Genomic DNA, 61,558 nt, shown 5'->3' with positions numbered 1-61,558 from the left:
ATTCTTGAAGAGGGATAGAAAATGAGAATGAGAAAGAATTACCATTTCAAAATAATACTGAAATGCCATTTATTCTAATTTATGAATGAAATAGTTGCGTTAAAGCGAAAATTGACAATTATGATTAATATAAATTGTTGATTGCTAAAAAAAAAAACATTTTTGATTAATATACTTGTGGTTTTACAAATAGTTTGGGTTTGCGAATCAAAATCACTTTGTTGACAAATTAACAGTATTCTTTAAATTAACTGCAATGCACTTTTTTTGTAAACAATGTTTACATGTTCATATGCAGCTAAATCTGCTAGGAGTGAGTATAAAGTTTTTGTGCATAAGTTTTTCATATCAAAAATCCATCTCGCTTAACTTTATAAAACCCCTTTCAAAGTGATTTATCAAAACCATTCACAAATAAATACTCCATATGTAATAAATATTATAGTAAACCCCATATTTATAAACCTGAACACACGTACATATATTACATTGTACATTATCTGTAACCTAACTACCCTTGTTCAAATCTGTATTACTATTTAGCTTAATACGTTAATTATTTTCACCTGTACAATTAAACTCAAAATCTACATTAGTTGGAATAATACTCTGGTTGATTACCGTATTAGAGTAATCCATCATCACTACCAACCAGGCCTTTGGGAAAATACTGAGACTTCCTTTAAATATAAAAATTATAATCTTTAAAAACAATTTGACAAAATTTACAAAATTTATTTAATTGTTAATCGAGAAATAAAACTTAAAAAATCTGCACAGTCGTCCTTCCAGCTAGGCGGTCTTAGACGTAAAACTTTGCAATAGGGAGACAAATATCAGAGTCAAGCTTTATACTTTTAAAAAAGTCATATAAAATAAAAAAAATAAAATATAAAATATAAAATATAGCAATTATGCAGTTTATACAGACTCATTTTACTTAAACATGGTTTTCTACTACCAACTCTACTGCTAAAGTTATTGATATATAATAACATTAAATACACATAGGATTGATTAAATGTCGTCTTCATATTCCAAAATTTTATGATGGGTCTCACTGTATTAGTTAGTACAGTACTTATTCGTAACAGACTACTGCAGGTCCGGTACAGTACAGTACAGTATAGTACAGTAGAGGACGGTACAGTAGAGGACAGTACAGTAGATAACAGTACAGTAGAGGACAGTACAGTAGAGGACAGTACAGCAGAGGACAGTACAGTAGAGGATAGCACACATTACACTTATATATAATTTCCAGTACGGGAGGTAATATTAGAAGTTAGTGCAGATTTAGATAGTACTGTGCATAGATTAATTAATAATATAGATAGAACAATAGATGTCGTCTTGTCAAGATTTAGGTGTTTTTCGTTCACAGTAACCCTGAGACAGAAGCTCAAAGGAGTTACGCGCATGCTGCGTTGTATAACAAGACAGAGAGAGAGAGCATGCCCATCCTTTGAACTCAGGGTTATTGTGCACGAAAAAAATCCTAAATGTTGAAAAGACGACATCTAGTGTTCTATCTGTACTCTTATTCCTCTAAGGTGATGTGTAATAAGTTGGTTCGTCTTTGGTTCGTGTTTCAGGGTTTTAGAACTTTTTCAAGGTTCCACAAAAATCTGAGAAAGTTAAAAAAAAATTTCAACATTTGCATTTCTTTTGCCAACATGCCAAATTTGACCCTGAGAGAAAATTTATGCAAAACACGAAACCAAAAACGAATGTGTTATTTTTTTGTTCGTTTTTGCTAAGTTTAAAAAAACTTTAACAGAAGTTAAATTTTTAAATGTTTGAAGTTTATAAAAGGTTAGAAGTTTATTAAAAGTGTTTTTAACACGATTAACATCCCTAGTAATAGAGTAGTTTAGAGCGTTCCAGTATTGTTAACTCAGAGTGGGTGCAGAAAGCGGACAGAATTGAGAAAATATTAAAAGTATGTTTTCTAGGTTTTATGATGTTCAAATATCCATCAATTTAAAACGTTTTTGTAAAATACATTTTGAATATTTAAATATTTATTTCTGATCCAGGGAATCAAAATATCCATGATTTAGATATAAACGAAAGATAACTTTTAAGTTTTTTTTTCACAAGAAAAATTACAGAGTAATGTCGAATCTGATTCCTTTGCAATTATTTGAATGAAAAATATTGGATACTACCTAGAGAGCCCGGCGTTGGCTATGGGTTACCTGAACAAATTGGTCCAGCCCTTATATATAAATATATACAAATATACAAATATACAAATATACAAATATACAAATATACAAATATACAAATATACAAATATACAAATATACAAATATGCAAATATGCAAATGTACAAATATGCAAATATACAAATATACAAATATACAAATATACAAATATACAAATATACAAATATACAAATATACAAATATACAAATATACAAATATACAAATATTTACATTCCATACCTTGTTTTCCTACCATTTCAAATCGTTTTGTGTAATAATATTAGAATCTAAAAAGGTTAGGGTGATATTTGAACTCCCCCTCTCCCCCACCTTTACATTTTTCATATTTCTATTATTTTGAAACTTGATAAGTCTAAAGATAAAGTAATTATGAGGTGTTTTAAAAAATATTTGTCTGAGCAACAAAACAAAAATTAAGCATCATTAACGAGAGTTCCACGGTGGACTAAGACAGAGGGGTCGGTCAAATAGGCCTAGGATTAGGCCGGGTACTGTAAAAAGTCTGAACGCGCCATGGGAGTTGTCATAGTTAGCCCTCCGACGGGACTATGCCAAGAAAATTGACCCCTGCCGTATGTTAGTATGGTTAGGGCGACGTACTGTACCATATGATCGGGTCAGTACACGCTGTTATCTGGCAGGCCAGTACAAACTGGTCAGGTCCTGTTGGAATTCAAATATACTACGGCCCAGAGTGGTTCATGCATCGATTTTGATGGTTATTATATCGTTAGAACTGACGAGGGTCAACCCAGACCGAAATATATTTTCAATAAATGTGGAACTAACATATGATCGGGTCAGTACACGCTGTTATCTGGCAGGCCAGTACAAACTGGGCAGATCCTGTTGGAATTCAAATTTACTACGGCCCAGAGTGGTTCATGCATAATAATTTAATATTTTAAAAGCCTTTTGGGAAATCGAAAAAAGTCACACAAGTTTTGTCAAAAATGAAAAAATACATCTTCATAAGGGACTGTAAGCGTAATTTAAAATGAGCCTCCATGGTAAAGATGACAATGCCTGATTTACAACGGTACCCTAAAAAGCTTTGTCTGATCAAGTATGAATTAGATATCAATGTTTTTGTTTCTTTGAATCATTTATTTTCATTTGCGGTTTCCCTACACAAGTGACTTGCACTTTTCTTGCTTATAAGAAGCAATAAAGAAATTATCAGAATTAAACTATTATTTACTCAGAAAACGACGGTATCCTTCACATTTTTTGATAAGAATTAAGGTTTCAACCTCAAGGGTACCGTCGGACATTGCCTTTTTTGCATGGAGACTCACTTAAAATTGCGCTTACAGTTCCTTTACGACGTAAATTTGGTCGCTGTATTTTAAACCCCTACAATACGTGGATACAGAACCCGGCCCAATCTTTTGTGATTAAAAATTTACAATCCTTGCAGCCGAATACAGAGCTAATAAAACGAGTTATAAAAAAGCAAGGAATGAGTTACAAAATGTACAAAAAATATATTTCTGACAAAGAAAAAGCTGTTTATTATACATACCAGGGCCTCAAGCACTTTATATCTTCTTTCCCTAAACTTGGATAAAAAACATGGAGAAAATACATCTTAGGGGTGGTGCACTTTTATAATTTAGATAAATTAAATAAATTGATATTGCTCAATCGGAAACTGTTTTTTATAACATATGAAAAAATTCTCTAATATTAATGAAAAAAAAATTAAAATCATTAGACCCACAGCACCCCACTCGAAAAGTTTCAGGATCTGAGCCAGTATAACATGAAGTATATGCAATATGCATCCTGTCGTACTGTCCAGTCGGACTACCCAATGTAGATTCGACCCAGCACGTTTTATGCAACAAATGAAGCCTAGCAATAAGACAGTGACAGTGAAACACTGAATTCAGAAATGATGTTAATCTGCTCTCTTTGTAACTCCCCAATATTTCTATATCCTCCCAGTTTTGAATATAAAAATGGTGTAAAGTTAAACTTGTGAAAATCTGCATAAAATCCGAAGAACGTTTAACATTATACATTTACTTCTGGTACATTAGCTTCCTTAGAATACCCTTGAGCTAGCACACCATCAGGGTTGTCTGGGAAAATATACATCCGTTGAAAGGGAGTGTTCACGTTATTTTAAAATTGATTTATTATTGTACACATTAAAGGGAGTAAAGTACATTTTTATATTTTCGCAACCAGTTGTTGCAGAATGTTTATTAGGTTTTATTATAAGTTTAAGTGACCCTCCATGCAAAGATGGCAATACTCGACTTATAACTGTACCCTTCAAATCTTAGTCTGATTTAAAATGTGAAATTTGCCGTCGTTTTTCAGTGTTTATTTATTATAATTACTCCATTGTTTCTTAAAAACAAGAAATGCGCAAGTAAATTTGGCAGAGAAGCCGCAAATGAAAAAAAATCCGTTTAAAGAAACAAAAACATTGATATCTAATTCATACTTGACAATAAGCAATTTATAGAAATGAAACATTTATATTTACTTCAGACAAAGTTTTCAAGAGTACCATATTAGATCAGTCATTGCCATCTTTGCATGGAGGGTCACTTGAATTTACGCTTACAGTCTCTTTTTAGATTATACTTCATAATGATAAATCAGTAAATGTTATGACATTGTGCTAATCACAACTGTACCCTTGAAACCTTGATCTGATTAGTAATGTGAGAGAAATTGGTTTTTTTGAATTTAAACGGAATTCCGATTAGAAACCCTAATATGTATGGTGCTACAAAATGTATATAAATGGTGCTACAAAATATATATGTATGGGGCAACAAAAAAGAGTCCTACAAAATATATATGTATGGTGCTACAAAAAGTGTATGTATGGTGCTACGAAATGTAAATGTATGGTGCTACAATATATATATGTTTGGTGCTACAAAATATAAATGTATGGTGCTACAAAATGTATATGTATGGTGCTACAAAATATATATATATGTTTGGTGCTATAAAATATATATGTATGGTGCTACAATATATAGATATGTAAGGTGCTACAATATATATATATATGTGTTTGGGCTACAATATATATATATGCATGGTGCTACAAAATATGTATATGTATGGTGCTACAAATAAGTGAATTGGTAAGGAAAAAAAACAAAGGCCAAGGCGATGTGACACTTTAAAGTGAAGGCCGTCTAAAAATTTCCGAGTTGTTTACATTTCCTTGCATGTTGCAGAAAAAATTGTAATGTATGCTCGAGATGCATCAAACGGTTTTCTGCTTAATCTAATAATCTAATAAGATACATTAAATATAACTAATTAATGCATTGTAATTATAATCTGGGGGTTTCTTATATCTGTAAATATTTTTACAAATATTATATTTACTTCGTCTTTTTTGAAGCTATAGAAAACTGTTTTAAGTCTTCATTTCCTGAAAAGAAAATAATTTCTGCAAATAAGAGTAAATCATACAGTCCTTGAATGACGGAAGCCAGGATTATCTCTATAAAAACAGATTTTTTAATAAAAATTGAGTAAACCCTGTCCTGAAACTAAAATGAGATTTAAAGAGTACAATACAGTTTATACCCGACTAGCAAACAATAAATACCCAACAATATATAGTGTTTAAGGAAGGGGGTGGAAATCTATAAATATCCCTGATACTTTTTTGAACGATGGCAGCTGAAATATCTGAAGGTTTCAATACGTTTTTCTCTTGTATAGGTCCTCAACTATCCCGAACTCAACAAAAAAATTCTCCGATTATCTCTAACAAAAAACTGATGAAAACTGTGTGTTTACAAATACGACCCCTAATATCATAAATGATGCTCTTAGCAAATTAAAAAATAAAAACAGCTCTGGTCCAGATAACATTTCTACAAACCCATTAAAGTCGATAATGCCAAGTATCATGGGTCCTATCTGCCATTTATTTAATATTATGTTGTTTAAAAATGGTTATATTCCAACCATGCTTAAAACTGGTAAAATTGGTCCAGTCTTCAAGACTGGAGAATCTGATAAATTTACAAATTACAGACCAATTAGTTTACTTTCATCTTTTTCAAAACTTTAAGAAAAGTAGCGGGAAATCTAATCATGAAATATCTAAATAAGTTTAAACTTCTCTATGAGCACCAGTATGGGTTTAGGGCTAAGCATAACATCTACCCAGCCTTTAATCCATTTTCTAGATAAAATTTACCAAGCCTTAAACAAACCGGAACCTGAGTATACTTTAGGAGTGTTTATTTAACACTTTTAAAAAAATAAATCGGAAATTTTGAAAGATCTATTAACTATCAAATTTACATTCTGAATACAGGCTCATTAGAATATCTTCCCTCATATGCACTTCTTAAGATATTAAGGTGCCACTTGATTTAAGAAGAGGTGTCTGGTTAGGCATATTTAAAAAAAGTTTATTTGAAATGCTATCTAACGCCTACATCACAATAAACAAAATATATTCATCTAAATATCTTTTGTATCGTAAATAATATTTATTAAAAGTTTCTCTGGCAAAGTTGTGAAGCTGTAATCCTGTGCTATGTATTTTTATGATCTCTTGAAACTTCTTTATTTATGGCAGTTCTTTATCTGTCGTAAAATATTGGCTGCTGCAGAGAGTCTCAAAAAAAGTATTTATTACAGAAAAATGGAATTATTTTCCTCAAAATCAGTGAAGATATCCAGAAAAGGGATTATTTTACTCAAGAATATTGATAAAAACAAAAAAAGGATTTTTTCATTAAAAAATATTTACGCTACATATAAAAGGGGACTATTTTTCGCAAAAACAGCGGTAAATCCAGGAAAAAAGATAATTTTCCTCAAAAACGTTTGTAATAACAACAAAAAGGATAATTTTCCTAAAATTGTGACGATAACAGGAAAAAGAAATTAATTTCCTCAAAAATATATATGATACAATGAAGAGAGATTTTTACCTCAAAAATATTGACGGTAACAGAAAAACGGGATTATTTTTCTCAAAAAAAGTTACAATAAAATAAAGGGGATTAATTTCCTCAAAACTGTTGAATTTTAGAGGAAAAATGGATTGTTTTCCTCAAACATAGTTACAATAACAGGAAAAAGGTGATATTTCTTTCAAAAAACGGGATCATTTTTCTCAAAAAAATTCCTTAAGAAAAAGGTAATTAATTTCCTCAAAAATGTTGAATATAGGAAGATAAAGGGATTATTTTCCTCAAAAAAGTTATACTAACAGGACATTGTTTTGTTTTCCTCTGAAATAATTAATTTCTTTAGTTATGAAGTATACTATCTCTGATATATCTAATCCTGATATATCCTATCCATTAAATGTTGTTTTATGAAATGTCGTTTTATGAAATGTCGTTTTATGAAATGTCATTTTATGAAATGTCGTTTTATGAAATGTCGTTTTATGAAATGTCGTTTTTTGAAATGTCGTTTTATGAAATGTCGTTTTATGAAATGTCGTTTTATGAAATGTCGTTTTTGAAATGTTGTTTTATGAAATGTCGTTTTATGAAATGTCATTTTATGAAATGCCGTTTTTGAAATGTCGTTTTATAAAATATCGTTTTTATGAAATGTCGTTTTATGAAATATCGTTTTATGAAATGTCGTTTTATCAAATGTCGTTTTCTGAAATGCCGTTTTTGAAATGTCGTTTTATGAAATGCCGTTTTATGAAAGGTCGTTTTATGAAATGTCGTTTCATGAAATGCCCCAACCTCCTTATTTCCATAAAAAATTACATAAACAATTTATAGAATTTAAGCTATTTTAAAATCTCAAAAGTCAGAAAAGTCAGAACTTTTTATCCCAACCTTTACTGTGATTATTTTTAATCTTAAGTTTCATAAATTCCCAAGTTAAGCGGTACAAAATATGATAAAATAAATGTTGGGTATCCTATATATTTATAAAGAGAATTGTAGCATTACGAATTTTATTCAAATCATAGAATAAAATAAAAAATATAATGATAAAATATAAGTCTCGAAATTTATTCAAAATAATTTTTCTCCAGCTTGCAGTTGCATGATGATCATTTACTACAGTTAAAAAAAAATAACTTTGCATTTAAACAATAATTTTCTGCATTTTGCAGATGTACAAGATGGCTGCTATACAGTAAACAAATACAAAGCGATGTTGCCATGGACCCTTAAACTGAAGAAAATATTCACGTGTAAGGTACGTACTGCAAAAAAAATGTAATTGTCCTCATTAAGGGATTGTAAGCGTGATTTCAAGTAACCCATCCATGCAAAGATGACAATGCCCGATTTACAACCGTACACTTGCGCAATTTTTGTTTATAGCAATGAAGAAACTTCCAGAAATAAACACCTTTGAATTAGAAAAATCTTCCAAATTAATCACGGTATCTTCCAAATTATTGATCAGATAAAAGTTTCAAGGGTAACGTTCTAAATCGGTTGTTGTCAACTTTGCATGGATGGGTTACTTGAAATTATGCTTACAGACTCTTTCAAATATCAATGTTTTTTCAATTCAGCAGGAAGAAGAAAATATAAAAATAAAAAGATTCTTTATTAAAATAATTTAATAAATGTTTTGGCACTTAAATACACCTTTTTAGTGACTCTCTAATGTAGAAACGTAATTTCATGCAAAGATATCCATAACAGATTCATAACCGTATCCTGAGAGATGAAAAAATGTGCAGTTGCGGATTTTTCATACTTTTTTGTTGCCTCATTTTGATCAAAGAACATTTTAAAGTTACAACAATAAAGACATTTAAACCTCTCTTGATATCAATTTATAAAGCACTAGAAATTCAAGGCGCTTCGCGCCCTTCTTTCTAGCCTTAGAGGGCGCTTCGCGCCCATCTCCNCGGGTTTACAGTATAAATATATGAACGGAAAAAATAATTATAAATTGAAATAATTATAATTCATTGCATAGTTACAATTTATACAATGTTTGTAAATTAAAAGATTATCAGAATATATTCATTTTGTCCATTCTCACCATGAACAACAAGACAAATGCATTTTAAGAGGAGCATTGTGACAAAAACCAAATCCACTTAAAATACCCCACCGTGGGGAGAATGGAAAAGTAAAATACAAAGCTTTTCAGTTGGCAAACCAAATTATGAAAAGCTTTTAACTTTTTTAACACAAATGTTGTCATTTAACAACTGTCAAAGAGAAAAGACGATCCTTCCTTTTGTCGTCTATTAATTTCCATGTTTTTTTTTGTGGGACACCCTGTAGCTTAAAAGTTTTCTCCCGAAGAAAAGAAACATAAACTGTTTCTAGAAAATGTCAAAACTTTTTCAATTAAAAGGAAAATTTTTCGATATGAATTTATAAATGACATTTTCTGCGCTCTTTTCCTTTAAATATTTCAGGACATAAAATACCAGAACTTCGTGTGTTTTTTAATGCTATTATAATTTCCCTGAAGGGGCCACATAACAAGAATATTTTTGCGCCAAAAAAGCACAAAAATTTAAGCTGCGTTGCACCAAACCTTTGAGCATGAAACAGCTGAATTTTCGTTAAAAGAATGATTTCTTGCAAAAGTTAAGTGAAAAATAACTAATAATTAAAAAATACCTATCATATTTGATTAAGCAAACACAAGAATTGCGCAAATGTCCTTTGAACGATCACAAGCCAGAACGTTTGTGCTGCATGAACCTTGAGATCATAAGCATTTATCTTTATTTTACACAGAACTAAAGATAGATTTAATTCCCTTTCGATATCCTGCAAGGATATCTGTAATGGAGGAATCATGCTTTGATCCTCAATTTTAAAAGTGCCCATATTGGATAAAGAGATCAAGCGTTAAAACTTAACGATACTCTGCACAATAGTTCGATATCAGAAATCAGAACGTTTGTATTGTTAATCTCAGGATGAAGCATCAAATGTTAAAGATTTGGCGTTCAAAAGTTCCGAGCTAGGAAGATTCAATAGTTTTTCTTCCTTAGTTTAGAATGAAAAAAAAATTTTTTTAGAAAAGGGAAAAAATACAATATGTTTATATTATTAAAAAGATAATTAACTTTGAAAAACAAAACAATACACCCATTGACAATTGTTTGTAAGCTCAAGGGTTAATGTGAAAAGAATTAATTTATCTAGATTTACTGATTGAAGTGTTCTTAACTTCAGGGATGATCAAAACACTTAAAACTTAATAAAAGTTTTAAATTGGATTTATGTATATTGTATCTACACAATATGCACATTCATTTGTTTGTTTTAAAGTAGTTATAATTAGAAGCTTTAAATTATTCTCTTAAAATACATAGTTTATACCACGAACCAGTTAAATACAACCTGTTTAAAATTTCTCATCATTCCTATATCCAAAAGGATTTTATAGTACCCTATTTAAAAAAAATTGTTTTTGACCCCATTTTTGTCTGAATCCATGAAAAACAGTTATTTTGAAAGCAATTTTTTTAAATTTTGTTTATTTGGGACCGTACCGTACCGTATCGTTTGGGTACTAAATTGTCGATGACTTCTTATGAAAAATCCCATATGTATCGTTCTAATAGCTGTTAAATATATAAAAAAAATACATTTTTATAATACATAAAATTCCTTGGGTTTACGTGATACATCAAATAAAGAATAAATTGTGAAATATGAAAAAATTTAGATCAAGCATTGATCTCGATATCTACAATACAAGAGTTCTCACCTCTGGCCTTCAAGTTTTCAAATAAATGGCTCTACATGTGTTTCTTGTGTCATGAATCTCAGAATCAAGCATTAATCTACAGACTTCAGGGTTAACTTTTTTCCTCTTGAATAATCTATAGTGATTATACCCGGCAGGGTAAATTCAAATGAAGGATCTAGCAATTGTCCTAAAATTTTATAGTGTCCCCATTGGATATCGAGATCAAGCGCTCAAGATTAATAATACTTCAAAATAAAGTTCGGACCTTCAACGCAGGATTAACAAACTTCTTAATTTTAATAATTTTTTATTGGAAACATTCTTAGAAAAATATTTAATCAAGAAATCAAGAAACATTTAATAATGTTCAATAGTTGACTGATATGTTATAAATATCAAAAATAGATTCAGAATAAAAATCAAAGGAAATCAATAGAAAACATATTCATTCAGCGTCAGGACAAGGTTTCTCTTAATGAAAACAGGAAATGGAGAAAATTTGAAAATCATGATAAAAAAGTAAAAAAGGGAATATAAAAATAAGCTACCGTGTTATACTTTCTCCACGGTGATCAACTCTCCGTGTTATAATTTCTCCATGTTGATCAACTCTCCATGTTATTATTTCTACATGGCCGGTGATCAACTCTCCTTGTTATAATTTCTCCATGTTGACCAACTCTCCGTGTTATACTTTCTCCATAGCTATCAACTCTCCGTGTTATAATTTCTCCATGGTGATCAACTCTCCGTGTTATAATTTCTCCATGCTGACCAACTCTCCGTGTTATAATTTCTCCATGTTGACCAACTCTCCGTGTTTTACTTTCTCCATGATGATCATTTGTTTATTTTACTCCGACAAAAGATTTGTTAGAACACAATAACTGTTCTGGGTGTAAACTAGAAACAAAAGAAAAGGTTTTATTTCTTCTCGTATAACCTTCTAGACATCTGTGTAAATAAACCGAGAAATAAAAGAATAAAAATGTAGAAATAAAACATGAATTTGTAAACTCGGCACCTTATAAAATCCGAACACTTTAATCATATCGAAATTATTTACAATAAGCTCTAAATTACGAAGAGAATGTTAGGAATATTTAAAAATGCTTTTGTCAGGTTTGAGATCGCCAACAAAATGTTTTGATTTCTTCTAACAGTGTAGGGTTTGAAATTGCGGATGTTTAATCGAACCATTCGTCTTTATAATACGAGGCTAATATTTAAACATTTTGAAATCGATTTTCTTATTTATTTCATTCCTGACTAAATAAAAGTATTTTAAAAATATTCTAAAATCTGATTTTCTTATTTATTTCATTCCTGACTAAATAAAAGTATTTTAAAAATATTCTAAAATCTGTTTCAAGTTCTATAAAAATATTCTAAAATCTGTTTCAAGTTCTATACCATACAGTGATGAGACTTCGGAGACGACTGCAGTAGAAAATGTGTTGAACATTCTTTTTAACATTCAGGAATCTCTAACATTGGAAATTTGTCTTATTTGTTTTCCAAATCGTCTAGTATAGACTATTAACTGACCAAATTTACCTTAATAATTGTTATATCTAACGTGCCTTTGAGGTCGTTATTTAAGTCTCATCTTTTGTTGGTAACCCTGTAGGCTGTAGGTTGTGTAAATTCATAATTTTTAGAATATTACCTTTTTCCAAAAAACATTCATGCTAAATATAATATCCAAACTTGAAAAAAAAATAATCGTTTGTAATCTTTTTTTCTTCTATTTATAGATATAAGTGATGTTGGATGCGGGGGGAGGAGGGAGGATTCATTCTAACAGTGTACCATGGTCTTAGCCCTTAGGTTAGTATCATCATTTTCAATATTATCATTACTGAACAATCGTTTTATACTTTTAATGAGATAATTTAAACTTTGTTTTAAGGGTGGTTTAACGATTTCAACATAAATTTTAAAATTTCAGATTATTTAAAAACTATTTTGAAGTTTCTTTTTTTCTTAGAAAGTTGCAACATTTGTAAAAGAAAGTTCGTGTAATTTTATTGCTGGCTTAACTAAATGGTTACTTTTTTAAATTGTCAATTGATTAAATTCATGCATTAAATACTTTTCCATGAGCATTGTTAAAACAACGGCAAGCGTAATTTAAAGTAACCCTCTATGCAGAGATGACAATGCCCGATTCACAACAGTACTCTTGAAACCTTTATCTGATCAATAATGTATATAAGATATTGTTATTATTCTAACTTGAAAAATGTTTAATTTTTGTATGTTTTCCTGCAGTATAAATGCGTAAGTTACTTTTGTATAAAAACCACAAAATAATCAGTATTTTAAACATAATTGTTATCTAATCATTAATAATAAACTAAATAATTTATATTATATATTTATTTTTGCAAATAGAATAAAGCTTATAAAAAAAATTATTAAGGTGGTGTTCCAAATATCTCTTTCTACTCTTAATCATGTTAGTAGGTAAGTCGAAAATTTTAACTGTCTTTTTTTACAAGTGTTTTACAATATATTTTTTTTATAATNCACTGAAAACTTAAATAACGGAAAGAAGGGGTTCGTTAACAGTTTCATATATGTGAGTTCCCTGAAACTTAAATAACGGAAAGAATGGGTTGCTCAATGATTAGGAGGAGAGAATGAAAGGGAAGGGAGGGGGGCGCAGATTTGTTATGAGTTTAAACAATTTAAACCCCAACGCTCCCCTTTCTCTCCCATCTCCCTCTCTCTACACAGGTTTATTTTTTATTTACGTTTGGCATATGAACAACAACAATATTTGAAATAAATATTTCAGATATTTAGAATATTCAGGAACACACGTGTATATTTAGAATATTTAGGAACACATATTTATGTAGATATTTAGAATATTCAGGAACACCTGGAGATATTTAGAATATTCAGGAACACCTGTATGTATTTAGATTATTTAGGAACATCTGTAGATATTTAGAATATTATGCATGAACACCTTTATATGTTTAGAATATTCAGGACCACCTGTATATATATTTTAAATATTCAGGAGCACCTGTACATATATATAATAATTTTATATATTTAGAATATTTAGGAACACCTGTAGATATTTAGAATATTCAGGAACACCTGGAGATATTGAGAATATTTAGGAACATCTGTAGATATTTAGAATATTCAGGAACACCTGAAGATATTAAGAATATTCAGGATTACCTAGAGATATCTAGAAAATTCAGGAAAACCTATAGATATTTAGAATATTCAGGGACATCAGTAGATATCTAGAAAATTTAGGAAAACCTATAGATATTTAGAATATTCAGGGACATCAGTAGATATTTAGAATATTCAGGAACACCTGTAGATATCTAGAATATTCAGGATGAGTTTGTTTGATGTTTGTGTTTAGAAATTCTAATTTACTAATTTAAATATTTAAATAAAATTGTTCTTTTTTACTTTTTAATCTTTTTTAGCTTTTCAGTTCGGTTGAATTTGTGTCTGTGCAGCAATGAGCAAGATGTTTCGATATTAATAACAAAACATGTTGTACTCTTTCAAACTTAAGTTTCATGTATTCTATTATTCAAATTTAAACTTGTATTGTTTATACAACACATATTGAATTACCTTTTCACATAGTGATAGCCAAGATTTTTTTTTGTGAGCATGTCTCTCGATTTCAATAACAGCTTTTTAGTTTTCGCACAAATTCAAGTTAGCCCTATTATTTCTGATTATACTTCACAAATTAATAAAATGTATACAATTGTATTTATTCTTCATAGTATATCTTCCATACTTGGAATTCTAAACTAATTTAAACCTAGCTCAACAATTTTTGCAAAGAATTTTAGCTTTTTTGGCAGAGAATTTTTCGCATTTTCAGTTTTTCATAGTACACACTTTTGAATAATAATATAAACTTATAATAAACCAGTTTGAAATTATGATGGTCGGGTATATGCATGAATATTTTATTTTAATCTGCTATAAAAGAATTATCGTGATTCATGCTCAGCCCTGGTCTTGGTTTTTAAAATTTAAATATTTAAAGCATAAACGCATAAACATAAAACAAGTTTTTATATTTCGAAAGACGTTTAATAATATTGAATGTTTCTAGATCATTTCTTAAAAGGTTTCAGACCGAAATTTCAGATTTATTTTTCAACTCTTATTTTGTAATTCTTATATCTTTGCAACCTATTTTTAAATATTTAAAACTATGCATTTTGTTTCTTAAAATAATCTAATTTTGATTTATAACAGATTTACACCACCAGGTTGCAAAAATATAGGGATTGAAATTTGTGAAAAAAATTCAGTTCCTTTAGACATATAAAAAGCCTTTGATGGTTTGAGAGAACCTCCGCTTTTTAGAAAATTTTTATAATGCAAGATTATAGATTATATATTACGGATTACAGATTAGAGATTACAGATTACAGATTACAGATTACAGATTACAGATTACAGATTACAGATTACAGATTACAGATTGCAGATTACAGATTACCGATTACAGATTACAGATTACCGATTACAGATTACAAATTACAAATTACAGATTACAGAGCATTTAAGATATCAATCTTTACGAGCAATATACTTTAGTTTGACGTGTATATTCTGCTCATTGAGAAAGTTTGTAAAAAGAAAAAGCCCCCATTCTTCCAAATTCTGTATTCTCCCAACCCATCTAAGAACTGTAGATTCTGTATTGAAAACTGGAAAATCAACAAAAACCTGTTTTATCTTCTTCTACTGCTGGTCTATAAAACTAAGTTATGCTACAGGGTGATGCAAAATAATGGCGTCAAAGAAATATTTTCAAAAACTTTGTTACAAAGTGTTAGATATTTTTATACTTATTAATAAAACTGACTTTTATTCTTTTTTTATGAAAAAATGGCCCCAAAAACTAAAATTTGCCACAAAAATATAGATTTAAGATTTTTCCTGTAAATTACAAGTTTCTCAAATGCTTTACCTTCTCTTTTTCCCTTCATTTTTTTACATTTTCCTTCTTTGATTTTACTGACTTCTTTTCTTCTAAAAAAATGGCGAAAATTATGAGCAGCATAAAAATATCATTTTCTATTCTCCTTCTTGTGCATTATTTTATTTCCTTCTCCCAATTTTTTCTATTATACAGACCTGTTCCGCCCTCCCTTCCACAATTAATATTATACTAGATTATCTCCAAGCTTTAACGCGAAAATACGCATGCATTACTCGAAAAATCAACATTTTTACAATTTTTTCAAAATGATTCATTCTTTTTAAATTTTCTGATTAGTCCCGAAATTCTCAATTTAGAGCTATATACGATCCAAATATGATGTGGGACTTCAGAATATATATACTATAGAATAACAGGTGGCACCTGTATTGGTATGACATTGTAAACATGTATTGGTATGTTATTGTGTACATTTAGTACACTGTTCTTGGGCGGATTTCTTTTGATCAGTTACATGATTTCTCAGTATAAACAAGCATGAGGTATTGTTCAGTGTTAAATTGTAACCCGGATCAAACATATAAGATAAGATTTCATTCTTCAAAATCCCTCCCAAGATTACTGAACATCTGGACATTTATGTATTGTACTGCATAACCTCCACAGTCCAACACTTCCCAAACCAAATGCTGCCATGCCTGTTATTCTATAGTATATATATTCTGTAGTTCCTCCCTTCATTCCTTTATTTTAGTTTCCTTTGTCTTTCTCTATCTTCATAATTCTTTCTTCTTCTCTTTATGTCTTCATTTGCTTCTTGTTGCTTACAGGGACTGTAAGAGTAATTTCAAGTCACCCAAAACGTCTGATTCACAACGGTGTCCAACCTTCATTTGATCAATAATGTAAAATATACTTTTGGAGTTTTTGATAGATTAAACTTTCTTCGGTCTTTTATGATTGAACTTATCATGAAAGTGGAATACCGGAGATCTGTCTATAGGCCTGGCAGAAGTCCGGTTGTATCCTTGTATATATATGATAAATGTAGACCTTTTATAAATAGTTTCTCATTTATTTTTAATCTGACATATGATATGTTTATATACTGTAAGGATGTAAGTAAAGTGTATATCAGGGGGTTCAAGAAGGATTAGAAAAGAGAAAATAGACAAGTTGGAAAGATTATAAATAAAAATTTTTTGATTGATTGCGAATTGATTGATTTTTACTGATTAATTGATTATGCAAAATATTGATGATTATCGATTGACAATTGATTAATCGATTTTTTGATTTATTGTTCAAATGAATGATTGATTGAATTTTTTTCAGTTCTAGATGGGTTCAGTGTGATTTAAGGAGAGGATACAGAACATGTTATACAAAACACAACCATTGTAAGTTGGTTTTTTTTTGGTTTTTTGAACCGTTTTTGAATTGTTTTTGGGCCGTTTTTCAATGGTTTTTGGACCGTTTTTCAATTGTTTTTGGACCGTTTTTCAATTGTTTTTGGACCGTTTTTCAATTGTTGTTGGACAGTTTTTCAATTGTTTTTGGACCGTTTTTCAATTGTTTTTGAACCGTTTTTCAATTGTTTTTGGACCGTTTTTCAATTGTTTTTGGACCTTTTTTCAATTGTTTATGGACCGTTTTTGAATTGTTTTTGGACCATTTTTAATTTGTTTTGGACTGTTTTTGAATTGTTTTTGGACCATTTTTCATTTGTTTTTAGACCGTTTTTCAATTGTTTTTAGACCGTTTTTCAATTGTTTTTGGACCGTTTTTGATTACATTTTGCATATATTTTCAGGGTCGAAATTTTGCACAGCAATATAAATGCAAATGTTTGGAATAAACAATATTCTTGTCGAATTTTGACTACTAAATAAAAATATATGGAAAAAGAACCAAAAAAAACAACTCAAGGCACTTCAATAATTGTACATACCTATATTGGGGACTGGGGTCAATACTTATTTTATTTCGTTTGAAGATATCAACGGGTTAAAAAATTATGACCATTTAATTCAGAAAGAAAACCGATCAAAAAGTTTGACGTTTTTTAAACTTTATATCATTGTATAGTAATAAACTTAAGCAGGTAAAAGTCTTTGAATTTTCAAAAAGAAATATCTTGTTGAGGTATGGACCAAACTGTTAAATGGGCATGATATAGGGTTTCTCCAAAAAGAATGATACTTCAAAGATAACTGTACAGACTTAGATCAGTCATGATCCATGAGATTGTAGGAGTGGTAGGTCGTCATTAAAGTCTCATCCCTAAAGGGTAGCTAGTTCTGAATTTCAGTTCCCTGTAAGTTGATAAAATATTAGAAATTATAACGAACAATCTAAAGGCTTGTTTTGAATTATGTTCCTAGATTATCACCAAAGTATTTTTCTTCAAGTTTTCAAGATATAAAGTACTGGNCCGACCCTCCCAACTCAATATCTGATTAATTGTCAGATTGTGATCTAAATGATAAAACTATCTGTCTATCTAGTTCTTTATTCTCTAGCTGTCTGGACCTTATTATGTTCGTTCCATCAATCCCTGAATAATGTTCCTGAACACACCTCTTCATTGCCATACTTACACTCCATTTATCATAAACTTCGGGGAGTAGGTCATATAATATTTAGGGAGTAAACTTCGGGGAGTAGGTCATATAATATTTTAGGGAGTAAACTTTGGGGAGTAGGTCATATAATATTTAGGGAGTAAACTTCGGGGAGTAGGTCTCATATAATATTTAGGGAGTTAACTTCGGGGAGTAGGTCATATAATATTTAGGGAGTAGACTTCGGGAGTAGGTCATATAATATTTAGGGAGTAAACTTCGGGGAGTAGGTCATATGATATTTCGGGAGTAAACTTCTGGGAGTAGGTCATATAATATTTAGGGAGTTGACTTCGGGAGTAGGTCATATAATATTTAGGGAGTAAACTTCGGGGAGTAGGTCATATGATATTTCGGGAATAAACTTCGGGGAGTAGGTCATATAATATTTAGGGAGTAATCTTCAGGGAGAAGGTTATACAATATTTAGGAATTAAATTTCGGGGAGTAGGTTATATAATATTAAGGGAGTAAACACCGTGGAGTAGGTTATATTATATTATGGGAGCAAACTTCGGGGAGTAGGTCATATAATATTAAGGGAGTAAACACCGTGGAGTAGGTTATATTATATTATGGGAGCAAACTTCGGGGAGTAGGTTATATAATATTATGGTAGCAAACTTCGGGGAGTAGTATATATAATATTTTAGGGAGTAAACTTCGAGGAATAGGACATATAATATTCAGAAGTAAACTTCGGGGAGTAGGTCATATACTACTTGGGGAGTAAACTTCGGGAAGTAGGTCATATAATATTTAGGAAGTAAACTTCGGGGAGTATGTCATACACTACTTAGGGAGTAAACTTCGGGGAGTAGGAAATATAATATTTAGGAAGTAAACTTCGGGGAGAAGGTCTTATAATATTAATTAGACGTAAGCTTTGGGGAGTAGTTTATATGATATTTTAGGGAGTACACTTCGGGGAGATCATATAATATTCAGGGAGTAAACTTTGAGGATTAGGTCATATAATAATTTCAGGGAGTCTTCAGGGAGGGGATCATAAAAGATTTAAGGGAGTTCACACTACACATATAAAATTTAAGAAACTTACAAGTTCTTAGTTAGTTCTAACATCAAATACACTGAAATATTACTTTAATGTCGTCTTCCTTTTCCACAGTTTTCTGGTTCTCCCTGTATGTACTCGATATATAAGAATTTTAGATGAAACCAAGTTCAACACTTTACCCCTCCGGCCCGATAATCTGTAAATTTTGAAGGGTTAAAATATGTCCGTTTTACAGTCTTTTTATCGCTCAGAAGAATAGTCATTCCCTCTTGGACATTTGAATTTCCGAGCCGGGTCAACCTTTCCGGTCCCAGTTTGTACTGTGTCGCCCAGACATTGGGTAAATAAAGCAGACACTCAATAAGACTAGCCAGTGCAACAATGTTGACGCGGTCAGACTTTAAAATGAATTTACTTTTACTAAAAGGTCAGGGGTGCGTGACCGACTCCTTGTACCTTAGTTCCACACGGCGTGTACTAGCCCGACTTTATCCTTTGTTGCCCTGGCTTTAACTTTCATGGGGCGTCCAGACTTTATCAGTACCCGGCCTATCATAAGCTTATTTGATCTAGCTTAGTTTAGACTCATAATACAAGCTAGATCAACTTTACACTAGACTGGTCGGTACGAGTGAGTTCATTTACAGTACAGCTAAACTAGACTGAAAAAAACCTTGTGCTGGTTTGGATCATACAACGAATGGAACCATATTACCGACTCTCGAACCGGTTTCTTCCTCATGTTTTCTGTATCATCCTGTATGATAATAATACACCTGATATCAATTAATCCCAGATTCCATAGCTCCTCCTCGCAGATTAATGTTTATGTTCTATTCTCGGCAAACTAATCGATATTTAATCTCTATCTTTCTAGCCTTGATGTTCTCTTTTAATTGAATTGTTGGGATAAACAGGAGAAAACAAGAAATACCTGGAAAGCTCTTAATTTTTATTCTACAAATAAAGGAATTGAGTTTTTGTCACAAACTCAAATTTTCTAATCCCCGTAATATTGCAATTTTGCAAATTAGACTATTTTATCCAAAAAAATCGATAGTTTGAAACAAGGTTAAATTGAAAGGAAATTTAATTGCAGTTGCGTATAACTCTGCGTACATATTGAAATCAGTTCTCTTTGGGCGGAATTTGTAAACAAGAATAGATGCATTAGTGTTCGTTTAGTATCCGAGGAAGTTAAAAGCATTAAATTTTGATAATTTTAATAATTCACATAATAGTTTCCTATGACCAGAATGTTTCGTTGATTTTTTATGTGAAAGATGGATTTCATGTCAGGCTTCGACATCCGTCTTGTGTTTACTTTACCGCCCAAAGATAGTACACTGCAGAACAAAAGATTTTTATACCTCTAAAATAATTTTCCGTGTATTATAACCTTGGTTTGAAATATCTAAGGTTTACAAAATTGGGATTTGAAAATCAGAGTTTGTGGTAAAAACTCGTTTCCTTTGAAATTCTTTTCTTTGGTATTGTTTAATATAAGCTTAAAATGAGGGTTCATTACAAACTATCTCTCAGTGGATATCGAGACCGAGCAGATAAGTGTTGACTTATTATGATCATTAAAGGGCGAATCAGCTGCTTTTAGTGGATAACATTTCTGTATACAAAATGATTTGTTTAGTGGGTGAGGTGACAGCTCGTGGTTGTGCTAGCCGTGAGAAGCTCTACTACGTTCATTGTGAAAACCATGAAATGGAGGTAACTTTATATCTTTGATATTTCAAACCATGAATTCTTAAAGATTAAATAGCCAATTGTTAAAATATAAAGGGTTTATAACATAAGGCTTTAAAGATGTTGATATCAACACAAGCTTAAAGTCCCAAAATTAAGGTCCCAAAATTGAGGTTCCCAAAATTGAGGTTCCCAAAAAGTGTGCTTTCTTTATATCTTCCAGTAAAAGAAAATGTAATAACTTATATACCACGAAATAGAAAAATTTACCAAACCAACTTATCTGTCCCAACAAAAGAGAATACCTATGGATGGGAGGGGGTTAGATAGTCCGAGAGAGGGGGGGAGGAGGAGTAGGGGTGGGGGAGGATAACGTGAAAGCAATAAAGCCAATATCTGAAAACAATATAAGCTTATAGTTATATTACGGGAGCATATGGGTAGAAGGATATACTCAATTTACAATTCCATTCATATTGAAAATAAAATATACATATATTTTTTAATGCAAAATTTATTTATGGAAACGTTCAAAAACAATGTTCACTTTTTTTTTGATAAATATCGTTTTAATCTTTATTTTTGAAAAGAACTTTAAAAATTATATTATTTTAAAGGGATTGGTCGAAAAACTCTGCTACTGTAGCTTCAATCTTTGTAACTCAACACAACAGGTAAAAATTAGCGTTAAAGGGACTGTAGACGTAATTTCAAGTGACTCTCCATTTATAGTGGCATGTTCGATTCACAACGGTACCCAGAACACGTTTCACGGGCAGCCGTAGTACATTAGAATTTTCGAGCCAGGTCAACCTTTTCGGTCCCAGTTTGTGCTGTATCGGCCGGACATTGGGTAAATAAAGCAGACACTCAATAGGACTAGCCGGTGCAACAAGGTTGACGCGGCCAGACTTTAGGTTAAATTTACTTTTACTAAAGGGTTTGAGGTGCTTGGTTTTCTGAACAAGAATTCATGAGATATTCTTTAGCCTCTCATTGAAACTTAATTATATTTAATTGTGGTTTCATAATACGGTTTAAATTGCACATTTCTTTTTATGAAACTATGGAAAGTTAAACACTTTTTTAACTTGATTAACTATAGTATCTTCCACATTACTTAATGCAGTTAAACCCTAAATGAGCCATACATCGAAAGAATTTATCATATGTCGTCTTGACAATTTTTCAATGAATTTTATACTATTTTACGGTAATATTATTATTTGCGAAAATAAATAAATAGCCATGAATTTTCGGGAACAGTTTTAAAGAGCTCCATATAATCATTTAATTAAAAAACTAAACATCTGCAACATTCCATTATCAGAAAGTGAAGCGACATTTGATGAATTCAATCGATGTGTGGCTTATTTAGGGTTTAACTGCAAAAGGTTAAAAGATACCGTTATGAATCGTGTTAACTGTTAAGGTAACCTGAAATTAAAATTAACTTTAAATGTGCATTTAGACCAAGAAAACCTATCATTAATAGCTTTTTTGTAGTATAATATATTGCCCTTGTGTGTATTTTAATTATCTGTACTACAGAATTATAAATTTCTGAAAAAGGTTGTGAATAGAAAACCATGAATTCCCGCGAGAAAAAGAAAATAAAAATAAATACTTTGCCGCGGAATTTTTCTTTTTAAGGTTTCCCAATACCCTGGAGTCTGAATTGGTATCAACTTAGAACATATTTTTTAAGCGTAGTTTAAACCATGATTAGTGGTTGTAATATCTGAATCATTTGTTTGGAATTAACCCCATTTATTTACGATCTAAGTTGAATGTTGCATCTTTCCGAAATTGTATAGACGCTGCGTTCTTCGGGGGGGTCAATTTGACCAACCCCCTGTAGTTATTTTTTACATAACTCAAAAGTATTGGTCTGATGCTGTTGAAAGTTTCTGACTTTTCCTAAATACCTAAAGCCCTTCCTTTAGGTCTAAAACCGGACTTTTATACTAACTGCCTGAATCCTCAAGCATGCTTTTTCCTGTAACAAACTAAATCTTTGTTTTGACCCATTTTCATTTGTAAGACTTTGATAATTTTTAGCTTGTTGGAAAGCCTATAACTTTAGGAAACAGATTGCCTGAGTGTTGCAAAGAAATATTTTGCAAATGGCATTGTCAAGGGCTTGCCAATAATGTATTTTTGTCATATTTTTAGGGAATTTTTTAGGCAAATATTTTTACTATCAAACTAAATATTGCAAAAAATCAATTTTTGCAAATTCGCAAATCTTTTTTTGAAGATTCTAAAAGTAGAGCATAAGAGCTTTCCATTGATATATCATTTGTCACATTTAGACATTAAACATGGGATTTTGAGGGGTAAAATTGACCCCCACCAGCGTATCCTGGTGTACCCCAGCAGGGGTAGGGTTAAATTGATTTGTGTACGATCCGTGTCGATTTTTGCAGTTTACTGAGTTGTATGGACGCTACGTTCTTCCATATGAGTCGTTTTTAACAATTTTATCCTTATAGACGCAACATATGTAGAAGTAAGATTAGAAGCAATCACAATCAAATATTTTTCGACATAAGCATAATAAATTTTTTTGCAAACACTCCCTTTAAGTATTTTTAGAAAGATCCCATACGTAGCCTTATTAAAAACCATCGTATATCGGGCATTGTCATCTTTGCATTGAGGTTCACTCAAAATAACGCTTACAGTCCCTTTAATGTTTTTATAAATATAAATGTTTAAATGTTGCTTGAAGGATTTGAAGGATTTGAAGGACTGGATTAAGTTTCTCCGGTGGAACTATGTTTTTCACACTAGAATTCACATTTTTGTTGCAAACAGAACTTTAGCAATTTTGAAATAAGTTTCTCGAGTTTAATACAGTTTTGGACCAACACACTGAAACAGGAGTTTTAAATCCACAGAGCAGAGATTAGAATAGAAGAGAAGTAAGCCTATTCCTCGGTATGATTTTGTTCAGTCCAGGGGTATCATAGTTCTCTACCTGTGTGCTCAATTAGCTGTACTGTACACTTACCAGAATCAACTTATAATAAACAAATATGCAGCACGCTCTTGGTATAGTTGATGGCCTATATAATCAGTAAAGGATTAGCGTATACATCATCACTATATACACTATATAACCTCGTTGGTTCAGTCCCTTTGAGCATTAAAAAGGGTTCAAAGTGTACAATTCATGTAAATTTTCGCAAATTATATGCAGCACATCACAATAATACAGTATGATTCCTGGACATATCCGTTACAATTTCTTCTTTTTATAAAGCTTATGCTGAAATAAACTCGGGAATGTAAAGTAAAGTTTATGCTGAAATGAACTTGGGAATGTAAAGTAAAGCTTATGCTGAAATAAACTCGAGAATGTAAAATAAAGCTTATGCTGAAATAAACTCGTGAATGTAAAGTAAAGCTTATGCTGAAATAAACTCAAGAATGCATGACACGCTGTCAGAGTATGAATCAAGAGAAAATTAAATGATTTTAAAGAACATTTTTTTCTATAAAAAGATGTTCCAGTGTGAAGTACACCTGCAATATGGAAACTTTACAACAAAATGCCGGTCTTACACTTTTTAAAATTAATTCCACTCTATACTTATCTATTCTCTTTGTTTAAATCTTTTCTAACTTTTGAAAATGAACAGATTTGTCAGGCGTGTCTTAAATAGGGCTGTGCATTGTTCCGAACGAAAAACACCTGTTAGTTTTCAAATCGTTAACAAACTAAATGAACTCTTTTTAAAAATAACGACAAAGTTTGTTACTTTTTTAATTTGAATAAGAATTGCATGAAAGACATGAATAAATTCATTTTCTAATGTGTAACCAAATTTTTGAATGTGGACTTCTATAACATTTGGAAATCTGACCCTAAAACCTCAAAAACTAAAGTACAACTCTCTTTAACGAACTGTCCAATCGTTAATGGTAAAGGCAATTAACGGATATTTGGTAAATCAAGATAAAATATCAAACATTTAAAAAAAAAAATTTAAAAAGAAGAAAATTTATGAACAATTTAAAAAAAGTTATATATTTACAAATAACTAAATTATGTATATTATAGTAAAGTTTACGTTCAATTAGTGTCTATTATACAGAGGTAAACCTTGTCGGATGTCTGAACGAAAAATCGGCCACAGTTATCTTTGAAAAGTAAGACAAATGCCAATGAATAGCTAATAGGCTATTTATTTTACCCTGAAATTACCTAAATAAGTGAACGGTCCCTTTGACGAACAAATAAATAAACAACACCATGCCCAGACCTAGTATTTAATGATGTAAGGGTTAAATCTGCTGTACAGTGTACACCGTCCACTGTACAATGTGTTTACATCCCATACTTGTAATATTCTAATTTAATGTAGGCAGACTTAGCCCTTTCATACAAAGTTTTTATAATAATTACTCACTTAAAGTTTTTCAATATGTACAAATTAACTCTAGTACAACATACATAATCTATATAACTTTAGTGATTACGCAGTGTGTCCCACGAAACATGAAAACATGACTTGAAGGTCTTTCATCTTTGAAATAATTTGTCGTATTCATTCGTCAACCATATTTTACATGATTCTTTGACCCTATTTGGCCCCTGACGTCTGGGTGGGGGGGGGGGGGGGGGTAAAATTGAACCCCCCTCAATTTTCTTATTGTGAAAATGTGCAAATTCCCTTTGAAGGCGTATGTGCAAACATCTATGCTAAATTTCTTTGCAAAAATTGTGCAATCTGCTGTACAATGTTGAAATCCAATGACTGGAAGTAGATTTAAATACAGTTTTAGTCTGGCTTGGATAAAATAAGGCATTTAGGCAGTATGCCTGAGGAAGGACTCATTAGTAGGTATAAAGCCAAGCTTTTAGCTTTAAGTGAGAGGAATGTGTTAGTTAGAAAAGCCAAAAAATTTGAGCTTTCTAGCTCAAATACTTTTTCAGTTATCGCAAAAAAACGATGGCGGACCCCCCATCCAGGCAAAATAGGGTTAAAAACATAACTACATAATATTCTAGAAATCTTAACAAATTATTCATATATCCAGAAGAACAAATAAAGACAGACCACAATTTGTAAATGCGAAAAAGTGTTTTGTGTCAAATTGAAAAAGATTTTCACCAATCATAATTTTTCAAAACTTGAAAGTCTGAAAACTCCAATTTTCAAACTCAGTCTAATTAAAGGAAGATTAGGAAAGAAATAATTTTCTTCATGAAACAATTTTAATAGAATAGAAACAATAGAAACAGAGACATGTCTCAATCACAACGTAATTTTTTCGGAATTATTCCTTTTCTATCTAAAACTTATGGTTTACTATTTAAGAGGATAGAAACACTTTACTCCGATAAAAGTTTAAAGAGACACCCCAGCCTGTAAATAGACTGTCACTTGGAATCTTTAATTTAAAACGTCATATTTTAAGTTCTTCCTTCTGCCGCAGTAAAGTTTACGGAATTATTTAACATAAAATATAGAAATTATTCAAAATTATGCGACTTTTTCACACGTCTTACTAATAATGTCTCATGGAATTAATTTACAGTCTAGAAAATGTTTAAATCTGTTAAATTATTAGGAAACTTTATTCTGGACATTTTTTACTATGAATATTTACCGTATGCATTCATTTTCAAATTAGATTACTGACAACGTTGATTCTAAAATTCATAGTATTTTGATAATTAAGAATGAATTTAAAAAGTAATTGATTAATCAATTAATTATTTAAAGGGACTGTAAGCTTAATTTTTATTGACCATCCAGGCAAAAGATGGCACTGCCCGATTTACAATGGTACCCTTAAACATTTTGTTTGATCAAGTATGAATTATATATCAATGTTTTTGTTTCTATGAACGGTTTATTTTTATATGCGGTTTCTCTGCGAAAGTGACTTGCGCATTTCTTGCTTAAAGAAGCAATGGAGAAACTCCGAGCAATAAACCCTTTTAGAGTTAAAAAAATTATTTTAAATCGGGCTTTGTCATCTTTGCATGGAAGGTCACTTAAAATTACGGTTACAGTCCCTTTAAACAATCAATTAACTAATCAATCACTAAGAAATCAATTAATCAATTAATCAATTATCAAATCAATTAATTAATTGTTTAGGCTTGCCTGTGTACTGGACTTCTGCTCCTCATTCTCTTATTATTATTTTAAATGTAATTTTATTTATTATTTTTTAATTATTTTAATTGTTCCTCACATTTTTACAAATATATTTATGTCGGTTTTTAACCAAAAACAAATATTTAATTAATCTGAGAAGCGTCAGCATTGATAATTATATAAAGAACTGCTCATTCATTTTAAAAAAAGAGGTGTTGTGTCAATTTTATTGGAAGATTAGTCCAAGCCACCGTAAACTCCGGTACATTTCAAGTACCGGGCCGACGTTTAACCTGTTAGAGCAAGCTGTACAGTACACGTACAGATATGGGTTGTTAGTCGTTTTAAAAACGATTGAAAAAAACTATATTTTTTTGGTTTAGTTTTTATTTTTATCTAAAAAGATAATTTCGTTTTTAGTAAAACTATTGTTTTTAAACTTTCTTAAAACGAAAAAGGACCGGTTGAAAACATGTTCGCTAATGAATCTGAGTTTTATAACAATCAGGTAAAAATCATTTAAAAATCATTTAAGACAACCTTGAATGATTTTTTTGTATCGAAACAAAAAACCTGAAAGCTTTCTCTCCTCAGATTTTCTGACCAATCCGCCTCTAACAGCTTATATGACATGAGGGAGGAGAGGGGGAGAAGACAGGGAAGGGGAGGTCTCTAATAAATTTACCATCTGGTTGAGATTATAGATTCACGACATAGATAGAAAGATAAGACAATAGACAGGAAGATAGTAACACATTCTTTACCTCTCTTTCTTAGGACACTCCCCCCATAAACTCAAACTTCAAACTGTGGGAAAAAAAAAATATCTCATATAGGCATATTTTTAGTCTCATTCTAGCTTGTTTTCTAAATGACCCCATGCTGGGGATCATATCCGCTCTCTGAAATTTGCTACGTTAAACAAAAGAGCGCCTACGTTAGTCACAAGGACTGTCCTAGTCTCTTTTTTAGTCTCTGATGGTCCACTCGGGTAAAAACGATCTATTCGTTTTTCTTCGTCGTTTCAAAAACGAAACGATCGTTTTTCAAAAACTTGGAAATGATTTATTCCTACGTACAGCCAATAAAAGGCAAAACGGGACAGTTATATGCCAAATGTGCAATCCCCATTAAGTGAAAGGAATTGAGTCTTTGTATACAAACTACAATCTTTTAATCCCTTTTATATTTAAAACCCAATGTCGTAGACCTTAAATATTTCAAACTATGAATTCTCTTAGATCAATCATCTAAGTTTGAAATATGATGTTCATATCAAACAATCCCAATCCCAATCCCAATAAACATGAGAATTGAAAGACGATTTGAAAATCGTCTTTGATTTCCTATAATTGATAAATGACATAAAGTTCATCAAAAAAAGATTGAAACGTCTAATGTGTTTTCCAAAATGTTGTGTACCTCCTTGTATCTTGAAATTGACGGAGACATTAAACATTTTAACAGTTGTGTTGATGAACAAATTTCCTAATATCTTCTTCAGTTTTGAAGGTGAAAAAAATGGTATATACTACATTTGAAAATCCCGAGACTATACTATAGTTTTCGGTGTTAAATGTTTCAACTGTGATACTATACAAACTTATGTTTACGAAATAATCCCACCACCATGAACATCGTCATTTAATTCCCATGTTTATTGGGGCAACATCTATTATATTGCAGAGATACAGTTATTAGAAAATTTGAGTTTTTGTGTATATAATAAGGAGGCTAAATGGAAATATAATTAAGATCGTTTCGTTTTTTCCTGCTTATCAAATGACAAATGTTTTTTTTCAAGCTATATATGTTTTTGAAAAAAACATTTAGCACTTTCCTTAAAAATGTCTTGAAAGTCTTTGGTTTGTGTTAAAAGATACGGACAGAGATATTGAAAAGGAACTGATTAGTTACTTCCAATTGTAGCTTAATGATCTCATATCTTTGCAACCTGATGGAATTAAGCTGTAGATGTTTTTAAACTTTCTTTTTTACCAAATACACTTTAAAGTTTAAAATATGAAAAATTTACCACATCAGGTTGCAAAAATATAAAAAATTAATCCTTTTCCTAAGGCAATTATTTTGATAATTTTGAATTTAATAATAACTGGAATAAGATAATATTTCAAGGAATAAGAAAGTCTGTCGACCACATTTGGGAAATTCGGGGTTAGAGGTCAGAATGATTACCATTTTGAAATAATAGAAAAATGCAGTATGATGAGTTCCTTCTTAAACTGTCTGTAATCGCAATATCAAGTGAAATTCCATGCATAGATGAAAATTACCGATTCACTCTGTACCCTTATAAGCCTTGTCTTATTAAGTATGAATTAGATATCAATGCTATGAACTATCAGATTTAAATACTTAAACCTAGAAAAAGGACAATATTTTCAACATTATTGAACATATACAGGTTTCAAGGGTACTATTGTGAATTGGGCATTACCAATTTGGTATAGAGGGTCACTTGAAATTATGTGAGCAGTCCCTTTAAACGTATTACAGATGTGACTCCTAAAAAGTTTCGATCACTTAGTAAGTTTAGAATTGAAGAATTTCTTTCAAAGCAATCTTCTGAAAGTTAAAATGCAGTTTTCCCATTTTATCTCGATAAAATATAAAGAAATAACCATCAAATAAATACATTTGGACTGACCGACCATTTTCAATGTTAACTAATTAGGAATAGAAACTTTTTTGAACATGTTTTTTTACCTAGATGTTTTCCAACCCTCCTGAAGAAATTATTTACAAAGAAAAGGAGGAACTAATTGAAGGAATTGATATAGAGGATAAAGGATGAATTCTTGACGTATAGACAGCAACATAGGTTTACCTCTAACACTCAACCTTCCTTCCCTAGCTCCTATCATATTACACCNCTCCTACACTTCCACTCGTCTCTTCCTGTTTCCTCTAACCTTCTTGCACTACCTCCTACACTTCCACTCGTCTCTTCCTGTTTCCTCTAACCTTCTTGCACTACTTCCTACACTTCCACTCGTCTTGAAATACCCAATGACATCATGTTGCAGAGATATTCTGACCAAAAAAATTATGTTAGACAATTAATCAATATTTTAGTAATTTTATTCCAGTTTGACTTGGTGAAAAATATGCTTGTATCTGGTTTCGAAGCTGAAGTTTAGAGTTGGGTGTTTGAATTCAAGACTCTTATCAGTATATTGTCCCTAGAAGTATATATAAACTGAAGTGCTGTGTATACTATATACACAATACACATTATACCAGATTCAATTTACCAAATTGCAACTTTATAGTTGGCCCACTAGAGACACTACACTGGGTGTCACAAAAAAACGAGATAAAGTATTTATATGCCGCCTTTAGGGTTAATTTTTTTTTATTCAGAAGAGGTAAAAATGTAGGCCTGAGATCTTGGAATTCAGATTTTAAAAATCTAAATTTATTGTCCACTCAAGTTTTGATAAATCAAATTTCCAAAGACATTTTTTAAGATATATTTTGGACCTCAGACAAAGAGATAAAAGCATGTATACATGTTAAGATTGACTAATTTTGTTTTATTGAGTTGAGACACCCGACGGCCTACAATACAGTGTGTTAAACTAGCTTTATAGTTGGGTCACTAGATACACTACAATGTGTTAGACTAGCTATATAGTTTGGACACTAGATACACTAAAGTGTGTTAAACTAGCTTTATAATTGGGTCTCTAGATACACTACAATGTGTTAAACCAGGTTAATAGTTGGGTCCCAAGATACACTACAATGTGTTAAACCAGGTTAATAGTTGGGTCCCTAGATACACTACAGTGTGTTAAACTAGCTTTTTAGATGGGTCACTAGATACACTACAGTGCGTTAAACCAACTTTATATTTGGGTCCCTAGATACACTACAATGTGTTAAACCAGGTTTATAGTTGGGTCCCTAGATACACTACAGTGTGTTAAACCAGGTTTATAGTTGGAAAACTAGATACACTACAGTGTGTTAAACCAGGTTTATAGTTGGGTCCCTAGATACACTGCAGTGTGTTAAACTAGCTTTATAGTTGTGTCTCTAGATACACTACAGTGTGTTAAACCAGGATTATAGTTGGGTCCCTAGATACACTGCAGTGTGTTAAACTAGCTTCATAGTTGGGTCCCTAGATACACTACAGTGTATTAAACCAGGTTTATAGTTGGAAAACTAGATACACTACAGTGTGTTAAACCAGGTTTATAGTTGTGTCCCTATATATGATACACTGTGTTAAACTAGCTTTATAGTTGGGTCACTAGATACACAACAGTGTGTTAAACCAGGTTTATAGTTGGGTCACTAGATACACTACAGTGTGTTAAAATAGTTGGGTCCCTAGGTACAATACACTGTGTTAAACTAGCTGTATAGTTGGGTCCCTGGATACGCTTCAGTGTGTTAAACTAGGTTTATAGTTACAGTGTGTTAAACCAGGTTTATAGTTGGGTCCCTAGATTCACTACAATGTATTAAACCAGCTCTATATAGTTGGGTCCCTAGATACACTACAGTGTGTTAAACTAGCTTTATAGTTGGGTCCCTAGATACACTACAGTGTATTAAACTAGCTTTATAGTTGGGTCCCTAGACACACTAAAGTGTGTTAAACCAGGTTTATAGTTGGGTCCCTAGATACACTACAATGTGTTAAACCAGGTTGAAAGTTGGGACACTAGATACACTACAGTGTGTTATACCAGGTTTATAGTTTGGTCCCTAGATACACTACAATGTGTTAAACCAGGTTTATAGTTGGGTCCCTAGATACAGTACAGTGTGTTAAACCAGCTCTATAGTTGGGTCCCTAGATACACTACAATGTGTTAAACTAGCTTTATAGTTGGGTCCCTAGATACACTACAATCTGTTAAACTAGCTTTATAGTTGGGTCCCTAGATACACAACAGTGTGCTAAACCAGCTCTATAGTTGGGTCACTAGATAAACTACAGTGTGTTAAACCAGGTTTATAGTAGGGTCCCTAGATACAATACAGTGTGTAAAACCAGGTTTATAGTTGGGTCACTAGATACACTACAGTGTGTTAAACCAACTTTATAGTTGGGACACTAGATACACTACAGTGTGTGAAACCAGTTCTATAGTTGGGTCACTAGATACACTTAATTCAGTATGTTAAACTAGGTATATATTTTGGTCACTAGATACACTACAGTGTGTTAAACCAACTTTATAGTTGGGTCACTAGATACACTACAGTGTGTTAAACTAGCTCTTTAGTTGGGACGCTAGATACACTACAGTGTTTTAAACCAACTTTATAGTTGGGTCCCTAGATACACTACAGTGTGTTAAACCAACTTTATAGTTGGGTCCCTAGATACACTACAATGTGCTAAACCAGGTTTATAGGTGGATCACTAGATACAATACAGTGTGTTAAACCAGCTTTATAGTTGGGACAATAGATACACTACAGTGTGCTAAACCAGCTCTATAGTTGGGTCACTAGATTCACTACAGTGTGTGTTTAACCAGCTTTATAGTTGGGACACTAGATACACTACAGTGTGTTAAACCAGCTCTATAGTTGGGACACTAGATACACTACAGTGTGTTAAACCAACTTTATATTTGGGTTACTAGATACACTACAGTGTGTTAAACTAACTTTATAGTTGGGACACTTGATACACTACAGTGTGTTAAACCAACTTTATAGTGGGCCTCAGAGACACTACATTGTTATGTTAGATTTAATCTTTTAAAAAGGAAAAATGAACGATAAAGTAATAGTTTTGAAGCAAAAACTATTTTTTGGTCTTAATTTGTTTAAATAAAATTAGTGACAACTTTTTTTGTGAAAAGGGGTTTAAGAAAAAAAATGTTCTAACATTTCTAAGACAATTTCTATCGTATAATAATAGACGAAGGAAAAATACAAAACGCACCAAAGCTAGGAAATTAAAAAGGGGAATTTTAAAGTAAAGAAGCGTTCTGAATTTCATGCTTGTAATTTCTTATTAAGTCTATTCTCATTGTGTTATGTTTGTATTAAACATAAATACTAATTGTATTAGACCCAAACCTACTCTTACACAAACACTTGAAGAGATTATACTAAACACAGATAATATAGATAAGGCAAACACATGAAGAGATTATTCTAAAAACAGATTATATAGATAAGACAAATACATGAAGAGATTATTCTAAAAACAGATTATATAGATAAGGCAAACACATGAAGAGATTATTCTAAAAACAGACTATATAGATAAGACAATCACTTGAAGATATTACACTGAGAACAGATAATATACATAATACAAACACTTGAAGAGATTATTCTAAAAACAGATTATATAGATAAGACAAACACTTGAAGAGATTATAATAAACACAGATTTCATAGATAAGACAAACACTTGAAGAGACTATACTAAACACAGATTTTATAGATAAGACAAACACTTGAAGAGATTATTCTAAAACAGATTATATAGATAAGACAAACACTTGAAGAGATTATACTAAACACAGATTTCATAGATAAGACAAACACTTGAAGAGATTATACTAAACACAGATTTTATAGATAAGACAAACACTTGAAGAGATTATTCTAAAACAGATTATATAGACAAGACAAACACTTGAAGAGATTATACTAAACACAGATTTTATAGATAAGACAAACACTTGAAGAGATTATACTAAACACTGATTTTATAGATAAGACAAACATTTTAAGAGATCATACTTAACACAGATTATATAGATAAGACAAACACTTGAAGAGATTATATTAAACACAACACAGATTACATAGATTAGATAAACAATTGAAGAGATTGCATTAAGCACAGATTATATTGATAAGAAAAACACTTGAAGAGATCATACTTAACACAGATTATATAGATAAGACAAACACTTGAATGGCTTACAAGAAATATAGGTAAAATAGATAAGACAAACACCTGAAGAAAAAACATTATGCACAGATAATATAGAAAAGTCAAACACAGAATATACACATGAAATAGATAGCACTGCAAACCAAGATGTGCAGGCTCTCGGCTAAAATGTTGCCAATTACTCTATTCAACCTTAGGCTAACATCAAGCGCGTTATATTTAAAAAAATGAATACGACAAGGGGTAAAAAAGTAAAAGCGAGTTGCTGAGGTAAACTCAAAGGTCAAGGCGATGCGACACTTTAAAGTTTAGGTTGTCTAAACATTTGAAGACTAAGGTTCAGCGTTGTCTTCATCTCAGAATTAGGATGAGTGAGGTTGGCGTTTATAATTTAACTTATTAAAATACACAACTTGGTCTAGTTAATCCTCCCCACTATACCTGCTCTGAAAGTCCTAAAAGTCTATTTTACCGCCTTTTGACCAACATTACCGACCTATGGTGCCCCCAACAGAGGGACGTTAAGTTAGTTAACGTTCATTGGGGCAATCAATTAAGATAAGGATCCGCTTTGCGAAGTTTTCATGAAAAAAATCGCGCATTTCCATCTTAAAAGTCGATCAAATTGTGTACAATACAACTACTATTTTGGGAAATTAAAAATAATACTCAACCACGGGATCACTCCACCAATTTTGCCTACAAAACATCCCTCGCTGCTCTCTGTGTGTTGGGTAGGAAAAATTGGTCTTGGGAACCCTTGGTAAAATAAGATTCAATTAACTTTCCTGTAAAGCAGTTGTAAATGATTGCTATGATATTTGCGTGTAAAATACGAAAGAGTTCTACCATGTATGTTTATCAAAATTAAAGATAATGTTTATTATAATAAATAATAATAATGACCGGAGAAGCTTGAGTTTTTAGTTTGCAGTTATCTTAGGTCAATTTTTGCAGTATTTCGATTGTAATTTTACAACTCTAATATTTCTTTATTTTCCTAGTCCATAGCTATATTACTGATAAGAATTTCCATTAAAAATTAATTTACGAACGAGCTAATTTAAAACAATCGTAAACTTATTGAATTATTTATAATTATTTTTGTTCAATAGCCAAATACTTTTTTATTAATTTTTGAATGATAAAATTTCTCTGAATGTTCCATCATTTACAATTTTTTTCGTTCATTCATAAATATTTCATTTGTTGACACAAACAGTGCCCATAACTAACGATGTGAATGATGGAGAAAATTAATATGAAAACTGTATTTTGATCAAGAAAATAAAATATGGATTTTTAAAAATATTTTTTTAGCCGCCTTCTCTCTTTCATTCAATGTCGTTTTAGCCTTCAAAATCTACTCGAAATTTAGTCGGACCGATTTTTCCTAAGATTTTCAAAACCAAAAAAAACAAAAACATATTTTTTCGTTTTTTATTTTTAAAAATCCTAAATTCTGTCATTAAAAATGCTCAATTTATTCTACTTGTTTTTGTAATAAAAACTAAAAATATTTTTTTTAAAAAGAGATCAAGCACATTTTAGATAAACATGTTTCTTATATAATTATTTTATTTATTTATTTATTTGATTTTTATTTATTTTATTTATGAGATTTGATGTTTATTTAGTAGGGCTAAACAGCCTAAACGTACTTTTAGACATCCTGTATATACATATTAGTGAGCTGGTCTATAAGAAGTGTAAGTGTCTAGTGAGCAAAGTCTACCTATTTGTAATCTGTATGTGTATCTGTATGTTGGGACTGGTAAGTGCCAGTAATTTGTAATTGTTAGAGGCTAAATCCTTGTTCATCCTTCTCCCCCCCCTCCCCATACTCCTCATCCTTCCCACTACCCCTACTCCGCCCCTTTCTTTATTCCTCCCCCCAATCTCACCCATCCCGCCCCCTCATACTGTATTCTTCTTACAATCTCACTCTTTAAACTTCACGTTAAGCTAAAGTAAATTTCACGCAAGATTGAAATATTGTATGTTTTTTATCATATCTCCTCAGCTTATTCAAGAGCTTTTGAGAATAAATTTCTACATATGTAGCAGAATAAATTAGCTTGTCTCATACTTGAGCGTTAAAACTGTACCAGGGATGCCGCATACATTTTATCTTACTCTTCTATCTAGTTTGCAGTGATTTCATCATTTATCAGTAAAAGCTAGGCTCGGATGTTTTGCTAATGAAGAGAGAAATCAATTATCTTTCATCAGATCCAGAAAACTCATGTTTTACAGATACTTCTCTGAATGGCCGACCAATTGCGATTTTGTACCTGGACCACATGATGAAATATTTGAACAATCTCTTTAGTTTAATGTATATTTATCTAATCTATACTTTAGAGACGTATAATCCAAAATGCCAGTTTAAGACATAATCGCCCAATTACTTAAATTAAACATTGTTTTTATCAAACTACCTTAAAATTGAATAAAAGGAATGAGTTAAAAACAAATTTATATTCAAATAAACTCAAGAGTCAAGAAATATGAAAAAAAATGTTTTTGAAGCTTAAGCATGGTTTAATCATTTTAAATTGTAAATCAGAGGCCTATTCTATAAAATTGGGTTACTAACAATTACCCGTTGGGGCCTGAAAACCACTGAAATCCATAGAGTTCACTGTTCCAGGGTGGGGGGGGGGGCAAATAGCCCCCCCTGACTACGCCTCTGAGGCTATTGTTTATAGCTTTAGTTTAATGGAAGCAATTGGCGAAATCTCGATTGTTGCGTGCATGAGTAGCTTGCAAGCTTTATAGCCTGATTTACTAGTCGTGATACCATAGGTACAATCATAGTCACACTATGGTTACGCTCTACCAGGGCAGCGTAAATGGATAGGACTGGGCACGTTCCAATTTTTCTATAGTCATTACGTTGCAGAAACAACTCTTGTTTGTCAAATCGCCAACGACGCAAGACATTAACAGTGTATTAACAGTCTTAACGGCGTTAACGGTTTGTTAAAACTCCAAAATTCTATTAAAAATCGTTAACGGTTTATCAAATTGGAATTATGGCCCACAACAAATTGCAAAAAAGAAATTCAAAAGTTTCATTTTATAAATGAAGACGACATTTAAAAAACATAAAAATACATAAAACAAATTTGTTGAAGTTGCATGCAATTTTTGCAGAAAAAACCAAAGTTTCCTTATAAAAAAAAACTACCTGTTTCTTTTTTGCGATCAACCGTTAATTTTTTTTTCTTCAAAAACGACTGAGTTGTTTTGTTAACAATTCAAAAGTTCACTGGTTTTGGCCATTCGTTATCAGTTATCCGTTAATTTTCAAAAACCTCTGTTCCGTTTACGGAACTTTGTAAACGCAAGACGGATGTCGGAGCCTGACATGGGATCCATATCTTTCATATAAAACAATCAATGATATATTCTGGTCATGGGAAACTATCATGTGAATTATCAAAATTATCAAAATTAAATGCTATATCCTCCTCGGATACACAAAGAACACTGATTCAACTATTCTTGTTTACAAATTCCGCCCAGAAAGAGCTGGTTTCAATATATACGCAGAGTATACGCAACTGCAATTAACTTTCCTTGCATTATAACCTTGGTGTTAACAGTTCCGGAGAAGTGGTTAGCCCCTAACTCTCAAATCCAACCATCAGGTCACGTGATCAGTTCCATCTATATCGGGCCAAAATATGAGGGTGTTACGACTACCCCTACGGTCAGAAATTATCCTTTATTTTAACATTCAGATGAGAAACAATAACTTGGAAAGTAAAAAATGTGATATTTATTTAAATATCTTAAAATTACAGTCCCTTTAAACTAAATTACTAAAGGGATAGGTTGAAGTAAAGGCATGAAATGATTTGTAGTATTTTATACAATGTCCATACGTTGAAGCTTTCCTAATTTGGGATCCTCGATAGTATTTTACTTTAAAAATAGTGAAATAGAGCGCGCTCCAATATAAACATTTGATCGTTTTTTTTTTGAATTATTGGTACGCCTTTGCGACCTTGCAACTCTTCCAGTTTTCAGTTAACCCTGTAAGAAACCAGAAACCAGTAAGAAACCAGAAACAGAAAACTCTGAAAAAGGACTTTCTCTGAAACAAAGCAAATGTGCAATGTAAACAGACTTGTTAATCTATTTGATTTGTAACAACGTCAAAAATATTTAATTATTGCTTTAATGTCGTCTTCGTATTCCAAAGTTTTCTCATTCTCACTGTAGATAAATGTAAAATAAATTTTAATACCAATTTAAATCAAAAAGTTCAAACTTTATCCTTTTCATATTACATAGCTGTGAAGTGAAACCTTGCATTGAAATTAAAATCATTGAATTTATATTTGCTTTGATCCAACCTTTATTAAATAATTTGTCAAAAGGATTGAAACTAATTATTCTTTTTGAATACATGGTACACTATACTTTTAATTTGACATCGTTTTTTAAAATTTAATTTTTCATTTGGCAACCATTTTTGTTTCTTGAAAAAAGTTAGATTAAGAATTCTTACCTGAGACTATTTATATGAACCTTCTCCAACTATCTGTAAAATAAAGCTAGATTTTTTTTCAAAATCCACTTTTTTAAAAATTCGATTTAAAAAAATTCCTCTGGTAACACCGCGCCAGTCACTTTAGCTAGTATAATATATAGCTCTTAGCTAATAAATATATTAGAGTGACACACGAAGAAGTGAAAGTAATAAAATCAAAAGGTGCGTAGGATCTCTGGGAGATGTCAACCCTTAGTTTTGAATTGAAATGCAAAAAAAGTTTTTGCTTTAACTTAAAAAACTTAGGTGGATATAGTTTCAAAAAAATTTCGAATTTTGTTAAGGATAGGGGGGCAATTCCATACTCTGTGACACCAAATTTTGTATAGGCTGCATTTGGTTCTAAAAATTGAGATAAAATGCAGCTTCCCATTGTGGCCCTCAACCAGAATCGCAAAGAAAATTCAGGATAGAGGTAATTGACTTTCACCAAAAATAAAGATTTTGACAAAAAACCGAAAACGACTTCCACCTGATGCAATGTTCCGATCAACCTAGACTTTTCACAAAATGCTCATATTGGGCCTCATCAACCATAGAACACTACCCGAAAAAATGTCTAACCCCATTCGTGTGTCACCCTAATTATATATATATTTATGTTAGCTATAGCTGACCAAACGCCTTCACTATAAAATTGGCGGACATTTTTTTGAGAACCCATCCGGGTATCCTGGAGGTAACAATGGCTAAAAAATTAAATTTCATTTTAAAATTTAAATTTTTTTCTAGGTGTTTTTAAAATTCCACAGGCAACGCCGGGCACTTCAGCTATATATTTCTAACTTGGATTTTTTGATCTAACAGAATTCATAGTTTGAATAGTATATGTGTACGATATAGGTTTGCACAGATTTAGGGATGAATAAATTATGGCAAAAACTCTGTTCCTTTTCTAAATATTTTTCATTAATTGTAAACTATTTTTTTTTTCGTTATAAACCCTCTGCTGATTTTACGGATTTTTTTTTATAAATATTCAAAATTCATAGTTTGATTGACAAAGGAATTGAGTCTTTGGAACAAAATCAAATATTTAAACCTCAATATCTTTAGAACCCGATGTTGTAAACCTATGATATTTCAAACTCAGATTATTTTATCTAAAAGAATTCATAGTTTGAAATATCTAAGGTCTACCACGTTTGGTTCCAAAGATATAGTGATTAGAAAATCAGAGTTTGTGGAAAAGACTCAATTCCTTTGACAAACTTTAGTCTTAATTTCTCGAATATAATTAGAAAATTTAAATTCTAAATTATTGCATTAAAAATTAAGTTATTAATTGGGTCTGTTTACATTGCAGAACTGCTGTTCCTCATGTTCATTGGCCTACTTTAAGTCATAACTTGAGACTAAAAGTCGACTTCCTATTCCAGATTTTTCTTGTTATCACTGTGACGAGGAGGGTAAAGCTATAAATAATGTTTTGTATTTAAAGAGATTAGTATTCAGTTGGTTTGCAGTGTATACTTTATACGGTCAATTCGAATATTTACTTTATTCAAGATAAATTGCCCAGAATAGAATTTTTCAGAGAATGGAGGCACGTCAAACTAAAGTAAATATCACGTAAGATTAAAATATTAAATGTTTTTAACCATACCTCCTCTTAGCGAAGACTTATTGAAAAGAACAAAGATGATTTGAATTTCTAATGTGTTACCGGATGAATGGGCTTTTCTTGAACTTTTCTGTAAAATGAAAACAAGAGTAGTTCCAAGGTCATAACGTTGTACCAGTAGCATTATATAAATTTAATTTCTCCTTCTGTCTAGTTTAATTAAAGGTACTGTAAGCGTAATTTAAAGTCAATCTCTCTATGCAAAGATGACAATTTCAGGTTCACAACGGTATTCCCCTTCAAACCTTAATCTGATCAATAATATGGAAGATATTGTCTTTTATTAGTTTTAAAAGTATTAAATTCTGATATATCTATACGTTTTCCTGTAGTAGAAAGCGCAAGTCATTTTTGTAGAGAAATCTTAATTAAAAATAATTAGTTTTCAAAATTATAAACATTGATATCTAACTTTTACCTAATTAAGCAAAGTTTCTAGGGTACCTTTGTGATTCAGCCAGGGTAACAGTTAAATCACGCTAATTCCCCGTACAGTTTATTTTCTCCTATTTTTTACTTATTTTACATTAACGTGTGCAGTTCATTCTAGTTGCGCGCAAGAGAATACCGATTAGAAACCCTAGTTTTCTCAAATTACCATCCTTATTTTATTTATCCACAATTTTATTTCATTTATTTTACTTTCCCCGATTGAAGTCATTTCTTTCATATTTTTTCTTTAATTTTTCATTAACACAACGAATGTATCACATTATATTATTCCTATTTTAATGCGTTGTGAAATTCACTCACAAAATGCTTATACAAAATTTGTTTAAGTGTTTATCTTTTTATGTGTTTAATCGAATTGTGATATTTCTACAATGTTGTATCATAAATGTAATCTAGGGGGATGGGGGATGGAGGATACGGTATAATTATATCCATATATTGATAAAAAAGATAGAACACGAGATGTCGTCTTTTCTAGATTTAGGGGTTTTCGTTCACAATAACCCTGAGCTGTGGCAGAAGTCAAAAGGAGTTCCGCGCAGGCAGAGTTGAATTACAAGACAGAGAGAGAGTATACGCGTAACTCCTTTGGGCTTCTGCCCGGGGTTATTGTGCACGAAAAACCCTTAAATCTTGAAAAAACTACAAAGTCTGTATTGTTAATTAATCTATGATTATATTAGTGAATCAACTAGATGCAAAATCCCAGTATCGAAAACGACATAGTCTGTATTGTTAATTAATCTATGATTATATTAGTGAATCAACTAGATGCAAAATCCCAGTATCGAACTCATGATCAGGAAGAACCACGTTGGCAGAACCATGTTCAGTTCTCAAACTAGAAAAGTACAGTGTTATTGGGACTGTAGACTGTAGATGTTATTCTCAATGGTATCCTTCACGTTTGTCTAATCACGAATAAGGAAGATATATTGAAATGTGTTAAATTTTAACAATATTCATCTTTTCTTTTTTTGCACAAATTTGCAAGTTTCTTATAAAGAGAAATCACAATTCTTGATCAAGCAGAAATAAAGGGACCTTTCGGGAATCAGACTTTCCCCTGTAAAAGCAGTCCCTTTAATATGAGAACGTGAGAAATTATGTTTTCTTTACCTGACGCAGTTTCCAGCACGGATTAGTTCAAGAACTTCTGTTCCAATAGTTTTTACTTTTGTAATACCAAGAGGAATATCTCTAGACTGAACAAAAAAATCAAAATTTTTGTGATTATGATTAAAATTAATAAAAATGGCAAGACAGATTTAGACTATTAAAAAGAAGGTCTACAGTAGGCACTAGATTACCTTAAAATTTCCAGGAACAATATGTCTGAGAAGAATTATTGATATTGATCCGTCTTCTATCATCTCAGACAAAACAGAACTATTCATCTAAATTTTAATCATAACAATGTCAATTGTCCACCTCTTATCCCATGGTGAACCTCCCCTGAACCATGTTGAATTGTGTTCCTCTGAACCATATTGAACTGTGTTCCCCTGAACCATGTTGAACTGTATTCCCCTGAACTATGTTGAACTGTATACCTCTGAACCATGTTGAACTGTATTACCCTGAACCATGTTGAACTGTGTTCCCCTGAACTATGTTGAACTGTATTACCCTAAACCATGTTGAACTGTGTTCCCCTGAACCATGTTGAACTGTGTTCCCCTGAACCATGTTGAACTATGTTCCCCTGAACCATGTTGAACTGTGTTCCCCTGAACCATGTTGAACTGTGTTCCCCTGAACCATGTTGAACTGTATTACCCTGAACCATGTTGAACTGTGTTCCCCTGAACCATGTTACACTGTGTTCCTCTGAACCATGTTAAACTGTATTCCCCTCAAACATGTTAAACTGTGTACCCCTGAACCATGTTGAACAGTGTTCCCCTGAACCATGTCGAACTGTGTACCCCTGAATCATAACTATATTTGTGCGGTTTGCGCTTAACAAAAAGTGCATAGATGTATATATAAAATGTATGGATTGTTTTACCTTTTGGAAACCACTGTTTTGTGGAAAGAAAATTGTGTAAGGAGGTGAATTAAGGTTTTGCATGAAACCTAAGCAAAAAAAGAACATTTTTTAATATTGAAATTAACCTGAATTACAATATTTACTACCTAATACCTACCTGTACTTCCTGTACAGTACTACCAACACTCTGTACTGCTACTTGTACGCTGTATTTCTACATGTACTGCCTGTACAGTACTACCAGTACTCTCTACTGCTACCTGTACGCTGTATTTCTACCTGTACTCTAGTATACAACCTTAACTCTATACTAATACCTGTACTGTACTCTAGTATANAGAACATGTTCACAATTTAAAAAGAATGCAGGGCGCGAAGCGCCCTAAACGACTAGAAAGAAGGGCGCGAAGCGCCTTGAATTTCTAGTATGTTATACTACCAGTACTCTCTACTACTAACTGTACTTTGTACTACTACCTGTAGTGTGGTATAATACCTTAACTCTTTACTACTACATGTATTCTGCAATACTGCCTGCACTCTATTCTACTGTCTTTAATATGTTATACTACCAGTACTCTGTAGTACTCCCTGTACTCTGTTAATCTACCAATACTCTGTACTACTGTCTGTAATCTGTACTACTACATGTACTCTGTTATTCTACCAGTACTCTGTACTACTATATGTACTCTGTTATGCTACCTGTACTCTGTTACATTACCATTACTTTGTACTGCTACTTGCACTCTGTACTACTACCTGTACTCTGTACTGTTTTTTAATCTTTACTACGATCTGTACTCTGTACTGCTATCTGTACTCTGATATACTACCAGTACAATGTACTACTAAATGTACTCTGTCTTACTTCCAGTAATCTTTAATACTACCTGTACTCTGTTATACTACCTGTAATGTGTACTACTAACTGTACTCTGTACTAATAACTGTTCTCTGTTATACTACTTGTACTATTTTATGCTACAAGTAGTCTGCACTATAGTACCGGGTGTCCCGTATCATATTAGATTGTCATGATGGGTCTGAATTACGTATTTCGACACTAATAAGAAATTTTAAAAAGAATAAATCATTTCATAAAATTTAATAAGGTTTATATAAAATGCTTCTTGCAGAAAATATTAGGGTTTTGCGAGTATTATGTGCTTATTATGGCGTTAAAGCTTGGAGATAATCTAATATGATATAGGACGCTCTGTACCTGTACTCTGAACTACTATCTATACTCTGTTGAACTACCTGAACTCTGTACTGATATATGTACTCTGTACTACTACCCGTACTCTGTACTGCTACCTGTACTCTGTACTACTACCTGTACTCTGTACTGCAGCGGAAATAGTTGAGAGCATAGGGGAATCCAGAAGTTGCGATAATGTGGATCCTCGTAATTGTAACCTTCAATGATCAATTAAAAAATTAACTTCAAATTGTAAAAGTGCTTTAGTAAAACATAATTTGGATGTTCCCTATTATAGTCATTAAATTAGTTTTTAAATAAATTTGCTTCAAATTTTTTTTTAAAAGTTTTAATTATTCTGTTTGATCGTTCTCCTTTTAGAGACAGCTTCAGTTCTTCGAACAACATTTTCCAGCTTCAGTCCTTCCTAATCAAATGGTTAAGTTGTAGAGCTTACAGTAAAGGATGTAAAGTAAAGTGTGGCGTTGTGGAGTGTAGAATGTAGATTAGAAAGTGAAGCGTGTAATTTCTTTAATGTAAAGTGTATACTGTAGTGTGTAGAGTGTAGTGTTTAGCGTTTAGATGGTGGAGTTTTGAATGTTAACTGTACGAATACTATGTACTATACCTATATCTCTCTATATATATATATTGGAACTGTGCAGTGTACAATATGTACTACCTGTATCTCTATATCTATTGGAACGGTACAGTGTGCACTATGTACTACCTGCATCTCTATATTTATTGGAACTGTACAGTGTACACTATGTACTACCTGTATTTCTATATCTATTGGAACTGTACAGTGTACACTATATACTATCTGTATCTCTATATCTATTGGAACTGTACAGTTTAAACTATGTACTACCTTCATCTTTATATATATTGAAATCGTACAGTGTATAGTGTACACTATGAACTACCTTTATCTCTATATCTATTGATACTGTACAGTGTACACTATGAACTACCTGTATCTGTATATCTATTGGAACTGTACAGTAAACACCATGTAGTATGTACTACCTGTATCTCTAGATCTATTGGAATTGTACAGTGTACACTATGAACTTCCTGTATCTTTATATCTATTGGAACTGCACAGAGTACACTGCACTAGCTGTATCTCTATATCTATTGGAATTGTACAGTGTATACTATGTCATGTACTAACTGTATCTCTATATCTATTGGAACTGTACAGTGTATACTATGTATTGTACTACCTGTTTTTCTATATCTATTGGAACTGTACAGTGTACGTATGTAGTGTACTACCTGTATCTCTATATCTATTGGAACTGTACAGCCTGAAATGCAGGAACTTTTGAACTCTGGAGGTAAAAATACAGCTCTCTCAACCTAAAAGTAGTGATCTTATTTAAACTCTAAGATTGATATTCTTTTTTCAAAAAAATTCAGTTTTTTAAAAATTATCTTTTTTATTGCTCCAAAAGTCCCAATTTAACTAAGTCTAGACACCCATTAAATTTATCAGAAATTGGGCGCTCTTTACATAATTTCCTTCTTTGTCTAAAGAATTTTTGTGATTTTAGCTTTTTTGACAATCCCCGAATAATAGCGATAAAATCTGTTTCTCTATGTTGTGTGTTAAAATTGGAAAACAATATTGAATAATTGATGAAACACTTTTATCACTCAGCGCAAACTTTAAAAACAATAGGAATAAAATCTTATATTCCATTCCTTGAAACTTTATAAACAATAGGAATAAAATCTTATATTCCATTCCTTGAAACTTTATAAACAATAGGAATAAAATCTTATATTCCATTCCTTGAAACTTTTAGTTTTATTATTAATTAGCAAACTAAGTTTTTATTCTGGAAACTTTTAGTTTTATTATTAATTAGCAAACTAAGATTTTATTCTGGAAACTTTTAAAAACCAAAACCTTTGATGAAAACTTCTATTTTAAAATACATAGTGTGTTTTCTTTTCTGCTCTTTTTCCTCTGAAATTGTTTATGGATTTTTTTCTAGTTTTCTAATATAACAATAAAAAAATCTACTTTTTTAAGTTTGCTTTGTCTGTTTTTTTATCCAAAAACCCTAAAAGCGGATGAGAAAATCGGGCCCAATTTGTTCATATTTAGAAGCTCAAATGCTAGAATCCCTATATATCGGCAACCTGATATTGAAAACTTTCACATTTTAAATTTAGATTATTTAATTAAACATAATTCATAGTTTAAAATATCCATCGGGTTGCAAATAAATAGGGAGCATCAGAGTTTGGGGTAAAAAATCAACTCTTTTCAAGGATTCTGATGTACGAAAAATAATTGCGACAAAAGAGTAACATTTAAAAGCAAATATTTTAAATAAAAAGGTCTGAAAGTGGCATTAAACCACCAATTACCATTATGTAAACTGACCCAAATATGTACGCTGAACAGATAGAACCACTTTTTAAATTTTTAGTAATTTTGATTTGACTTTTAAAACAAATTTCTTTTACATAATTTACATTTTTAACAGACATATATGCATAAATACTAGAAATTATTTTTAGAAAAATTGCTATGAAAACTGACCGGGCAAATTTTTCTTATGTCTGAAATTCAACATTGTTTAGGTTTAAAGTTGCAATTTCAAATAGATTTTTGCGTCAGGATTTCCAATCGAGGACCCCATTCTTTTCATCGGAGACTCCTGGATTTTCATCGAAGATCCAAGATTTTTATTGGTGATCCCAAATCTTGACATTGGAAACCCCATTTAGAAAACATTAGATAATTATGATTGGGCCCCTTCCTCCCCCCCCCCCCGTACAGGTAATCATTGTCCTTTGTATTTTTCTTCAAAATACGTCCACGCCTGGTCTACGTCTATATATCTGATTTAGTTTACAATTTAAAACTGGTTTCAAGCAAAAATATGCAGTTTGCAACTGCAGTACACATTTTGGAAAAAAATGACCAAAAAATATGAAATTCTAACAAGTGTGCTCAACTGGGATGTACTGTACATTTCAAGCCAGTTGACATAGGGGTAATTGACAGAACTGATTCTTTGGGGTTTTTTCCAACAGAAACAAATTATTAGTGACTCGAATGGCTCCATTTCAAAAAGAAATTGTGGATTGGAAAATGTTATATTTAGAATATATTTAGAATTTCTGTTTATCGTTAGTATACGGATATAAAAGCTTAATCTCCTTTAATCCAGAAATGCATTTACTTACTTGATATTTTTTTTAATGATTTAATATTTCCTAAGTGTGTTTTATATTTAATTATATATATTCAGTTTATATTTAATTATATATATTCAGTTTATATTTAATTATATATATTCATGTTATATTCACAGTGTTGCCCAGAAAACAGTGGAATATGAATGTCGTCCTTTTTACCCATTTGTTTGTGCAGTCCCTACTATTTTATCAGTTGTAACTGACTGGGTAATTAAATATTTTGAGATATATTACTTTAAAACCCATCGTATCGAGATTTTTGTATTTGCTATTTATGCTTTTTCTTTGGCACCACACAGTACACACACATAAAGTATCTTTCGCAATTTTTGACAGATTTTGAATGATAAGGATATAGATACACATATTTATGTGTTAGCATATTTATATGTTTTACGATTTATAAATTAAAAATCTTTATCGACATATTTTATTTAAGATAAAGAACAATTATTCCACATTTATTGTTACTGCTGTGTATTTATTCAAAATTAAAACAAACTACGAATAAACACCAGTTTCTACTCTTTTTTTTCGGCTGAAGTTTTAAAAATAGACAAAAATATTAGGAGTTTAAAAATTTTTCTTTTATAAATAAAACGCCAGAGACCAAAAATAAGTACAGGATGAGTAAAGTAAAGGGTGCGAGGTCTTGAATAAAATAAAGTATATTTTTGGCAATATCGTTTTAGACAAATATGTTTAACATTTTTGTTTTTTTTTAATAAGCAATCTGATAGACCCTTTAAAGAAATCCGCGAAACACTTTTTATACTCAATATCATATTAGTAGAAAAACAAATATGCGAAAATATATCATTTCTATCACACCTTAAAATCTTAAACAGATTAGATGAGTAGTTTTGGTGAAAATGCCCAAAATTAAATTTTGAAAATCCGCAATCAACATATTTTCCTAATACATCTTTTTTTTCGTATTTTCCTATTAGGGTGATTTTGACATTTTTAGACATTTCAAAAATTCAAACTTTATTTTAAAAAATTTTGAAGAATAAAAATCATCAATACTTTTTTTTCAAAAATAAAATTTTTTGAATTTAATTTCGCCCATTTTCTCCGAAACTACTCATCTGATCTGTTTAAGATTTTAAGGTGTGATAGAAATGATATATTCCCGCACTTGTGTTTTTCTACTAATATGATTTTGATTGAATAATAGTTTCGCGGATTTTTTAAAGGGTCTATCAGATTGCCTATCAAACATATTTGTCAAAAATCTGATTACCAAAAAAAATGCTTTTTTATTCAAGATCTCGCTATTCACGCTTTTTTCGACTCACCCTGTATTTGGATATAGTTTAAAAGAATTCATTTTTGTCACGGTTATAAAAATGGTGGAATAGTTTATAAAGATTAAATAATAGCTTTATTTTCATTGGTCCTTTCTTTTAACGTTGACAAAAAAAGAGTGTGAAATAATCTGAATTTTAAGGTGAATCATTTTTCTTTCTCCTTACCAAACTCAAGATCAGTAAGAATATTTTCATTTTAAAACTTGGAATGATTTGATGGATATTTAATAGATGTTCAAGTTGAACTTTTCACTGAGCAGACATTTAAACTATTTTAAAAATCACTCTAGCACAGATTTAGAATAAGTTTGGGAAAAAGTTTAAATGTTTTTCCTTTGTTAAATTCGAGAATTCACTGATTCACTTGATTGCTTCGACTAACACGGCAAAATGAAATCATCAGGGAGAACAAAAAACAAAATAAAATAAAATATATTTAACGAAAACTAAATTAAAACTGAAAGTATTATTCTTTTTGCGGAAGATAAAATACCTAAAATTCTAAAATTAGTTTTTTAAATATTTTTTTTTAATGATATAAATATATTTAAGGGACATGGGCATCGGTTTTTTGAACGAACGAATTCTTTTGTGAAAAACGAAATTTTTTTTTGGAACAAACTGTTGAAAAAATTATCGTTTTTTTTACTAAAAGAACGATTCTACTGAACTAACGATTTTACGATAAATGATGAATAAACTCAATCAATCAAAACGATAATGAACGATAATTTTGAGAAAAACTTATAAAAATAAATAAAAAAACGAACGAAATAAGTCGTTAACGAACTTTAAACGAACGAAATGAAAAAAGTGTCCATCTCTAACTGTAGATATATTGTTACAAGTAACCCTCTGTTTACAGTGTGACATGTCTGATTCACAACGTGGTTCCTTAAACCTTTCTTTATCTTTATTTTTAACATGATTCTAAATGATTGAACATAAAAGCTTTAATCAGTCTGTATGAATAAGATATTGTACAAGGTTAACCGCAAAAAATGAGTCTTCATTAACTCTGAATTAATTCTGAAAGACTCCAATAGCAAAGTACGAATAAAATTGAAAAAGTTGACAGATGTTATTTGAAGATTACGATACGCTTTAATGGTATTTTTAATTTACTCACAAAGAAGACGCATGGAAGAGACTGTAAGCGTATTTTCAAGTGAACCTTTTTTCAAGGATGGCAATGCCGATTCACAACAAGTTTAGTCTGATCAATTGTGTAAGTTATATATGTATGTGTATTTAATTCTAAAACCTTATTACTTCAAATTGTAGTTTCTTTATAAAATTGACTTGCGCATTTCTACGGGAAGAAAACATATGTGAATTATCGGAATTAATCGCTTTTAACATATAACAAATACTACATTATTGATCAGGTAAAGGTTTCTGTTTAGAGTATTGTCATTAAGGTTTCCAACAAAATGGGGAAATCGTTTTAAGAAAATTTCGTATTTTTGCTAAATAAAATGTTCACAAAACACGAAATTCAACATCGTTTTCACTTTCTTTGGCAAAATCTATTTTTTGTGAACGTTTTCGTTCACTGAAAACCCTAATTGCAATCTATGCATGGAGTGTAAGCTGAAATTATGCTTACAATCCCTCTAATAGGTTTCAAAAGGAGATAATGAAAATATGAGAATGCATACCATTTCGTGAGTAAGTATGTAGCAAATAGCAAATATCTATGTCAAATCTGTATTGTGATTAGCTTAACTATGCCATGTATATAACGTCGTAAAACTTGTAATTAGCTTGATTAACTTAACTTGTAAGATAGAACCCAAAATACATTTAGTTGAAAATAGACTCTGCTTTGATTATGGTGTTTAGCAAACGAGAACTGGTACAGATAGATCATGTCCGGATTGACATAGATAGTTATGCATTGGTACTATATATCGTGTCTGGATTGACATAGATAGTGAAGCATTGATACAGATAGATCATGTCCGGATTGACATTGATACAGATAGATCGTGTCCGGTTTGACATTGATAGCAAAGCATTGGTACAGAGAGATCATGTCCAGATTGACATTGATAGTGAAGCATTGGTACAGATAGATCGTGTCCGGATTGACGTTGATAGCAAAGCATTGGTACAGAGAGATCATGCCCAGATTGACATTGATAGTAAAGCATTGGTTCAAATAGATTGTGTCCGGATTGACATTGATAGTAAAGCATTGGTACAGATAAATCAAATCCAGATTGACATTGATAGCAAAGCATTGGTACAGATAGATTGTGTCCGGATTGACATTGATAGCAAAGCATTGGTACAGTTGTTAGAATCACGCTAAACTAAAGTAAATTAACTGTTAGAATCACGCTAAGCTAAAGTAAATTAACTGTTAGAATCACGCTAAACTAAAGTAAATCAACTGTTAGAATCATGCTAAACTAAAGTAAATTAACTGTTAGAATCACGCTAAGCTAAAGTAAATTAACTGTTAGAATCACGCTAAACTAAAGTAAATTAACCGTTAGAATCACGTTAAACTAAACTAAATTTTACGTCAGATTGAAATCTTATATGCTTTCATCCATAATTCACCTTATTAAAGAATGTAACCGGATAAATTTTCTTTTCTCCTACTTATGCGTAAATCATAGCTAAAGGAGCTACGAATTCATATGATGTCGCAAAAATGTAATATTGCCCTTTTGCTACAGTTTTGTGCATGATATCATGGCCTTTTAATATTTTTTTAAAATCTTTAAATGCAGGAATGCATGGATTTAAGAAGATAAACTTAATAAATTCCGTAACACAGGCAGCCGTGGTACATTTAAAATTCCTAGCCGGGTCAACCTTTCCGGTCCAAGTTTGTACTGTACCGCACGGACGGTAAATAAAGCAGACAATCAACAGGACTAGTCAGTGCAAAAAGGTTGACGCGGTCAGACTTTATGCTTCATATATGTTAAATTTACTATTACTAAATGTGCAGAGGTGCGTGGTAAGGTTGTTTTTGAAGTCTCATCCTTTGTGTGTATTCCTGTATCTAAACCGACTTCATCTTTAATTAAAATATCTTTTATCGTGCCTGGAAACCACTTTTCTGAGAAAACGCACAAAATTAGATTTTCAGGTTCTTCAAATGAATTAATGCGTGAGTTTGAGTGAGTGAATAAGTTATGAATCTGTTGATGTTAAAATTTGATTATCTTTTTGATAACATTTGATAATAATTCTACATCTAAGAATTGATTAGTTGATATACACAATCCTGCCAAGCCAACGTATTAACAACTATTCTGCATTTTCACTTTTTTCTCTTTTTCATAATTTAATAAATTTAATATTTTAATTTAAAAAGATATTGCGGCATGCATTCGTCAATTGCGCATTTTGTAAAGAAAGTTCTTGAAATTTTACAAAATGGTGTCTGTCTTCTTGTACTTTCTAAATTACTAAAGATTTAAAGAAGTACGTTTCGATGTATAGTAAACATTTTTGATCTGAAATCTGAATGAAATTCTTAATATCTCCAGTAATTTGAAAAGACAACAAACAAATTTTTTACATATATAGGCACGATATTGTTGGTAATGTCTTCAGTTATTTTTCTTTAAACTTTTAGTAAGCGTCCAAGATTAAAAAACTTTATTCTGTAAAACTTTGTTTTTATTGAACTTTGCAATATTTGTATGGAAAATTGAAAACCGAAACCATTCTTGTTTTTATATTACTTAGAATAAATAATTTAAAAAAAAAACATTTTTGCTTACTTTGCACTATGCCAAAGGAATTGAGTTTTTGCAGCAAGCTCAAAATCTTCTTATCTTTATATCTTTGCAACCCAATGTTGTTGACCTTTGATATTTCAAACTACAATCTTTGATTTATCAAATAATCTAAGTTTGAAATATCAAAGGTTTGCATAGAGATAAGAACATTTGAGTTTGTTACAACTACTCAATTCCTTTGAACCTGAAAGAAAATATAATCAATTAAATGAACCAAAAATGATCCAACACTCAAGGTACCGTTGTGAATTCTCTATGCAACTTTTGAATATAGAAGAATAGGAAGCAAATTATTATTTTCAGAAAAATTGTGAAGATTTGAGTAATATCTTAAACTCTAGTGAGTTCAGCAATCTGTGAGAGTGGACAACATTTATCATGTTAGGTTAGCTAACCTAGTACAGGGTGTCCCAAGAAACATGGGTGTTTAGAGACGACTTAAAAATCTCTTCGTTTTCTGACGGTTGTTAAATGACATGAAATATATCAATTCAAGACTGTGTGTATTTAAAGCTTTCCAAAATGTGGTCTGCCGTCTTTTTATCTTAAAATTGACGAAGATATAAAACATTTAAACGATTTTGGTGTTATTATATGAATTGGAATCTGGACAAATTTTATATATAATATCTCCGCCAATTTTGAAGATACAAAATTGTTAACCAAATTTTGGAACTAATTAAAAAAACCGAATAAACAATTCGCAAAAATAATATTTCTAGAGATTGGGATTTAAAAGAACTTCCATTTATCCATTTTACATATTTCCAATTTACATCTATTTAAAGGGACTGTAAAGGAAAAATGAAAGGGGGTATAGGCTGAAACCTGAAAATCTCAGGCGTTGAATGATACATATAAGACATCTATCTGATCTGTTCCTGTCTCGAAAATTGATATAAAACTGTGTCAAATTTATACGAAAATCTTTATATATGAAATTTTGTATAAAAGTAGTAGGTTTAAACAGATCATATTCAGCAAATACGCAACCAATCTGAAAACGATTATATCCCGCAGACACCTGAGAATCTCGCGTTTGCTCTCATTATAATTTATTTTTTATTTTGCATTTTACTAGATATAATTGATAATATTATTTATAAGTCCGTATTACGTCACAAGAACTCCCACCAATGAAAGTGCAGTATATTGGTCACGTGAAACAGACCGAAATCAAGTGACCAGTATACTGCACTGCCATTGACTGAAGTTCTGGTGGCGTAATATAAACTATACAGGCTTTATGTAATATATTATCAACTATATCTATTTAAAATGCAAAATAAAAATTAAATAAGTATAACAAGAGCAAGACTGAGATGCACAGGTTTCTGTGGGATATCTTTGTGTTCAGATTGGTTTCGTATTTGTGGAATATGATCTGTTTTATACTAAAACTTTTATACAAAATTGCAAAAATATATGAATTTTCGTATAATTTGACACAGTTTTATATCAATTTCTCGAGACAGGAACATCAGATAAATGTCTTATATGTATCGTTCAACGCCTGAGATTCTCAGGTTTTATCCTATACCCCCTTTCATTTTTCCTTTAAAGTCCCTTTAAACCCTTAAAGGGAATGTAAAGTTGTTTTTAAAAACTTTGTCTTTTGTATAAAACATAGATATTATAATTTTTTTTTAAATATCGGATTATTTAGATTTATTTCTGTGTATGTTTCCTTTGAAGGTAGGTGTGCTAACTGCTGGCTCTACGAATTTGGTAATTTTTTTTTTTTTTTTTGCCTTTTGCAAATTAATAGAATTTTTTTTTGATTTATTTATTTTTATGTATAAACCTGATCATTCCAAGTTTAGTGAAAACTTTAAGAATTTATTGATTAGAAACAAAAATGTATTTCTTTGATTTAGAAAATTCACTTCACCATGTGGTTACAAATCAGTGCCTCATACCATCGTATATGAAGAGTGAACGTCCAATTGAACGATATATTATTTTAAAGGAAAAATTTATCACTTACTCTAAAAAAATCGAAATTTATTCCCCCAAGTGATTCAATAAAAATTACTCTCAGTGACTGTTTCAGAAGTTTATTAAATATAGAAATGTACGAGAAAAATCAAATTTATCTTGAAAATGATAAATATGCTTATGGTCGGATAATTCAAAAATTTGGAACTCCGTTGTTGTCTGAAATAAAACCGGAACCCATGAATACAAATCACATTCTTGCCGTGTAGATCTACTTTCCAACCTCCATGCAAAGATGGCAATACCCGAGTGAAAAAAACACTCTTGAAACCTTTAACGGATCAATAATGTGGAAGATATTGTCGTTTTTCTAACTAAAAACGTACGTGTTTAATTCTGATAATTTCTAAATGTGTTTTCCTGTTGTAGGAATTAAAATTTTCTAATCCCTATATTTTCAACCTTCAGGTGTTAACTTTGATATTCAAACATGAATTATTTGACCTAATAGAATTCATAATTTTGAATATCTAAGTTCTGTGACATTGGGTTGCAAAGAGATAGGGATAAGAAATTTTGAGTTAGGGGCAAAGATTCAATTCTTTTGAAGGTTATTTGGACTTATCTTCTTCTGACCTCAGTTCTGGATGCTCAATTTATCTCAGGTTTTAAAATATTTCATACATGATACAGTGAGAAGCAGAATAGTGTGGAAGACGACATTAAAGCATCCTATCCTGATTTTTGTCTTTAATTGATTGGGGGGTGTTTTTAATGTTTTCAAGTAAGTCGGAGAAACGTTGAAGAAAAATTGTTTTCACTTTCGACATATTAGCATGTAAGACATTAACATCAATTTTTTGAAGGCTTTTTTATAAAATAAATTTTAGAACTTTAGTTAATTTAGTAAAAAAGTTACTGGCTATTTTTGATTTTTATCAAACACAGACCAGCCGTTTGACCGTCAAATTCCCTACCCTCTGCATCAAAAAAAAAAACTTATTCACAACTATGAAGTTAAACATGTAAATAATTTTGAGTGTTTTAATCCCTTTTTGAAATAAAAAGAAAAAGCACAATCAGTCGTGAAGTAATTAATGTTTTTACAAAAACTATTAGTTATACAAGTAACTTATATTAAGTAAAATTTGCCTGTTTACACTGCACAATTGCTGTGTACAGTGTCTCATGTTCATTGGAATATTAAAAGTACAAAATTAAATCTAGAACTCGTCTTCCTATTCCCCAATTTTATGGTTCTCACTGTATCATTTTTAAAAATATTTATTTCAGGATTTAAAACCTTAGAATGTTGTTTCTGATAATTTTTGTGAACTTAAAGAAAACTCTATGCTTTCTTTTTGCTAACTGTTTTAGTTACTATATTTTAGTATTCATTGTGTTTTTTTAATTTTGCTTTCAGTTTAAAATTTTTAACAGTTCTAACCGTTCAATTTATTTAAGAGTTAGTTTCTGAGAGTTTTAGATTGAAATTTCTATTTGGAATTTTTTTATGTATATTATCATAATGCTTTAATTAAAACCTAAAAAGCTATCAAACGTTTTAGTTTTCATTAAGTATTATATTTAGATGAAATATTATTCTCTGTTTGTTTTTCTTCTTTCAATCTTGTATCCGCCATTTTCCTGCTTGCTGCTGTACTTAAGGTAAATGTGTGCAGTACAGTACATAAAGGAAAATATTGGACGTTGTACAGTTTTAAACATATTGCAGTACAGTACATGAAGGAAAAGTTTGGACGTTGTACAGTTTTAAACATATTGCAGTACAGTAAATAAAGGAAAATATTGGACGTTGTACAGTTTTAAACATATTGCATAACAGTACATAAAGGAACATATTGGACGTTGTACATTTTATTTAACATATTGCAGTACAGGATATAAAGTAAATCACTGGACATTGTACAGTTTTTAAACATTGTGAATGAGAACAGTACAAAAAGGAAAACACTGGACGTTGTACAGTTTTTAAACATTGTGCATGATTCAGTACATAAAGGAAGACACTGGAGGTTGTACAGTTTTTAAACATTGTGCATAAGTCATTTTAGTACATAAAGGAAAATATTGGACATTGCACAATTTTTAAACATTGTGTCAGTATATATAGAAAGACACTGGACATTGTACAGTTTTAAACATTTGCTATACGCAGTACATAAAAGAAAACACTGGAAGTTGCACAGTTTTTAAAAATTGTGCATTAGTCAGTACATAAAGAAAAATTCTGGAAGTTGTACTATTTTTAACATTGTACACTGTACATTAGTTGAAATGCATGGATAGTACTTTTATATAGTAAAAAATGGTGTTCTAACAATTCTATGTTAATTTCTAGTTTTTAAGAACTCTTTCAATTCCAATCAAATAATGAAAATAAGATCTATATTCTTGAGGGGCACCAAGCACCCTTGATTCAAGGTTCATACTGAAAACACACACTTAACCCACACAAAAACATATTTTCTTCCTATCTCACCCTACAAAATAAGATTAGAATGAAATTGTGAGAAGTATAAAATAGTTCAAGATCTTAAGTAGAAATGCAGGTTTAGAAGAGATTCCTCTTTACTCCTTCTTCCATTCTTCTTTACTTAATCTTCCATTCCTCTTTACTCCTTCTTCCATTCTTCTTTACTTAATCTTCCATTCCTCTTTCCTCGTACCTTCCATTCTTCTTTACTTAATCTTCCATTCCTCTTTACTCCTTCTTCCATTCTTCTTTAAATAATCTTCCAATCATCTTTACTCCTTCTTCCATTCTTCTTTATTTAATCTTCCATTCCTCTTTACTCCTTCTTCCATTCTTCTTTGCTTAATCTTCCATTCCTCTTTACTCCTTCTTCCATTCTTCTTTGCTTAATCTTCCATTCCTCTTTACTCCTTCTTCCATTCTTCTTTACTTAATCTTCCATTCCTCTTTACTTCTTCTTCCATTCTTCTTTACTTAATCTTCTATTCCTCTTTACTCCTTTACCATGCATATTTAGGAGAATACAGTACTGTGTTTACCGTACATAATCATAAACAGTTCAACCCAGATTCTTCTAACAGCTGGTATTTTGATGGATGTAAATTCAGAGGTATTTTAAAAAATTAAAATTTTTATAAAATTAAGGTTTTATAATACAATTTTTATAAATTATTGGGTACCGTACAGAAAATTATATTTTTCTTATTCGTGTTATATCCTTTTTTCTCCTTCATTCTCTATTTTATTCTTTTGTTGACTTGAAAGCCCCTTCATGGAATTCGGAAAAACATTTTTTTACAAAACCCTTTAGAGCTCCCCTGTCATATTTTATAAAGGTTAGAGTTGCGTAGGCAGAATAAAATTCAGAGGTATAAACACACCAAAAATAAAATTTTAGTTAATCATTTTCTACGATAGAAACCTTTATTTTAGAATCCATAGTTTGACCCATTAGAGCCCAGAGAGGTTGATTTTTAGTGTTCTAAATATTTTATTTGTTATTTGGGGTTTCTGATTTGTGAACCATCATTTTTTTAAAACTAATATGTTTATTTTAATAAAGCTCGAACAAAATTTTAATTTTTCCTCCTTAAATACACTTCATTTTGCATTCTTTGTTATTATTTATAAATATATTATTGTCTTTCTTAGTTTTACTAATTTTGCGCGATTAAGATTAGATTTTCTTTGCAAACAAGACAGATGAAGAAGGTCAGATTTATTCGAAAGTAGTGGTAGGACTTTGTGACCTCGTAGCTCCTTAAGTTTTGAATTTAAGATTTGTTAAATCTGTTTAAAGAAAGAAAACTGATGTATCGATATATCTTCTAATGATCATTAATAATTTTCCCCATAAATCAAAAACAATGGAACTTTTAAAACCAATAAAAGACTTTTTGAAAATTGACCCCCCCCCAAAAAAAAAAAAAAATAACAAACTGATTTTATTTTTTTTTGTCAGAATTATCCTGGAAATGAGTATATTGGCGGATATCTAGTTTTCATTTGTGCACAAATCTATTTTACTCTTCTTGTACTCAGCTGGAGGTAATCTCATAGAGGATATAACTTTACAGAGCTCAACACAAACAGGATACAATTTTACTGAGCTCAACACATAGAGGATACAATTTTACAGAGCTTATCACATAGAAGATACAATTTTACAGAGCTAAAAAAATAGAAAATACAATTTTACAGAGTCCAACACATACAGAATATAACTTTACACAGCTAAATACCTACAGAATACAATTTTACAGAGCTCAACACCTAGAGGATACAATTTTACTGAGCTCTACACATATAGAGGATAAAATGTTACGGGAAGGGGGCAATTCGACCTCGTTGTGGCACAAAATTTTGTACAGGCTGCGTTTGGTCCTAATAATTGAGATAGTAGGCTAAATTTTTACATGTTGCCTCTAATTGTAGTCAATCAAGATAATCTGAGATCGAAGGTCATTGTCCTCCATTTTGACCTCCATGAACTCAGAAAATACGGAAAAATACCACTTTTTCCCTCTAATTCAATTATTCTAAGTTAATCAGACATGTTTTCATATTTTTTGCTAGCACATAAGTCATGCAATGATAAAGACACATATATCCGACCTCCATTTGACCTCCCTTCGATAATGTCCTCTAAATATGGTCAAATATTAAATCAATGAAAATAAGTTACGTGAGATATAAAATCTTAGGTTTTTTTGGTGTTTTGATTCCATTTCGATACCCCTTTTTGATCTCAAATGATTCTGGAGGTCGTGGTCTCCAAAATTTGCGTACCTCTGGAGGTCAAAATATGAAATCAATGAAAATAAGTCATGTGAGGTATCAAATCATAGGTTTTTTGGTGTTCTGATCCCAATCCGATATCCCATTTTGTCCTTAGATGATCCTGGAGGTCGTGACCTCCAAAACTTTCTTACTTCCGGAGGTCAAAAAAAAATCATTAAAAAAAAGTCATGTGAGGTATGACATCATTGGTGTTCTGATTCCATTCTGATACCCAATAGACATAGAGGATACACACAGAGACCTCAACGCATAGATGATATTAGTTTATAGAGAACTGAGATATTTGTAGACATCTCTGAAACTTAACTATCTAATTTTTAGACACCCTTAACTAGCTCTACTTTAGTTTTATATTACCAACCAACTAATACTTTTTTGTAGCCACATTTGTTTTTAGCTAAAATATAAAAGAAGTTATTTGCAAAATACTGTTCAATTTTTGTTTGGGAGCGTGCACATCTTGGTTTTCAGTAAGATATCAACACATAGATGATAAAATTTTGAAGTAAACGGAACATAGAGGATGAAATTTTATAGAGTAATTGACCCACAGGGGTAAAATTTTTTAGAAATCAAGACGTATAAAAATAGAAGTAAAAAAATTCTTTATGTATATTGATGTTGATTTGGATATCTAGTTCAACTGCTAGTGCTGTTAACAGTTTGACAGACCGTTAACCCCGTTGATTCTACAAAGGTTTGTTAACGGCTGCACCGTCAACGATTTCATAACCGTTAACGATTTTTTCGGGGCTTTTTGCCGTTATAACTGAAATAGACCGTTTACGGCTGCGCCATTAACAATTTCTTTAACAGTTAACGAATTTTTTTCGGCGCTTTGCACCTTTGATAATGTAATAGACCGTTATTGACTGGAACCATTAATGATTATTGAAAATTTTCCATAAACGTTGTTAACACATCTGAGATCGTTAACCAACTGTGATAAACAAAATGCCGTTTACGAAACGAACTTTATGTTCTTTCCTCAAAATTAAAGGCTACCTGATTTTTTTCTTTTTTAACGGTTGGAACAAACCTTTAACGAGACGGCTGGAAAAAGTTGGAACTTGCCCAGCCCTACCTCGTACAGGAAAAGGATTTTACAATGCTCAAAACATAGAGAGCGTAAATTTCAAGATATATATATATATATATATATATATTTATATAGGTTAACATTTTCCAGAGTTAGACAGGAAATCAAAGATCTTGAATGAGAAAAAAAGGAATTTTACAGAGCTCTAACCATGTAAATAGAATTTTACAGTTATAATATACACAAAGTGTAGAATTTAACAAAGATGGATACACAGAGTACAGAGTAGAGAGTTTCTAATTTTTGTCTGTAGCTTTTTACATTTCCTAATAGTATCTCGGGTACGCGTTTTCCCTAAACTTGACAGGGGGTATCTTATACCTTCTCTTGTTTCCTTTATCTCATCAATCATTCTAACATTTTCCCGCCAAATCTCCTCCTCCTTCTACCACATTAGGAGTAGCAACTTTGGGCTCAGGGAAAAAACTGAACTGGGTTTCGAGTATTGTTTTCAACTTGGATGAGGGTGGAAGTGATAGGGTGCTACTCGCTTAACAGGGGAGCGGAAGAGGGGGGGGGGAGGTTCAGTTTCCAAATCCTCCACTGTATACACCCCATCTATATAGTCAAAGATTCATTGCAAGCTCTCAAAAATATTTCCAACCCAAACTGATAAACTTGGTTTCGGCTTGATTTGACTATGAGATTACGCCTCTATGGAATGTCTACATACTTTTTATCGTCTATCCCTGGTCTTATAAAAAAAAGTATGAGAAGACTATATTTACGGATATAAATCTATAAAATGAAGATTTTCGCTCCTGGTGACATTTTGGATATATTGTAAATTCGACATACAAAGCCGCTGGACACTCCAGCTAAAATCGTAATTATAATTCCAAGCGCGACGATAAACGGCGGGATTACTTATGATGTTGAATCAAAATATAAACCTGAGCAACGCGAGGCACTCCAGCTACATGATAATATAAGCTGTATTATAAAATCGATCTCTTTCTCTTTTTGTTACTATACCCTTAATTATGACTTTATAACTAGAATAATGTATGAACCACGTTTTAGCCAAAGTATACTCCCACGGAATGATTTTTTATTTATTAATCATTAATAACACTTAAACATTATAAACTATTCATCGATATATGTATATACTTGAGAAACCAGCGTTGCCCAGGGTACTTATAGTTAATTACTCCCGCCGTTTACCCGCGCTTTGTCGTATAATACGATTTTAGGTATTTTTTCCCAATAAAAGGTGATTCTTTCAACTTATAATCTAAAAGAAAGCAAAGAACATGCCTCTGATTCTCCCGAGTTTCCCCGTTAAAATTTGAGGCAAATCGGTCGAGGGGGTCCATGAGTTATGATCTGACAACCAGACAGACAAACAGAGATTGCAA

The 61,558-nt window shown here is 31.3% G+C and overlaps 2 protein-coding genes and 1 long non-coding RNA gene across 7 annotated transcripts in view; 2 read left to right on the top strand and 1 right to left on the bottom strand.

Annotated features, from left to right (window-relative positions):
- Positions 1 to 7,268: 7,268 nt before the first annotated feature.
- Positions 7,269 to 13,362, top strand: LOC111709878 (uncharacterized). The gene is made up of 4 exons (XR_002766958.1): positions 7,269 to 7,320; positions 8,327 to 8,412; positions 12,651 to 12,723; positions 13,319 to 13,362. It is a non-coding gene; the product is annotated as an uncharacterized LOC111709878 (long non-coding RNA).
- A 28,211-nt stretch (positions 13,363 to 41,573) lies between these two features.
- On the bottom strand, positions 41,574 to 48,944 carry LOC111709877 (uncharacterized protein sll1735). Of its 2 annotated transcripts, none has more exons than XM_023483806.1 (8): positions 48,761 to 48,944; positions 45,342 to 45,425; positions 44,432 to 44,484; positions 44,190 to 44,275; positions 42,872 to 42,939; positions 42,171 to 42,257; positions 41,980 to 42,065; positions 41,574 to 41,701 (listed from the first exon to the last, which is right to left on the bottom strand). In XM_023483806.1, the coding sequence occupies exons 1-8, from the start codon at positions 48,788 to 48,790 to the stop codon at positions 41,611 to 41,613; spliced, it is 585 nt and encodes a 194-aa protein (XP_023339574.1). In that variant the 5' UTR covers positions 48,791 to 48,944; the 3' UTR covers positions 41,574 to 41,610. The 2 variants fall into 2 exon arrangements, with proteins under 2 accessions (XP_023339574.1, XP_023339575.1); XM_023483807.1 differs by having other exon boundaries at positions 44,193 to 44,275.
- A 3,719-nt stretch (positions 48,945 to 52,663) lies between these two features.
- The window catches only part of LOC111709874 (uncharacterized), a 17,176-nt gene continuing 8,281 nt past the window's right edge, over positions 52,664 to 61,558 (top strand). For all 4 annotated transcript variants that reach the window (XM_023483804.1, XM_023483802.1, XM_023483803.1 and 1 more), the window contains exons 1-6: positions 52,664 to 52,747; positions 54,029 to 54,090; positions 54,911 to 54,965; positions 55,892 to 55,968; positions 57,315 to 57,407; positions 58,260 to 58,345. In XM_023483804.1, the coding sequence (XP_023339572.1) occupies positions 52,741 to 52,747; positions 54,029 to 54,090; positions 54,911 to 54,965; positions 55,892 to 55,968; positions 57,315 to 57,407; positions 58,260 to 58,345 (380 nt within the window). In that variant the 5' untranslated portion in view covers positions 52,664 to 52,740. The remainder of the gene's footprint in view (positions 52,748 to 54,028; positions 54,091 to 54,910; positions 54,966 to 55,891; positions 55,969 to 57,314; positions 57,408 to 58,259; positions 58,346 to 61,558) is intronic.

The sequence above is a fragment of the Eurytemora carolleeae genome, unplaced genomic scaffold (assembly GCF_000591075.1).
Source record: "Eurytemora carolleeae unplaced genomic scaffold, Eaff_2.0 scaffold1007, whole genome shotgun sequence".
Lineage (NCBI taxonomy): Eukaryota > Metazoa > Arthropoda > Copepoda > Calanoida > Temoridae > Eurytemora > Eurytemora carolleeae.
Note: the sequence above shows the minus strand (reverse complement) of the source record. Positions and strands in the feature narration are given on the sequence as shown.

What these genes read in the sequence shown, in the direction of transcription:
- LOC111709877 (XM_023483806.1), bottom strand. Translation starts at nt 48,790, where the DNA reads ATGAAAATATTCTTACTGATCTTGAGTTTG. An exon ending in CAATAGATATAGAGATACAG is followed by an intron (nt 44,485 to 45,341) that starts GTAGTACACTAC and finishes CCATTTGATTAG; the next exon opens with GAAGGACTGAAGCTGGAAAA. An exon ending in ACTGAAGCTGTCTCTAAAAG is followed by an intron (nt 44,276 to 44,431) that starts GAGAACGATCAA and finishes TGATCATTGAAG; the next exon opens with GTTACAATTACGAGGATCCA.